At 45.6% G+C, this 60,049-nt stretch overlaps 1 protein-coding gene across 1 annotated transcript; it reads left to right on the forward strand.

Annotated features, from left to right (window-relative positions):
- The first annotated feature begins 1,643 nt into the window (after positions 1-1,643).
- LOC142572723 (uncharacterized) lies at positions 1,644-56,736 on the forward strand. Its single transcript, XM_075682065.1, has 6 exons — positions 1,644-1,740; positions 31,886-32,097; positions 34,343-34,454; positions 42,594-42,773; positions 54,334-54,427; positions 56,520-56,736. Exons 1-6 carry the CDS (start codon positions 1,644-1,646, stop codon positions 56,734-56,736), a joined length of 912 nt encoding a protein of 303 aa, XP_075538180.1.
- Positions 56,737-60,049: the final 3,313 nt, after the last annotated feature.

Here is a 60,049-nt window from a genome sequence, read left to right on the forward strand (position 1 = left end):
ATAGATCTCGTCTTTGAGAATCAAGCATTGGTGTACCAAGTCGAACATATATCAGTCTATTTCTCCGACCACAAAGCTTCCTTCATGACTGTCAAGAACTGTTAGTGGAGTCTTTGTTAAAGGAATACGTGTGAAAAATAAAAAAAAATTCTGTGATAGCGCATACATGTGTTGCTCGATTTCTTTGCCTCAATCTATCGAAAAGGTGAAACAGCTTATTTGCTGCGCTCAAATTTCGCATTAGGAAGTAACGTAATCGTCGGTAATTTTTTTTCTCTCTCTCTCTCTCTCTGTAGGTTGCAGCACGACCAAGTGTTGCTTCTGAAATTATAGCTTTTCATGAAAGCATATAAAAAAACCTATCGGCAGAAACCTCACACCACAGTGCTGACGACACAGAACTTTCCGCATCTCATGTCAAACATGAGGGTGGTAACAGTTGCGACTCCGACTCAGAAAACATTGAGAACATGGATTTGGACACTCGAACGCGTAAACTTCGTGCTTCTCCGTACTCCCCCAGAACTGCTATCCTTCATAAACTAAAGGCTAAAAAGAGTCAAAATGACAACCTATCAAAGGATTATTTCCTAAAATATAGCATCCTACTGACGGCAGTTAATACTGTCAGTATATCGTCAACATAGGGACCTTAAAAGTGCTGCAGTGGAGCTGTCGTTCCATTTTTGCTGCAGCCACCGATTTGTTATGCCTTTATGAAGAACTGTCTCCTGATTTGAACATTTTGTAAGAAACATGGTTATCTACAGAAAAGTGACTTCATTTACAGAATTATCGTATTTTTCGTCTGGATCGCCCTTCTCGTAGAGGGGGTTTAGGATTTTTCATCTCATCGAAATTTTGTCGTAGAGCTAAGGTTAGTCACCAGTCATTCTCTGCAGAAAGTGAGATGCTAGTATTGGAGGTAATCCTACCTGGTTGTGCCCCATTTTCTGCAGTCAATGTTTATTTTCCTACGGGAGTTACGAATACAGGTTTTCTTTATGCCGTGGTTGCAGCATGTGGAATTGATATAATCATAGCTGGTGACTTAAATTCTCACCATGTATCATCGGGATATCGCTCCGATTCTTGGGGCAAACAAATGTTCAATTGGATTTCATCAAATGCCCCTAACTCTCTAAATCCACGAACCCCAACTTATGTATCTGGAAAATCGCGTTCAGTGGTCGACCTGACTTTTTTCAGTTCGGGTTGTGTCATTCTTTCCTGCTCTGCCATCACCTCGGCCACAAACAGCGACCATCTTCGAATATTTTTTTCAAATCGCGTGCTAAACTAATTTGGTCAATACCATGTGCGCACCTATAATATTTATAGCCAAATTTCGAGATTCATTACCATCAGATTTAACTAAACAGAGAGGACTACAGGGTCTGTCCTGAAAGTAGTAGAATGTTTTTTTCCTGGGCAAATGGGCGGACGAGAGGTGGTCTGCGCGCGCAGGGTCGGTGAAGGGGGACATTGGGAACGCTGGGAAAAATCGGCAGTCGGCTCTCGGCTGTTGAAGAGAGCAAGTCGATTGTGCTGTGAACTTCTGTCGAAACGCTTCGTCACGGAGAATCATGGAGCGGTTACTGGATCAGCAATACGTAATCAAGCTTTGTGTAAGGCTTGGTAAAATGGGCAAAGAGACTCACTACATGATTAAGGAGGCCTACGGGGATGCTGCCATGGCTACATCAGCTGTTTTTGAGTGGCACAAGCTGTCCCGAGAAGGTAGGGAAAGAGTGGAAGACAACGACCCCTCCGGCCGCCCTTCAACTAGGAAGACCAGCGAAAATATGTCGCGAGTGAAATATTTACTCAACAGTGATCATAGGATGAGTATAAGAAGAGTATAAGAATGATTGCTGATGAGTTGAGCATTTCTCAAACCCAAGTTCTTGAGATCGTGACATGAGGAACTTAGCCATGAGGAAACCGTGCGCGAAGTTCGTGCCACGAGTGGTTGTCAGAGACGCAAAAGGCCAACCGGAAAGCGATCTGCCAGGATTTTCTTCATCATGTGAACGCGTACCCCGACTTTTTGGACAATGTAGTGACCGGTGACGAGATGTGGGTGTTTGATTACGACGCGGAGAGCAAGCGGCAGAGCACAGAATGGCCCACCCCTTCTTCCCTAAGTCCCGAGCAAGCACGAATTAGCGAATGCAAGCAAAAGACCATGCTCATTTGCTTTTTTTTATCCACATGAAGTCATCCACAAAAATGTCGTACCACCCTGATAAACAGTTAATGCAGTTTTTTATGTGGAAGTCCTCAAAATACAGCGAAAACTCATTGGTCGTTTTCGATGCGGATGGTCGTTTTCGTACATCTCGGCGTTTGTATAATCATCTCAGTTTCCAGCGTGTCTTTGGCCGAACAAATGCTTTCAATTCTTCCGCGTTACCACGTGCCATTCAATATTGGAATAACCTACCAAACGACATAGTTGACATTCTTGACCCAGTGTCCTTCAAAGCACGCATATTATTTCCACAATTCGTCACAACTAAACCATACTGCGCACCTAAGTAAATACTTGTAGCGAAGTTGTATAGGTTTTTCTTTTTGTTTTGTTTGAATGTTTGTTTTGAATTGCTTTAACGCTATTACAGACTTGTTCTTTCATCTTCACCTGCTACCATTTGTATAATCTCTTGGTACTCCTTTATGTTACTTCCCACAGTCGTTTGTTTCATTTATCCCGTTATTTATATTGTTAGATATTTGTTCTTTCATGTTTACTCGCTAACAAAGTGTAATTTCTTTTTACTCCTTTTTTTGCTAATTCCCTGTATCCTCCCCTCACGCAATACTCCTTCGGGAGCCTGTGAGGTAAGTGAATAAATAAATAAATATTCGTGTACGCCCAGCCATTGCCAACAATTGGCGGCTGCACGATTACAACACGCCGAGCCACACAGCGTTCCGCGTAGTGGAGTATCTTGCCCAGCACAAGGTGGCCACGCTTATTGAGCCCCCCTACAGCCCCGACTTGGCCCCACCAGACTTTTTTCTATTCGCAGGAATAAAATCGACGTTCAACGGGAAGCATCACGAATCGGTAGAGGCGGTTCAACAGGCCATGACGAGGGCGCTGTTGCGTTTCGCCTGCGACACGTGGTTTTGCCGGCGCGACTGCGGCGGGGCGGCAGACATTTTGGCCCGATCGTCGTCGCCGCAACACTCATCGCCAGGTGTTTCCAGGCGCGACTGCGGCGATGCGACCGCCTAGGGATCATCCTCGCATTCCAGTCATTGTGCCCGAAACAGGCGATGCCAAAGCAGGGATCTCGTTCCAGTCATTGTGCCCGAAACAGGCGATGCCAAAGCAGGGACCATCCTCTCATTACAGTCATTGTGTCCGACCGGCAGCGCCACGACAGGGTGCTACGAGATCGTGCTCGACATGGTGCTACGGCATCGCTACGACAGTGTGCGTCACCATTAGCCCATTGTACATTCACGTGCTCGTCTTTTGAGGGGTTCCTTCTTGCCCTCAACTGCGAGAGTATAAAAACAGCTGCCCCCGGACGCCAAAAGGAGGGCTCCGATTTCTTCTGTTGAGTGAAGTGCTCTCCCGTCTCTCTACTACGGTCAAACCTGACCGCCAACTCTTTGCGATGTTAAAATAAACAAGTTGTTTCGTTGTTACCAGTCGACTCATGCTTTGCCGGGACCTTCGGATGCTTCCAGTTGTACCCCAGGCCGCCAGGCCAACGCTACCCTTGGGGCTTGCGACCCAGGTACAACCACGGGCGTCAGCGCCGAGTTCCCAACAGATCGTACCAGCAGTCCGACTCCAAACATCTGGTTGCCAGCGGTGAGATCGCCTCCGACTTCAAACAACTGTCTGCCAGCGGTGAGATCGCGACAACGGAGGCCAGCAGCGAAGAGATGCAGTTGACTGTATGCTGAGCAGCTCAACGACGATCCGGGAGCAGTGCAACGAGCCCTGTGTGACGACTGGTTGCCTGCAGCGGAACGACTGCGCGGAATTCCTGCCTGCGAGGTTTGGTGAGTGCGGGACTTTCTTCTTCTGAGCTTTGCCAGGCTTTTGTTAGTGTTAGAAACAGAGCTGGTAATTGTGGTTGTCGTTGCTGCCGGGTTAGTTTGCGGCAAGACAATAGTAAGCAGTAGAGAAAGCAGCATTCAGAGCAGCCATGGATTTGAAGTCGTTGCGCAAACCGAAATTGTTGGAGCTTGCAAGAGAGTTGGGTCTGGATGTCTCAGACAAACTAAGAAAACCGGAACTGATAAAGGCTATTCTTGAGTTAGAGGCTGAGGATGACGAGCTGTCGGAATGCCTTGAGACCATTGAAGAGAGAGAGACTGCAAAAAGACAGGAGCGCGAACTTAAAGAGCAAAAAGAAAAAGAAGAGCGTGAACGTAAAGAACAGAAAGAAAAAGAAGAGCGTGAACGTAAAGAACAAAAAGAAAAAGAAGAGCGTGAACGTAAAGAACAGAAAGAGCGAGAGCAACAAGAGCGTGACCGTCAACACGCTTTGGAAATGAAGCGTCTTGAGGTAGAGATGGAACGCGCTCGTAATGGAAGTCAGGCACACGGTGCAGGAGAACGCGTATTGTTCAAAATGACGGACCTGATGCGGCCGTTTAAGCTTGGAGAGGACATTGGTTTGTTCCTGGTTAACTTTGAGCGAACGTGCGAGAAGCAGGGGTTCTCTCGGGAAACGTGGCCACAGCGCTTGCTCACTTTGTTACCCGGCGAGGCGGCCGACGTAGTCGCTCGCTTGGATAGAGAGGAGGCAGAGGATTTCGACACAGTGAAATCGAGTCTTCTAAAAAAGTACCGGCTGTCTGCGGAGGCGTTCCGTCGGAAGTTTCGGGAAAATGAGAAAGGCAGAAGTGAGTCATATACAGAGTTTGCGTATAGGCTTATGTCGAACATGCAGGAGTGGCTCAAAGAAGAGAAAGCGTTTGGTGACCACGATAAAGTTCTGCAGTGTTTCGGGCTAGAACAGTTTTATAGTCGGTTACCGGAGAACGTGCGATACTGGGTCTTGGATAGGCCAGACGTGAGTACGGTGGCTAGAGCCGCTGAGCTAGCCGAGGAGTTTGTGACGCGTCGAGCTCGCGGAGCTAAGGACGGTCAAAAGGGTGAATTTGGCTCGAGGTTTGAGAGGCCGAAATTCACGCCCATGAGATTAAAGGGGGACACGCGTAGTGAGGATGCGAGTGAAAGCAGTCCGACCAAACGTAAAGAGACGGCGGCAGCCAAACGCAGAAAGCGGTTCGAGATGAGGCGAGCGCGCTTGTGTTATACGTGCCAGAAGCCGGGTCACTTTTCGGCGCAGTGTCCGGAAACAACACCAAAAGTTGTGTTTTTTTCAATAGGCAGCACTGACGAGAACATGAAGCTTCTCGAGCCTTACATGCGAGACCTCCTCGTAAACGGGAAAGAGTGCCGAGTGCTTCGCGATTCCGCAGCTACGATGGATGTAGTTCACCCGTCTTACGTAGAACCCCATATGTTCACGGGCGAGTGCGCATGGATCAAGCAAGCCGTGGAAGCTCATAGCGTGTGTCTGCCAGTAGCAAAGGTGCTTATTGAAGGACCTTTCGGAGCGCTTGAGACAGAGGCGGCAGTGTCATCTATGCTGCCACCCCAGTACCCGTACCTATTTTCAAACAGGTCCGATCACCTCCTGCGCGAGAAGGGGCTTTTGTTCGGTGAAGCTAGTGTTCAGGCCTTAACCAGGTCGAAGGTTCGGGAGCTCGCTGCAAAGGCGGTAGTTGCGGGGCCGACGTTATCAAACAACGAAAAAGGGTCAGAGGCGCAGCAAGCTGATATTCAGAGCACGCCCGAACTGAATAAAATTGAGTCTGTAACGTTAAAGGCGCCTGATACTGGAGAGGAAACGCCCGACACGGGAAAGTTAGAAGAGCTATCTACTGATTTGCTCATCGCGCCTACGTCAGACGGACTTGATAGGTTGCTAAAAGTCAGCCGGTCGGCTTTGATAGCCGAGCAAAAAAAGGATGGCAGCCTGGAAAACGTGCGCTGCAATGTCAAAGAAGGTATCGCCAGGAAAACTGCGCGTTTTGTGGAAAGAGGTGGAGTCCTGTACCGGAAGTATCTAGACCGCCGAGGAGTGGAGTTCGATCAGCTGGTCGTGCCTCAATGCTATCGTCAGGATCTGTTGCGCTTGTCACACGGGGGTTCGTGGTCCGGACACCTAGGAGTTAAGAAAACTAAGGACCGTCTCTTGCAAGAGTACTATTGGCCAGGGTGTTTTCGGGACGCAGACCATTTCGTGAGGACATGTGACACTTGTCAGCGGGTGGGCAAACCAGGGGACAAATCGAGGGCGCCGTTGAAATTGGTACCTATCATTACGGAGCCTTTTAGACGGCTCGTTATTGATACTGTGGGACCTCTGCCGGTAACAGCCACGGGGTACAGACACATTTTGACTGTGATCTGCCCAGCGACAAAGTTCCCTGAAGCAGTGCCGCTTAAAGAACTCAGCTCAGTTGAGATAGTTAATGCACTACTGTCCATATTTGCGCGAGTTGGTTTTCCTGCGGAAATCCAATCAGATCAGGGCACAGTGTTTACTAGCGCTTTGACGACAACTTTTCTCGAAAGGTGTGGGGTAAAGCTGTTACACAGCTCAGTGTACCACCCACAGTCGAATTCCGTTGAGAAGCTCCACTCCGTCATGAAGCGCGTGTTGAGAGCGTTGTGTTTTGAACATCGAACTGACTGGGAGCTGTGTCTGCCTGGGGTGATGTTTGCTTTAAGGACCGCGCCGCATGCGGCTACGGGGTTTTCGCCAGCTGAACTGGTGTACGGTCGCTCGCTTCGATCTCCGCTTCGCATGCTTCGAGAATCATGGGAAGGTAGGGGCGACGACCCAGTCGTGGTGGAGTACGTGCTTAAGCTCCTCGAACGCTTAAGAAGGGCACAGGAGTTGTCAGGTGAAGCAATGACAAAGGCCCAGCAGAGGGCCAAGGTTTATTATGATCGGACAGCCAGGGCCCGTCGTTTTGAGGTTGGCGATGAGGTCATGATATTGCGCACATCGCTAAACAACAAACTAGACGTGCAGTGGGAGGGCCCAGCACGAATTGTTCAGAAACTGTCGGACGTTAACTACGTGGTAAGTCTGCCAGGAAAGCGGAAAGCACAGCAAGTTTACCACTGTAATCTGCTCAAACCTTATAGACAAAGGGAAGCAGTGGTGTGCATGATGGTAAACGTTCCTGAAGAGCTTCCGGTCGAGCTTCCAGGACTAGGCTCAGTGACGAACAGGGAAGACACCGGTCAAGTCATTAGTGACCTTATCAGTAAAGCACCGCTGTCGCCCGAGCAGAAAACCGAACTACACCAGCTATTACAAGAGTTTCAAGGTCTGTTCTCTGAGAGGCCTGGTAGGACTTCTGTACTTACTCATGAGATAGAACTTACCTCCCCAGAGCCAGTACGATCCAAGGCGTATCGGGTGTCACCCCGCCAGAGCGATATTATGGAGGCTGAGGTAAAGAAAATGCTACAGCTCGGTGTTATTGAGGCAGGTGAGAGTGATTATACCTCCCCTTTGATTTTAGTTGAGGTACCGGGCAAGGAACCTCGTCCTTGCGTCGACTACCGCAGGCTTAATTCCATCACTAAGGATCAAATTTATCCGATCCCTAACATCGAGGAGCGCCTTGAGAAAGTTAGTAGCGCTCAGTTTATTTCCACCCTAGATCTTGTCAGGGGTTATTGGCAGGTTCCACTTACAGAAGAGGCTAGTAGGTATGCGGCGTTCATTTCACCAATGGGAACATTCCGTCCTAAAGTGTTGAGTTTTGGTTTGAAAAACGCGCCATACTGTTTTTCAAGCCTCATGGATAAAGTGTTGCGGGGACAGCAAGAATTCGCTTTGCCGTGTCTAGACGACGTGGCGATATTCTCCGCATCCTGGTCTGAGCATATGACACACTTGCGGGCAGTGCTAGCCCGCCTGCGCGAAGCGGGCTTGACAGTCAGGGCTCCTGGGTGCCAGTTGGCACAGGCCGAGGTTGTCTGCCTCGGTCACGTGATTGGTCGGGGTCGTCGCCGCCCCTCTGAGATGGGGGTGGCCGCTGTGCGAGACTTTCCGCAACCGCGCACGAAGACCGATATTCGGTCGTTCTTAGGTGTCGCCGGCTACTATCAGAGGTACATCCCTAGGTACTCTGATATCGCGGCTCCCCTGACGGATGCTCTAAGAAAGACAGAGCCTCAAACAGTCGTCTGGGACGAGACCAAGGAAAGAGCTTTTAGCGCCCTAAAGAGTGCCCTAACAAGCCAGCCTGTGCTACGATCGCCAGACTATACAAAAGGGTTCATTGTTCAGTGCGATGCTAGTGAGCGAGGCATGGGCGTTGTACTGTGCCAACGGGAAAATGGAGAAGTAGAACACCCCGTCCTGTATGCTAGTCGTAAGCTGACCAGTCGTGAGCAGGCGTATAGCGCCACCGAGAAAGAGTGTGCATGTCTCGTGTGGGCCGTTCAGAAATTGTCATGCTATCTAGCCGGCTCGAGGTTTATCATTGAGACGGATCACTGCCCTCTCCAATGGCTGCAGACCATCTCTCCCAAAAATGGCCGCCTCCTGCGCTGGAGCCTCGCTTTACAACAATATTCCTTTGAGGTGCGTTACAAAAAGGGGAGTCTCAACGGTAACGCCGATGGCTTAAGTCGAAGCCCCTAACGTAGGAATCAGCCTCAAAATTGTTTGTTACTGATGTTTTCTTCCTGAGGCAGGATTTTTTTTTTAACATATTGCTTTTGTTTAGTGTTTCAAAGTGATGATATGCTTTCTAGTGCAATTTTTCAATTTGTGGACGCGTTCTGAGTGATGCTAGACTACTGTAAGGAACTAGGCAGTGGTATAAAAAGGGGAAAGAGCCTGGCAGGGCTTAGTGAGGGTTGTGCCGTGCTTGCTGACTGAGCGGTTGAGTTTCAGCGTAGTTCTAACGCTTGCCGGGAACGAGAACAAAAATGTGAACTCTCCCGAAGTCACTTTGCAGTGTCCCGTGCGAACCTGAACAAGAGAACGAGGCCTTCTCTGTGCGCTGCGCTCAAGAAACGTCGAGGGACGCCCGACTTCGGTTATGAGCATCATCGAGCGACATCCCTCCGGACAGCGGATGCAGTCCCCTGTCCATCGGGATCTCCTTCCCCCGGCGGGGCGGTCTGTTGCGTTTCGCCTGCGACACGTGGTTTTGCCGGCGCGACTGCGGCGGGGCGGCAGACATTTTGGCCCGATCGTCGTCGCCGCAACACTCATCGCCAGGTGTTTCCAGGCGCGACTGCGGCGATGCGACCGCCTAGGGATCATCCTCGCATTCCAGTCATTGTGCCCGAAACAGGCGATGCCAAAGCAGGGATCTCGTTCCAGTCATTGTGCCCGAAACAGGCGATGCCAAAGCAGGGACCATCCTCTCATTACAGTCATTGTGTCCGACCGGCAGCGCCACGACAGGGTGCTACGAGATCGTGCTCGACATGGTGCTACGGCATCGCTACGACAGTGTGCGTCACCATTAGCCCATTGTACATTCACGTGCTCGTCTTTTGAGGGGTTCCTTCTTGCCCTCAACTGCGAGAGTATAAAAACAGCTGCCCCCGGACGCCAAAAGGAGGGCTCCGATTTCTTCTGTTGAGTGAAGTGCTCTCCCGTCTCTCTACTACGGTCAAACCTGACCGCCAACTCTTTGCGATGTTAAAATAAACAAGTTGTTTCGTTGTTACCAGTCGACTCATGCTTTGCCGGGACCTTCGGATGCTTCCAGTTGTACCCCAGGCCGCCAGGCCAACGCTACCCTTGGGGCTTGCGACCCAGGTACAACCACGGGCGTCAGCGCCGAGTTCCCAACAGATCGTACCAGCAGTCCGACTCCAAACAGCGCTAAGCAGCATTCCGGTCCAGGCGTTTCAGGAGGCGTACAAAAGCTGGAAAACTCGTTGGCAGCAGTCTGTAGATGCGGAGGGGTGCTACTTTGAAAAATTCTAATCGTTTGTACCATTATCATGAATGAAATTTTAAAAAAATTAGTCCTGCTACTCTCAAAACAGACCCTGTAAGGGACGAAAAAGGCACTTAATTTGTGTCGCGTGATAAGTGACAGTTATACAAAAATCCAGATTCAGTATGCAGCCAACCAAAGGTGGTACGTATTCCCCCTGGTGCAATCCTGACTGTGAATGCGATTATAGAAGAAAAACAAACTAGCGTGCAAAAGTTACTGCATGACCAGTGTCCACGTAATTGGAATGAATATAAATTTGTTGCAGCTACATTCAGGCAGACAGTTGACACAGCGGAATAAAAGGATAACGCCAAATATTGCAGTTATCTACCAGAGTATGGTAATAAAAACCCTATTTAGGTTTTTAAGGTCTAAAAAGATTGTTTTAGCACCAGCACATGTAGAATCCGTTAGTTTAACTTCCACGGGATTGGGGCAGTCACTGGAGGAGATTGCAAAGGGCTTAGAGAGTCGATTTACATCACGTCTATCATATGCCGGCACCTGAACGAGCTGATGAATTTACAGCAGTCACATTAGAAAAATTAGTGAAAATGGCAAAGGCGCTGCCAGCTTCAGCTCCAGGTCCTGATGGCATAACTGCAGCAATGATAAAAATGTTATTTGAATCGTCTCCCCTGGGTATGCTTAAATTTATTTTTTTTCATTTCATGATACATGGATTCATCCAGACTGGAAAGTTGCGAAAGTAATTCTGCTGCTTAAAAAGCAGGGTGATTTATGTATAATAGATAACATTAGCCCTATTTCTCCGATATCAAATCTTGTAAAGTTAATCGAGAGGGTATTGTATTGTCAAAATGAAAGGTGGATAGGCGACAACCAATTATTAAGTGACTCTCAAATAGGGTTCAGACCTGGGTGCTCAAATTGCTGTGCTTTTGTTACTTGGAGAGACGAATTCAACTCGCTCGCCACAACAACCAGTACGCTGCCTAGTAATCTTAGGTATTGCGAAGGCGTATGACAGTGTCTAAAACACCGTCTTGATCGACAGATTTGGAAGTGTGAATTTCCCACAGTATATAATTGCGCGGATTCATCATTTCCTGAGTAGACGTACATGTTATTGCTATCAAAACGGTGTTTCTTCTCAATATTACTAATAGACAAGGGGCGTTCGTCAAGACGCAGTACTCTCCCTCATTTTATTTAATATTTTACCCAGTCATATTCTTACGTACCGCCATGTGCAGGTATGCGTATACGCTGATGATACCGCATTTTTTCGGTGTCAAGTGATATACATAGCCTTTATGAAGCGTTGCAGTCGTATTTGAATCAGATTGAAATGTGGCTTAAAGGAATACAGATATCGCTAAGTGTCAACTAGAGTGCAATCATAGTTTTCCCCTTAACTTTTCCCGTCAGGATAACACTGTCGTATGATCAGGAGATAATTCCACAGGTACAATAATTAAAGTAACTGGGAATGATTCGTACAGAAAAGCTTAATTGGCGAACACACATAGAATATGTCGCATATAAAGGAGCATGGGCTGTTGGTTTCTGACGAAGAGTCAGGAACAGTCATCTTGGAATACACAGGGAGACTCTGCTGATGATTTATTGTAGTTATGTCCGCCCGATTTTAGAGTTTGGTTGCGTATTTCTTTCTGGAGGTCCTGCTTATAAATAACGGCCTCTCGTTCTTTTAGAACGCGAATAATATTTTTTATCGTGAAACTCACCTACCTTCTCTTCAAACTCGATTTCGGATACTGACAGTCGAGACATTACTGAAAGTTTATGCTTCTCCGTGAAGACGCTTCTCCAATGTGTTAATTCTTCAGTTTTCACTTTTATTTCCTTAAGAACCCCTCACTGGGGGTATTATATAAGGGGTGGCATTCACAAATCTTATTCATTCTAATTAGTGGCCACATGCGTTAAATGAACAATATTAGTATCAAGCTTACCAGTAAACCAGCGATCATTGTTTAACTGCGCTAGCAAACGGACCACAGAGACAGCATGGGACAAGGACGGGCGCAGACTTGTAACTAATGTTTATTCCACAAAGACCACATATAAGTACACCCCCGACATACGCCACTACGCGTGCGCGAAAAAAATAAAAGATAGAGGAAAGAAAAGCTTGTATATGCAAAACGCGACCTACCTACGCTCGTCAATAAACACCATCTCACTGTTGTGTAAATAAACTGAGGTGCCACTGACACAGCCTTGTCCCTTCTTTCTAATATGGTACGCCTCGAGTAGCTCTCTGGCTCGGCTATCTTGGCAGCGGCACAATATCTTTACTTCCTTCATGATCGGCTTGCACTAGCACGCCAAGCAATGGACAGGCAGGTGCCCATTAGTTTTATTTCTAATTGACAATTCATGCTCACGCAAGCGCACATTCACGCGCCTTCCTGTTTGGCCTATTTAAACTTTGCCGCATGATAGAGGCATCTGATAAACTACTCCAACACTGCAATCGACGTGTAAAGTGGCGTGTTTTGTTCCGCACCCTTGGATCATATCTTTACTTCTTCCTATGCGCGAGCACAGCCCAGCGAGCTTGCCGGGAACCGAGAACACTATCTTAACTCTATACCGCTTCGCAACCTTTTTTAAGTTGTGGGAAGTCTTGTGAACATAAGGCACAACTTCACGTTTCTTATCCTTGCGCTCCCTTGCGTCTTCAGAAATATTGCTTTCCGTCTTTAGCTTCTTAAGCACGGCCTCCACTACTGCTGAAATGGCTGATTGCAGGAAACCTGCTTCTTCCAACCTTACAATCTGCCTGTCAAAGCTTTCCTGTATTTTGTGTGTGCAGGACTTTCTTAAGGCTGATATGATACACTGGGTGGCTATTGCCCACTTTACCGTTTTTGAATGAGCTGAATCGTAGGGCAACAATTTCTTTTGGGATCTTGGGTTATATTTCCAGCACACATGGTCGTCACAGAAGCTTATAGCGCTGTCTAAAAACTGAATATTATTGTCCTTTATTAGCTCATGGGTGAAAGTCAAACCTTTGCCAAGGCGCTGAAAGATGTATAGTACACCTGCGAAATAATGCAGCCTGGAAATTGATAATAACGTTTAGTATTCGTTGATTATCATTTTTAAATAATAAAATCTATTTAAGTATTGTTCCCTTCTTACCTACTGCCAGCCGATTCGTGGCCTATCCCCCGTAGTAGGTTGAGCCATATCTGTAGGCACCAAACCACACCAAACCTCTCGATGTTATACAAACTTTCTATGTTTTTGCCACTTCCGTGAGAGTCATTTCATCAAGGATGCGCAAGAAGACGCTCTCACGACCACCTGAACAAGGTCAATCGTCTGTTTCATCGCTCAATTTTAGGCGACGTGCCTTTGGAAGCTCAGACCAACTCCATTCCCGGGAGAGCTCAACGCCGGAAGTCATGGACTCTGACAGCGAGTACACCGTAGCCATGGGCCGCTGTATGAATAACATGCGCCGTATGTCGACTGAGATGACTTCCTTGAATCAGAGTGAACAGGAATGCTTGATAGTTTCTTATACTGAATAAACCTGCTCGAAGGAAGTTTCCAGCCGGTATAGAACATGCGTAGTCTTGCACTTCTACCAGAAGGCGGCGCAAGTAGCATCAAGATTCATTTTCTGTATGCATATTATTGCAATTTTGCGTTCACCTCATCTTTCAGAACTTTTAAACGATCTCACAAACTGAATTGATTTTAAGCAAAATACCAAGCAGCATTCGTAAAATTTTTACAAAATATTCGGGAAAGTTGGCAGCTATGCATACACCATCGCGTGTTGGCCTTCTTTTCCTTGTGAAACAGTAACTGTCACGTCTATAGGTATTTTTCTGGAAATATTTCGTAGTACTACGATGTATGAGATATAAATCTGGGAATCGACGCTCCCCTTTCACCACCTCGGGTGCGTCCAAATCCCTTCCTTCAATTACTTGATTGTTCCACTCAGTACTGGTGAATACCAGAGCGCTGGAGGTGCCTGAAACATCACAACATATTCGTCTTGACAATGGTCTGAACTGAAGCCGGAATTGAGGTGGTAAAACAAGCAGTAATGAACTTTTTGTTTCACTGCTGAACGAAAGGTATTTTTTTCTAAGCCGCCCTTGTTGGGCGAGTTGTTGCGTCCATTTTGAGCGCAGGAATGCCACCAAACAGAAAGAGACATGTAAAAAGAACTCAGTGGAAGACACACAATGTTGAAGGCAGGGTGCTGAGCTCACAACTGAGTTTGTATCTAGAAACACTGTTATTACTCTATATCCCAATCACTTCCGAGTAATGAGCCTAGGTTTAAACTGCAGCAGAAAAGTGAGGTGGCAAAACTCGCAGCAGTCAAGGCAGCAGGACAAACGCATATTTGTTTTACTTTACGGCCCTTTTAATTAATGGCAGCGTATATTAAGCAGTCTACATGTAAGATAATATTGACAATCACTTTATCACACGCGAAAGATGGTGAAGACGAAAGCCTGCGCACTCAAGAAATTCATTAAATTACTTATTGTTCTAAATTACTTATTATTCGAAGGCATTGTTATTTCTTATTACTTCTCTTCTCCCACCAAAGGTTGTGGGTTAGAATGCCTTAAGTGACGCTACCTTGTTAAAATGTCTTAATTAATTTCGCCTAATCAACACCATAAATTGTGGGTTCATGTGCATTAATGAACTCCGTATTAATTACCTCTGTCTTATTTAACGTCGCCTTAGGACCAAAAGTCACAGGTTCGACTTTCATAGAAGCTCCAGGGTTCGACTGCCACCGAAGATAGTATATTCGAGGGCCTCAATTAACTCTATCTCAATTAACTGTGCCTTTTTTTGGCGTGATGAGCGGCATCGGAGACAGCTGTGGAAAAAGACGACAACGATGACCACGAGAGCGGTGATACGAGCGCTTGTCTAAGCAAGGCGAGCTCACATTACTTTCTGTACCGCACTCTGCGTTTTCCAGACCATCGGGGGTACGAGCCATTTAAGGCTTCTGCCTTAAAATATAGTCACCCATGATGCGAACGTTTCGCCATGCCGGTGTTCACCTGTTATGGAAGACTCGCAGGTATGCACAGTGCAACCAGTCCACGTCGTATGATTACCACCACCGCAGCTGCAACTGTTGTGAAAATAGACGACGATAGCAGCAGGATCGTCGCTTCTACTTCGTTACTGAAAAATGCATCCTGCAGCAAACTATGTGGCCATGCATTTTTTTCCCTGTCGCAATCACAGAGTGGTGATCGTGTTCCAATGTGAACATAACAACTAAAAAAACAGGAAGAAATCCAAGGGACCACAATTTCCCTGTTAAAGAAATCAAGAAATCAAACTACTATTGAGCTTTACACTAAAGAACGTATGTTAGTTTGCATGAACATTCGGCATACGTTAGCCGAGTAATCAAGCCTATGAAAGGATTTTTTTTAATCGAAATGCTTACTGATAGTCAAACACACATCTGATATCGACAGCAGGCTCGTGCCTCTGCGTCACAACCCGACCAATGAAGCAATGAAGCCGGCTGGCAGCAGACAAGAGTCCTTCAAACAGTGCCACTCGACATGAGACGAAGGAAACCAACAACTTTACTGCCAAGTGCCTGCTTTCACCTAACAGAAAAGCCTGCAGTTCCGTAAGTAATTTTTCTGCACTCCTCCTATCCTCTATTTTTATTGAGTATCTTATAGTATCTAATTGAGTATCTTGTCTCGAACACTATTTGCATATCCGTCGCGAAATCCGACTTGCACGAGTTTTGACGTCAGTGCAGCACATTTTCAATACGCCGATGACGCACGCGCTTGTTATACGCGCTGATTTCTTTCTGTCTTTCATGCTGCTGCAATAAGCACACAATGATTCCGGAACGCACCTTGTTAATACCTGTTCGTTTTTTATCGTACTTGTTCTGTTACAACATCTTTGTTCGTATTTTTTTTTTGACGAGAACAGCCGACATTTTGCAACCGCAGTTATATGAAGCTCGGTGGCCAACGGGAAAATTAAACGAAGGTCACGCATTGCGGCATAGTGCTGTTCATAAGCAGACTTCGTCGCCATTCACTAAAGCCCATGCAGCGCTGCAGCGCCGTCGTCGCACTTCATGCGAATACGTAATGGGAGGTTCCTGTATGCAGCAGCGAAGTCCGAATGAGGGTTGCGTCAGCAACGCTGTTAAACCCGTTAAGCTTCTTCAGCTACAAATATAGACAGCTTGGCGAATAAAATGCCTCAGACGCGCATATTTGAGTGGCCTAGTATAGAGAAATAGATATTTCAGCTAAACTGGTTTTGTTTATTATTCAAGCAAAGCTTAAGTGATGTTCGTCTAACGCCTAGCTTATTTCATTCGGTGCCCTACGCTCGATACCACATCTTCGGTGCCTTAGTAGAAGGCTTAAAACCAAGGCAGGTTCGTATCCAACGGTCTAAAAACTAGGGAGAGTATCGCAGGAGTGAAGCGGACGATTTACTCTTCCAAGCGTGGTTTTACTCTCGGAAAATGTCGAGTGGAGTAAAATGCATTGTTCACCCCGTCAGCAAGGAGAGAGTGAAATGTGCTTTTCACTTTGCCCTTCTGAGACAGAGTAGAATACCCGTTCTATACTTGCGGCCATAGAGAACAAAACGTAGCGTAAGCTTCTGCTTCAACTGTAAGAGGCTGGCCCCCAATATGGCGTTGTATCACTCACGCACGCTAAGCAAAGAACACACCGTTTTGCTTCTAAGAGAACCGGCAGCCACAGTTCAAAGGAACGCGCAGCGAGCGCTCTACTTTTTCACTCAGGGTTGCTCCACCACGCGCGCGCTCAACATCCCAGAAGAGCACAGCACCGGAGAAACGTGATCCGTCTAGCGAGCAGTAACGAAGGCTATGCAAGGGAGATCGTGTGTTAACCATATCGCTTCGGCGCGAAAACACGACAGTCATTCGTTGGATATAACAATAAATTCTCCACGGTAAGTGAATTCTAACTTAGGTGCACATTCTGCGTATATGATATGCTATCGCCAAGAAGTCATCGCGGTGCTTAGCCGAGGCGATTGACAACGGACTAGCCAAGCGCGCTCTGTCTCGATGTCAATAAAAAATGCAGTCGTCGTAATAATTTCATGTGATTCTATCACTTGCCGCTGTCCGTAAGAGCTTTGAAAATCACAAACGCTGCCAGAGCCATGGTATGTTCAATAAGACGTGAGGTGACAGGACGCTTTAAATGGTTTGTTCACTAGCCCATGATTCCGAGCCTATGCGGAGCGTGCTTATCGGGCGCTTTGTGAGTTTGAACTTATTCATTTTGGCAGTTTACTGTTTACGGGACGCTGTTGAAATAACGAGTCATATAAAAAAGGGCGTAATTTTGCTGGCGCCATGCTTTCGTTATAAATAAGCCGCGTGCTTGAGGGTGTCTCGCCCATAGGTAAAATGCGACCATTAAAGTTACGTGCAGCGCCAGTGCTAGTTAGAAACTTTGCCGCACACATTCAGCAGCATGCTGCAAGAGGTCAATTGGGCGCGTTATGTTCAACTTATTGAAAACGCATGAGGAATTCATGTTTTATGCTGAATAGAGCCCCATATCAGCGCTCTTGTGCGCAACAGCTACAGGCGATGCGATGGAGATGGCTGTCGCCTTCGCTCGTCGCCTACTAGTCTTACTCCGTGCGAGCGACCATTTTGAGTGACGTCTGCCCGGTGTTGCAGGTATGAGGGCTGCAAATACGCGTCGAAACTAGCGTGACGCGTGCTTTAGTAAATTAAGTTCATGTATTTTACTGTAAAAGGTAGCATGAAATATTTCTGAAGGTCTTGCAGTTGGTTATTTTCCTTGCTCGTATCAAAAATTAAATCGTGTGCTCGTTTCGCGCGACAATCGGTGGTATTTTAGTGATGTAGTACGTCGAGTTCCAGCTTCGTGCTATTGGCTAGTCGCTCATAGCATTTCCGGGCGACGAGCGACGAATTCTAGATTTCGAGAACCGAGGGATCTGTTCAAGCGACGGCCCGTTTTGTCGCTCGTCGTCGTCGCGCACTAAATGCCTCTCATGGGGTTTAGCCCTAAGACTGAACTGCTTTTGCTCATGTATTCAAATGATGTGATTATATGTCTGATTTTATGTCTCCTGTTGCGGTGTTCGAGCACGGTTCCAATGTGAAAGGGTGCTTATGTCTATGAACTTTGAATTGTCAAGCAGCGAGTTATGCATCGGCGTCGAATATAATGGCTGCTGTGTGCAATTACAACTGCAGGGGCGCCTTGCATACGCTTATTGTTTTGGACATGCCTGTGCATTAGCTAATATGAGTTGGCGTTTCGGAGTTATGTCATATGAACAGCTTGCCATGACAAGCCTTGTTACCCTTTCTTATAGGCACATCCAGTCATATCCATTGAACTGGAGGACCATATTTTCATCCCTACTGAGCATCATGTTTGCAGATATGATCCTCAGATTATGGCTTGAGCAGTGGCACAACCAGAGATGGTGCGGTGGCCACACTCGGCACGTGCTTAGGATGTGTCACAAGTGGTGTTTGCGACACACCAGACTAATGACAGACTTATGACATCTGACAGCGACCAATATTGTATTTATTAGTAGGACTATTTTAACATTGGCGCTGATGGACGATGAACTGACGGTTATTTCTTTTTTGTTTAAATCTAAAAATTGAAGTTATTTTATCAGTCGATTGCTGCAGTCATTTAGATGTCTCGCATGCATTTCAGTAGCAAGACTAAGAGGTAATACTTCCTTTTAGGGCCTTAGTTATTGTTGTGATGTTCTTTTACACCAAGTCCGCGTGTTGACTTTTGCACACGATATTTTCAAGCACCCGCTTTATATCACGCAAGAAGGCAGATGCAAGGACGCAAAGATGTCAAAAAGCCAGAACAGAGTTACTCCAGGTAGTGCAGAGAAGCGCACGCCAAAGAATCAAAACACATTGCCATCCAATTTGGACGAGAAAACTAGAATGTGGGTATATTGGTTGTACCATTTGACTAAACATCAACAAAACTTTCGAAATACAGTATGTCACACCAAGATGAAAATTCTCACGTGCTCTAGGCAGTCATCTTCATATGGTATATTTATGTAATGTCTCTGACAGGAAAGTCAAACTCATGCAGGCCCTCTGGGGACAAACACATAGGAGCAAGTGTCACTTTTTACTTAAGCAGTAGATTGAATAAGTTTGCATGTAGAGCACCTGGGGCGGCCACAGGGACCGGTTCCCAATTTCGTCTTTGTCCTTAGTTTGGCATGCATAATAATATCTTTAAAATTAGCGTTGCGTCTGTAAGCTACTCTGGGCGGGTCGGGAAAAATCTTATTAAGTGTGTGGTTGCTGGTGAGGTTTGGGTAGTATTTACTGACGATGCTGTTCACGTTTGGGAGTGCGTTTGAGAATTTAGTAGCAAGAAGAGGCGTTGTTGTTCTTGTGATTCTCAGGTGGGGCTTGTGGACCTCGGCTCGATCAACTTTGGTTGCAGCGGTGTAGGCTTTTTGAAGGTCTCTGTTTGGGTGGTTCCTATTTAATAGGGCTTCTTTAAGGTGATCGAGTCTATCTATGTAGTCTTGGTTTTCGACGCAAGTGCGACGTAGTCGTGTGGCTTGGCCTTTAAAGATGCCTTGTTTGCAATGTCTGGGATGGTGGCTCGTATATTCTAGGTACTGTTGTTTGTCGAACGGCTTCCGATAACGCGTTGTCTTTAGCGCCCCATTGTCAATGTATATGGTTGTGTCCAGAAAGTTTATGCGCTCAGTTGATTATACTGATGTGAATTTTATTGTTGGATGAAAAGAGTTTAAAAATGGTACATATTTATGTAGGCTGTCTTGACCATGTTCCTATATTATGAATATGTCGTCTATGTATCTTAGGTACATGTGGGGCTTGTCAGTGCAGCGCGATAGCAAATCTGTTTCTAGAATCCCCATAAATGCGTTCGCGTAGGTTAGTATGAAAGGCGGACCCATGCTTGTACCATGTATCTGTAGGCAGTAGCCAGCCAGTTTGATGAATATGGTCATATATTTGACAAAGCAAGCCTCTGTATATACTACAAACAAATTTCCGTTCACCTCGCGAAAGGAAATATACGAAATCATACCTCATACATAGGTTTAATTGCCTTTACCCGACAGAAATTAATTTGGCACGTGGAAACTTAGAATCTTTAAAAGCGCTAACTTAAATCTGAAATTTTCGTATCATCAACCGAGACACAAAACACATTATGCCACCAGCTAACCTTAATTCTTAGCCTCCCCTATTCCTCCATTTCGAAAATTTTTTCCTTCCTACTACTCAATTCAATATACTCTTTCATATTTTTACGCTTATATCAACTGTATAACCCCCTTGTACCACGTACACCGGCCCCCGCCCGCTTCTGCGCACGTCACCCTCCTTCTTGTTATTCCGGTTTCGGTTCCCCCCTCTCATTTCCTTCTTTTTGTCTGTTTTCTATTATATCTTTTTTTGAAACACCCTCACCAACACATTCGAAGTCCCAGACGTCAGTATACGTTTTCGGCGCCTCAGCCAAACAGGGTATCGCCTTTCCTATATAGTATAGCATAACGACACCTACGTTGAGCTAGTGGGGCTAACGTCCCTTGAAAGACCATGTCACTGCCATCCCGATACGCCATACATCGCACCCCAGACTCGTTGTCGTCATCTTAATTAATTCAAAATTACTCGACGCATTGCTGCTATGCTACTCAAGTCACGCTTTCAAATCATGGTTATATGGGGGGGGGGGGGTGTTCTTTTGTTTTACTGGCACACTGACCGCCTGACCGGCTCTTCTAATGCCAGAAAAACATGCCGCCAATAACACCTCCGAATAGTTCCCAACGTCTCCCTTCCCCAACGCCCTCCCATGCACCCCTTCCTTTTCTTTCTTGTTTTTCTCCCCCCTTTTTTTCCTCTTGGTGTTACCCCCCCCCCCGTTTTCTCTCCTCTTTCCTTTCTTTTCTTCCCGCCTTCCCACTCTCCCTCTCTTGTCCTCTCGTCTTGGGAACGACGCTCACAGACGTCAGGCGACAGTGCTAATTACCTCTGAAATCTCTCCCTTTATAACCAACGGCCACCGACGACAAACGAACTTGACGTCACTCCACTAACCCTTTAAAACTAACATGCCGAGAATGACAAGACCGCCTTTGACGAAGATAGGTCCTCCTATCGAAACGTTGGCCAGCCTTTCTGAGGCACCTTATCCCTGTTTACAAACTTTATACCACAGTGTGCTATTCCATCTGTCAGCCCTTTTCTTGATTTTGGACGCCAGGACACGAAATGAAGAGTGCGTCTGCAGGTGAAAAGACTGCCGTGTTACATGCACAGTTTGAAATGGAAGTGTCAAACACGCTCTCAAAATATTCGTTGAAATGTTTGGCAATGGATCTCTGATCCATTACATTGATTGCGTCAACTGATATTTGTGATACCGTTTTTTTTTCGCTGATATAATTCCAGATTTTACTGGGGTCACTGTTATTAAAGTTAGGCAAGGAAGTTCTGAAGTAATACTCTCTCGAGCTGCGCACAGGATGAGCGAGATTGTTCTATGCATCATATGTCAAATTCGTTGGTGGCTGTCGACTTTTTTAATCGCTTAACTTTGCGTTTCATCTGAAAAATGCGCGCGAGTTATCCAAGGTGTTTGCTTGCTAATCTTTTTGCACTTGGTTGGCACAAAATTATATAAGCAGAAACGATACATTTCTTTGAACCGTGTTCAGAGTACGCTGCCATCTGGATCATCAAAATCGGTAAGACATGTTTCCACGTGTTCAACTAAGCGTGCATCGTTAACCCTAGAGTAATCTTTAAAGTAACGAAGTAATGGTTTTTTATGGCTGGTTACTGAAACGAGATTAAAGATAACGCACACAAAGTTGTGATCAGAGAGAATTTGTCCTACTTCCACACTGTGTTCAGAGAAATTGCCGTGAAGAAACACAAGATCCAATATTGAGGTGGAATCACCCCGCACTCGCGTTAGCACGTGAACTATTCGTAACAGGTCAAGCGTGAGCATAATGTGAAAATCTATTTTAACATGGTTTGAGGTGGTAATGCCAGCATCACGACCCTCCCAGTCTATTACAGGCAAGTTCAAGTCGTCAAATAGTTAGACCTTCACACTTTCAAATTTATCCATGTAAGTTTTCAGTGTGCTAAGGTACTCTGGGGTAACATCTGGTGGCCTGTACAGCCCAAATACAATAACACTGTGATCCCAGCAAGTTACCTTAATACATATGCATTCAATTTCGTCAACATCTTCCATTAAAACAGCGTCGACACAGCTTTTAACTAAGATCGCAACACCTGTTCCCCTAGTGCCCGTTTCTTCACGAAAAAGAGTGTAGGATGGGAGGAAGATATCATCATCGGGCAATTATTAGTGCAACCTAGTCTCAGTAACAACAGTGATGCGTGGATCATGTTGCAGCAGAAGTATTTAGAAAGCTTCAGTTTTATTCACAATGCTTCGGGTATTAAAATTTAGTGGCCTTAATTGCTTGCTACAAAGCGCTAGGGGAGGTCATGTCTACGGCTTGGTTGAATGACGCTCTGCTGCCTTTACTCGCCTGTTTAGCAATTCATCTCCCCCCCCCCAAAAAAAAAGAATCTTTCTTTATCAACGATAAGCCTGTTATGAAATAAGATTACATTTCTTCCTTGCTGCCTTTCGTTCTTAGCGCTGTGCCACAGCAACATCCGTTTTTTTAGCATCACCTCTGAATGACCATATCGCATAGACACTTTTGATCCCTTAAATTTTTTGGCGTTTTGTAATATTACTTTCTTTTTAATCTTGGCCACCAGGCTAACTTTAAAGTGTCCAGAATGCACGGGACACAGGCGTTTTTGCATTTCACCGCCATTGAAATGCGGCCACCATGGCCAAGAATCGTGCTGCATACAATGTTATGCATACAAGGTTAAAACACTACTGAATTACAGCCACGTACTCTGACAAAAAATTAAATGTACTCAATACCAGTGGAAGAGAAAAATGAAAACAACTCTCACTCTAGGGCATGTGCCAACGTTTAAGGCATGCTAGATCAGTGTAGCCACCCGAGCTGAACATTGCGCTATCCGAGAGAAATTGCAGTCTTTACCGGTGGTAGCATAACGAAATACGACAAACCAAATCGATAAATTTGGTATGCTACGAAAAAAAGTGAACGTTCTCTAACTTTTACGATCTCTTCTGGTGTAAATTAACTGTCTGAACCGTCTCTTTAGGATTTGTGATGCGATGGAACAACTAGCTTATTTATTTCACGTGAATCGCTTCAAATATTATACATTATAAATATAAATAATTTCGACCTCTTTCAAGTTTGTTAGCTTATTACACGCTTATTACACGTTATTTCACATAGCCCCGTATTAGCAAAACCCACCAGCCTGCTAATAAAAACATAGTAGGCGGAGGCTGACGCAGACGCGCAATTTTTGTGTGGTATTGGAAGAATGTCGGTTGCATAGAGAATGTTCCACTGGCCTATCACAAGACGGATTTTCTGGACTACTTGAGATTTACAATAGTTAGCCGTCACCTGAGGAGAAAGAAACCAGCGAAGTATTAAATTGTAATTCTGAGTTTCTTTTCTGACAGGTCTACGCGTCCCCCTGTGAAGTTAGTATTTTCTCGTCATCCAGTGTCAGAGTTTTTTTGCCGGCATGAACACATTGATAAGCACAGTCATGGCCCGAAACGCTGCAAAATAGGTGCAGGACTACATATCCCCAAGGACTGCAGTCTCCAGCAACTGCCGCGTCACGCCAGTTGCAAGGTTCCACAATCATGATTATTTGGGGACGTGTCTGAAAAGGCAGCTGCTGAGAAGTTAAAAATCCTTCCGTCACCGGAAAATGGTGGCCAGGGAAGTTTGTCTTGCGTACACCTGACCTTCGTCGCACTTAAGTAACCCACACGTAACGGTGCCGGATTGTTCGACCTGCTGCTCCCTCAGCTCGGGATCTTCTTTTTGTTGCTGTCGGATTGCCTGGGCTCGGGCAGCTCCAACGGCGGCATCGGTGTGCAGACGGCGACCCCTTTCACGGGCGAGTTCTCGCCGCCGCTCGTCGAAAGCTGGCTGTTCTTCGGGGGAACGCACTACGCGTGGCCAGCCCATCCGTTTTCCGAGACTGAACTGAACGGAAACGAAGCCGGCGCAGCGCACGCGAAACCCTTTCCTGGCCTTTCCTTCCCGGGCGGAAGCGAAACGGCTCTGACTGGTCGCGCGCGTGGCGGGAACGCGCGCCTATGCAGCTGCAAGCCTTGCTTACTCACGCTCCGGTGCCAGCGCCGCTGTCAACTCATCAAAGCGCCCTTTTCCCGTAGCTGCTCTGCTCCAGGAGAAACTGTATGTTTTAGTGACCACGACAAGGCCACCGCAACTTGTAAGCAAATACAAACTTCGCTTGAAAAAGGTCTTCCAAGACGGTGTCAAAAAGCGTCACGGATCCACTCCTAATCCTGACCCAGAGGAAGGAACCAAAGAAAGCGCCAAGTTACGAAAAGTTATGCCAAGTGACGAGGACCAGTGTGAAAAAACTGTTCGCTTTTCTCACAGCCTTAAACTTAATCGGAGGTTTCGAATCTGCGTCAAACACTCCACCAGTCGCACCTCAGAGGAGACATATCATGTCACCGCCAGGTGGCATTTCAAGACAGTGTGCAGAGACACTGTCTCGAGACATTATCTCGAGACACTCTCACGAGTGTTTCGAAACCGCATGCTTTAGGTGATGACCTTACCCAGGTGCTGATACCTCTACGGTTTCCTGCGCTGAAAACAGTCAAGTTATCAGACGGGTCAGCATCTGACTGCCACGGAAGTGACAATCGCCCTATTACGTTGTGGAGTCTTGAACTAAAACGTAACTAAAGAAACGTCAGTGTGCACACATCGCGAATTGGCCACTTTACCGAAAATTGGACTCTGAGGAACTGGAAAATTGTTAATTTTCGGATAGATTAATCGAATTACTGAATACAAACTTGACTGCAAGTCGCAAGGAACTCCCAAGGCGTTAACCAACGACTGCGTTCCATTAGTTGTGGGGATGAACACGGGACAACTAGATTACTATCGGGAGGCGCAGACAATATACTCCTCCATGATCCAAGTTGAAAAATTGTATCAGCGAAATCCGAGAGAAGTCTATGAATATTTGAGCCTTAACACGCCCTTGTCAAAAGTATGTGGCCCGATTCGTTTCATGAGATCTCACGTAGTTCATACTGACCTTTGCCGTGCTATTGTTTTAGCGCCAAATTCTACGTCAGATGCTGTGGCAAGTAGGTTTTGTGAGCTCATAACACGACCAGCCGTCACATTTTATTTTGTAGTATGGCGTATTCCACGCATTGTCACAACAGGAGCGGATGCAAAGAGCAGCTGCTTGCTCCCGCTTCGATGAGTTCCATGCGCTCCGAGCGCACAGGCGAGGGCGAATGTGTATCACGTGAATAGAAAGTTTGCCTTCGCGTGGTGATTAGCACACGCACTTCGCCTCTCAGCCACCATTGCTGACGCGCACTGAACCGAGACGACGGAAACACAACCAAAATGAAAATATATGGTGCGTTTGCATCACGCGACTTCCTTCGCACTCCGCTTTTTGTGCGAGAGCAGACTGAAGTAATAATAATAATATTTGGGGTTTTACGTGCCAAAACCACTTTCTGATTATGAGGCACGCCGTAGTGGAGGACTCCGGAAATTTTGACCACCTGGGGTTCTTTAACCTGCACCTAAATCTAAGCACACGGGTGTTTTCGCATTTCGCCCCCATCGACATGCGGCCGCCGTGGCCGGAATTCGATCCCGCGACCTCGTGCTCAGCAGCCCAACACCATAGCCACTGAGCAACCACGGCGGGTAAGCAGACTGAAGTGCTCTCGACTGCTCTCGGCGTCGCCAAACTGCTCCGCCATTGGATTATTGCGCTTCCGCTCCTGTTCACTCATTGGAACGTAGCTACTGTCGAGAGAGCATTTTGGAGACGCTTTTGAGAGCCTCTGTTCGAACAATGAAATGCGCCGAAATTCTTAGTAAAATCGTTACAAGAAACACGCGCATATAGGAACTTTATGATAGTTATAAATTACTTAACGCGATGTTAAGCATGTCTCAATTGCAGCCTGCATTCACGCAAGAAAATTAGAAAAGCTTGACTAACCCAGGTGCTTTTACGTATGACTATAGGTAAGGATCTCGACGCTACATGAGATGGTGCTGTTCTCAATGTTTAACATCATGGCCGAAAAAAAATTGCTGAAAAATACCTAACATTGACATTTATGTGAATGTACGGTATCATGTGTCTGTGTCCTGCCTTTGTTGGATATTTTTTTTACTTCGCACACACGTTTTTACTGTTAGTTCATGTTGCTTACGCATAAAAATAGTCCGGAGATGTATAATATATTCTTGGAAAACTGCAATGTATCATTGTTTTGGTAAGATAGCAGTCAGAAGCGCAAAATTGGCATTGCTGTGTGAGTCCTATCGGTTTATTTTTAGTTACGCCAACTACAGAAGTCGTCGTGCTTAGGAAAGAGATACAGTGCAACACATACAAAGACGAGAATTGTGAGACACGTATTTGCGCAAAATTTCAAATGATTTTATTTATGTCAAAAGCCGTGAATTTAAGCAAGCTACAACACATGTGGCATAAAGATAAAAACAATCAACAGTACTCTGGCTGTAGGAACTGCTTCATCCCGCTATCTTGATCTCTCGAATTAGCGGAGCACACATGCAAGCTCCACAATACACAGATAAATACGCAATGCTGTTAGTTTTTATTGAAAGCTGATGCTCCCTACTTGGTATTTAGAGCAGCTACTAGTTGGCCCGATATATGACTTCCCCCACGACCACAGAATTTCCTACAGATATTTTTGCAAGTATAATGAGCGCACAAGCCCAGAAACAAGTTTAATCAAGTCGTCGTCCTTTCAGGTCCCCTCTTCGTATTCTTAGCATTCGCTCGGACTATCCCGGCACTTTCTTGAAGATCAAAGCAATGAAAGCAACTGCCGTTATTAGAGGGTGCAACGAACATCCTCCTCTTCACTCTCTCTTTTCGGGGAAAGCCACCACGTATCGGCAACACGCACGCATTGCAAAAGTACGGCCAGAACATAAAATACAAAAGAAGGAAGGACTTAGCGAGGTCAGCGCCGGTTGCGAAAGCGTTTTCCTGTGACTGCTGAGGGCAGCAATCCGTTGAATAACTTGTCAGGCGTGATGCGAAACGTGATGCAGAAGCACTCGTTGGTGTTCTGTTTATTCACACTTTTGGCGATTTTAGGCACCGCCTTTTAATGATAATCAGCGTACGAGTCATACTATACGGCCCCGCAGTGAGTCACGTGATTTACTCTAGTGTTGCATAATCTGCTTAAGTACTGGTCTGCCAACACCAAGAAGAATTAGACACTCTAGTGCAGCTCCTGTTTACGTGCACATAAATTGGCCACTGAGGAGGCAATGCCACCTCAAATAATAGCCATCCATAGACTGTCCTATAGCAGTTTGTTGCTCCTCTTAGTGTCAGTGTGTTGTGGACAGAGAACGACATCTACCAGCGTCTGGACACCGTTAAAACTTCCTGACAATGTCCAAACGACCATGCCAAGTTTATCCACAGCATTCCAAGGAACGAATTCTTCAGAAACGACTGATAAATCGCGCCTGCCCATGTCTACCCCCTCACTGGCAAGCCTGGATACAGGAATCACTTCAAACTACACGACGGCCGAGTCGACGGAAAGCTCTTACGAACACGCAGTCCAAGAAACAGAGAGCAATAGCGTTAGGGTAGCCACGCCGAATTCGTCAAAGGCAATGAACTCCGAATGGTCCCAAGCGATGACTACGGACGAAGTGAATGCAACTCCCTCAACAACAACGTCGAGCACCAGAGGCCTCATGGACAATAGGTCCACAGAGTTCACTGCAGCGAATTCCACTTCATCGTCAATGACACCAACGACGAATCAGCCACCGAAGGGATCACAGTTCATCGATGGTATCCGGACCGGGATAAAACAGCTCATGTCTACAGGAGGTAGTGAATTCACGCGGAAACTTCTACGAGCTGACATATCTACTGACTGCACCTTCGGCTTGCTGCAGTTTACACGAGCAATCCAGGAGCTCGAGCCTTGGGCTTTGAGAAGTGAGTGCACTGCAACTCTACGTATTCTGCCTGTCTATGCATGCCATGTTAGACTGATGCCTCTCAGATTATCTATGCAGTAAGAGTTTAAGTAAAATAACACAAACATATGTAAGGAGTTCACAAAGGGTTTGCTGGTAGAAAAAGCTCATTAGTTGGCAATATTTGCTGATATGACGGTCACCGCTATAAGCAGGCACCGGTTTTGGGGAAATGTTAGTGGGCGAACTTCTTAATGAATATGCATTCAATTTTTGGAAGTAAGCAAAGTTAGGAACGCGTAAGTGTTGGCTCAGAAAAGAGCCCTTCATAATGCATCGTAGAAAAAGTTCAGTGATCCAAAGGAATGTTCATGACAAACATAAGGCCTATTTTATTGAAAATTAGTGCAGTAAAATTAGAAACAGGTCATTGCCTTCGAGAGTTGAAGTATCGTAAGCGGCTAAATGGCATGGTTAAGGTAACACCATTATGAATATATTGAGCAAGCCCCCACTGTAAAAAAATATTTTCTTAATAGAAAACAGAAATTTTCTCGCAGCTTCCTTGCGAGAAAGTTTCTATAAAGCTCTGTTTTCAGTTTCTTTTTATTTTCCTGTTATTTATCAAATTTTTTATGTTTCAATTTAACAAAAATTGTGTGTTTCAGCATGGTTGTTCTGCATTACACCTAAAGTTCTATTTTGTGTTTTTGTGGGTTATTTTAATGCTATTTTCTCTTTGGTGGTGTAACTGCCATCGCGGTGTAGCTACCAAGCGGTAAAAAGTCTCGTCTATCTATCTATCTATCTATCTATCTATCTATCTATCTATCTATCTATCTATCTATCTATCTATCTATCTATCTATCTATCTATCTATCTATCTATCTATCTATCTATCTATCTATCTATCTATCTATCTAAGCTCTTACGCCAAACCAGTGGCCCAAGTTCTCTACTAGCTTGGGGCACAAGGTATGGGCTCGTGGTCGTGATGCCGTTGTGGTCGTTCCATCGTCCTTGTTCCAGCTTCGAGATCCGGCTCCTCATGCCACCGTCGTCACACCTTCTGCACCGACCCAGTGACCCAAGTTACCTAGTAGCTGAATCTAGGGCCCCTAGGTATGTGCTCGTGGCCGATGTGGTCGCGATACTATGCTTAGCGTTGAATCGTCGTCATATCAAAGATTATCATTCGACTCTTGCCATGCCGTAATTGTCAGGCCGTCCTCGCTATAGAGTCGCCCTACATTCGTCGTCACACCGCCGTCGTGATGCCGTTGTGGTAGTTCTATCGTCACCAATAAAGCTTGGTGATTCCACTCTCGTCACGCCGAGGTCCTCTTGCCATCGTCGTCACGTGGCTTCGGGATACTTTTCGTTATCCTACTGTCCCTGCACAGCTGTTATGCCATCGTTGTCGTTGAGTTGTCATCATACAGCAGTCGTCATGCATTCACTGTCATAGCGTCGTCGTCAGTGTAACTTTGTCATCCAACTTTCGTCATACCGTAGCCGTCCCTCCATCTTCGTCGCACAGTAGTCGTGGTACCATTGTCGTCATTCTGTCGTTCTACGAACGCCAAGATTTCTTTTACTTTGTTTATTTTGTTAAAATTTATTTATTTCATCCCTCATCATTAGTACAGGAGGAAATCCCGGAGTTACAAAAACTGTCAGGGGGACCTCCTATTAGTAATTTAACAATATAGTAATTAATACATTATGACGACATAGCAGTGACAGACATCAGATTACACGAAGTTAGTGAAGTAGATTATTAAATACAAGAAAGGCGCTCACAATAATTAAAGTAGAAATCAAATAAGCAAATGAAATAAATGATGCGTATCAGTGAATAAAAATGTAATAATTGAGACATTAAAGAAACATAGGAATCGCACATGTCAAACAACACGAGGCTAACAAAGCAGATAATTAGAAACACAAATGTGCTTACAATATGCGAAGTACAAGTCAAATATATGTGATGCAACGGAAAACTTCAACTCTCAAAGAAAAGAAAAATAAGGAAGGCAATGGGAAATAGAGAATAAAAGCAATACATTGGGCAATACAGAAGCAACGAAAAGTGTAAAATAAATTTGTATACAATATATGCTCATAGTAATGAGTCGATAGCCAGTAGTGTGGTTAGTAAATATTTTTTCGTATCTCCCTTGAATGTTAATGTTGTGCAGCAGGCTTTAATAAGGGCTAGGTTATTCTAGTTTTAATGGCCGTAAAAAGGCCAGTAAACATTCGATCATTGGTGTTTATTCTAGGGAGCAAAAATTGTTGTTAGAGGAAAATCTTGCATAGTTACGACCTTCAGTAACATCATCGCATTGTCGTCATGCCATCGGCGTCATACCGCCTTCGTTCTGCCATGGACGTTAATCCTTCGTTCTTGTATCATATTTACGCTGCTGTCATTCAATCGTGACTATACAACCAGTGTCGCGTCATCATCGTCATTATGTCATCGTCAGACAGTCGCTATCGTCTATCCGTCGTCGTCATGCCACCGTGTGATGACATCTTCGTCATACAGGCTCAATTACAAAGACGTCGTTAGGTCACTGTCGCCATGCACACGTCGTGATCCCATTCTCCTCATACCATTTTCATGCCATCGTCGTGATTGCATCGTCGTCATACAGCCTTCGTCACGCATTCGTATTCATAGCGTTGCCCTGACGGTGTCGCGGACGTTCCTTCATCGTAATTCGATGCTCGACATCCAAATCTCGTCATGCCAGCGATGTCATACCAAATTCGTTGATCCATCGATGCCGTCTTCGTCATTGTATTGTAATCACGGTGTCGTCATTCGTTCTTGATTATGTGGCTATTGTCATGACATCATGGTTAGTGGGTCGCCATCAGGCAGTTTTTATCAGGCCCCCATTGTCATACCATCGTCGCCACGTTATTGTGGTCGTGCCATCGTCGTCCTTCTAGCATTGTCACCCGGTTGTCACAATACCATCATCACCGCACACTCGCCGTCCTCATATTGTCTTCATGCCATCATCATGCTGTCGTCGTTATGCCATCATCATCATTTAAGCATTGTCATTTTGTTGTCGTCATGCCATCTTTGGCATACCCCTCTGTCGTTTTTTTGACATCATTCCATTATCGTCACTCCATCGGCGTCCTGAAGTCCTCGTCATGCTGCCATGGTCATGGGTGAGGTCATGGATGAAGTCTGAGGCTTACCACTACAGTTGCTAAATAAATGTTACTTCAGAAATACGGTGAGTCGCTACAATTATCGAATGCTATAATCTTATTACAACCGACAGTCATCGTGAGATGAGTTCTACCTTCATTTTTGTATTCTGGCTTACCAACAAAATTGGTCGTTCAAGCTAACCTCAGCCGCCAAAGTTACGGGCGGGACTGAGAAAGCGACGTAGAAACTCAATTCTTTGTACTTTGACTCTTGGCGACGGCGTAGTTTATGCAACCACTTATATCAGCGTTGCCCTTAAATAAGTGGCCAGACTGCGATCATTGTGTGAAGCTGCAATTTGTGTCACGTATTCCTTCTATGTAGCCGCATAGTTTGTAGCAAGCTCATGCGCCTACGTTTATTTACCTTCCTTTCTATGCGCAGTAGTCGACGCAACGGCCAAGTACCCGACCGGCTTCTTCCAGGCTACTGCGTCCGACCTGGGTGCCTACGATGAGTGCATTGAGACCGTGGTACGAGACGAATACGGCACAGAGAAAGTGCGTGCCCAGTACTGCGACGTGCACATCTCAATAGACCTTGACGATTCAATGTCTGAAGCCTTGTTACCAGCCTTTGCCTATTCCCACAGAAGGGTAAGTGCGTCGGTGCTTGTGTTTTAATGCGCTCGCCTTCATCGCTATCTTGGCTCTCGCCATAGCCAAAATACAATTTTGGAGACTGGTCAGTAGCCATCGGCAGCGCCACACTAAATTATCGCGTTTTCATCCAACTCCTCAAGCTAAGCAGCATTGTTGTTGGCGAATACAGGACGAGAAACCACCTGGGAACGTTGAACGCTGATTGCTTCCATCTGCCACCAAAAAAATTTGAAAGACGCCTAAGCGTCGCCTTTAACGGTAACGGGAACGAGTGGAACGGGATAGCATTCAAAGATTCCTGACTGCTTCTCACGCTTCCCGGCAACTGCAGCTTATTTAACCGTAATGTTTATCAGGAAACGTTGACGCCGAACGTTGTACACGAAAGCGAGCTTTCTGGTAGAAACGTAGCCTGTTGCGTGGACCCCGATGAGGCGGAGGCAAGCGCCATCTCGAGGTGTTGCAAGGAACCGGGCGCGCAGCTTCATGGCCACCAAGATTTCTGCGCGCCTGCGCCCGCGAATGGCGGACGCGATGGCCCATCTATGAATGGTAGAAACGATGGAAAAGGGTTTGTTGGAGTTTCCGCGCAACAGAATTACGTTTTCTCGTGTATTAAAATTACAATGCGACGGTATCATGCCTCTAGGTTGTGTGTAAGTCATACTTTACGATATTGTGACGTATTTTACTTAGAGAAATTCCATTAGTTCAGTCTATTTCTTGAGCTACACGGAATGTCTGTGTGGTTGGCTTTCCGTGGTAGGGTTTGCGGTTCGGAATGATTTTTGCTGACGCCGACGCCGGACGTAGGACGCCGATGCCGGATTTTCTGCAACATGGAACTCTTAACAACGCGTTTGCGTTAATAGTGCAGCTGTGCACATTGAGCGAGGCAGTAATGGCAGCAACGGCCTCTGAGGCAGAAGAGGATGCATCTTAGCACGACTAACAAACAAATACTTAAATATCAGAGAGTAGGAAAGAAGAGAGTTTGTTCTAAACATGAGCTGCTTGTTCTGAGAACGAAGTCGAAATAATACAACAGAGTTGCATGCGTGCAGCACTCACGTCAAGAAACCACCGCAACGTGTCATACAGCTGGAACTCCTTCCCAAAAAAGATAAAGAGTAGGATTGCTGATGCAGTTCGTCCCTCTTTTATTATTATGAAAGGCCCCCAACAAGTCTCGTGCCAACGTATCGCTAATCCTGCTCAGTATCTTGATCTTGTGAAGCAGTGACTCACTCACGCATTATCTTTGTCCTTCACTGATAATTCATCCTTCGGTGCTCGGTTATTGACAAAGCGTCCAGGTTGACCTACTTAAGCGTTGCCACATGATAGCGGCTTTTTATACACAGCACCAGTCACGCATTTCAAGTTATTCTTCTGGCATCCAAGCTTCTCAACCCAGCTGATGCGGGGACACAGCCTAACCAACTTGCGTGGAGCCGAGATGACAAATGGCACACTGTACCTTTTAGATACTTCTTTAATGTGGAGGGATAGCTTATGTACACATGGCACTACATCAGGCTTGCCTACTTGCTGGATGAAGCTGGTTATGTTATGTGGGTGCATGTGTGTGTGTTGGCATTTGTGCACAGGCGTGCGCCTACGTGTGTGTTTGTGTGCATGCGCGCTCTGTGTGTGTATGTTTGCGCGCGTGTGCATGCGTGTACGTGTGTGTGTGTAATGTTTGTGTGTCCGTGCGCGCGTGTGTGGGTTTGTGTTTGCGTGTGTAGGCGCACATGTACGTGCGCGTGAGTGAGTGTGAGTGTAGGTTTGTGTGTCGCTGTGTTTGTGTGCGCGCACGTATGCGTGCCTGTATATGCGTGCGAATGAGTATGTGCGTTTGCACTTACTCATTCTGTTTTGTTTCCGGCACACATTCAGATTCACATTCATTTGCACATTCTCAAACTGTTTTGTTTCCGACAGGTGGTCTTTGATTTCGTTGAAGTTGAGTCTGAACTTAAAAAAAGATTCAGCAGACTATTATGCGTAGCAAACGTTTCGCAACAACGTATTTCCCTTCTTTAATGTATTGCCTGTCTATTGTTAGTACTATGACTCTATGTAATGCCGTAATCGGTGGGATAGGCATGGCGGTGAGGCTGTAAGCCTCCACGCCGTCTGCTTTCTATATTTTTTTCGTTTTTTTTTTCGTCTGGGCTAGTTTTTTTTTTCTTAGTATTTTCTACCACGATTTCTGCACTATATTTTTACATCTCAGGCATGGAGCTTCAAGTCCATCGCGACGGAGGAGCGTTCTCCCGGTATTCGACTTGGCGTGTGCTTCATCAACGCTTGCAATGAGGAAGACCTAGCCAACATCGCTCGCACTCGTGAGTTCCACGCATATGTGCAGTATTCTCGAGGGGTTCCTTTGATAACTTTTCCTGAGGGCTCATTGCTATGGCCCCCGAAATTATTCTATATCACCTGACTTTGTTATGTCGGAAATTTGTTTTGCGTGCGCGTACTTCAGTCAATGTTTGTGCACTGAGACACCTCAATGTTGTCGGATAAAATGCAGCAAACCGACATTTTTGCGTAATTATGCTACGACGGATATCACTATATGACGGAAAAATGCAGCAATACGCTGTGCAATATTGATAGTTGTCGAATCCAAAGAGTGAAAATGATTATCAGCTAATTCTGGCTTACGTAAGAACAGAAAGAAAAACTTCATTGGTGGCATTACAGGCAGGCAACTTTATGTCCAACTTTACGTCGCTGCGTCGTGTGGGCTGTCGTGTTCTTCTGTTATGAATTTTATGTGCACTGCATCGCTTAATTAAGTTAAAGCAGACTGCAGACAGTGCATCATTCTATCTGATGTCCACAAAATATCTTTAGAAGGAAGCTGTAGCTCGGCGCCAACAACAATTTTCCCATTCAAGTATATCTAAAACGCAAGAATGCTTTACTGAGAAAACCGCTGCAGAGATATGAATGATAGCTGTTGCATATGAGAAAGAAAGTTAAATGTTAGGAACTCTAGGAAGCCGAATATTGATTTGTGACATCGAATATTCCGCAAAAAAATTGTCGAGTGTGGCTAAGCTAACAAAAGAGGCACCAAGTTTAGAATGTCATACTCTACGCCAATAGCAGGTATCGCAATTTTCTAAAGTGCATCTGTTAGAGCACCTCAAGCAGACAAATGTAATACATGAATTTACAACTTACAAGAACTTCTAACAATGTTTGCGAGACTTTTCCGCTACGACTGCTCGCGAATTGGTGGTATATTTCAGAGCAGTGCATAATACAGTGATTTTGTTCGCATTAGATGTAGGATTAGGTGCAGTTTACAGAATTGCGATATCGTTTTTGTTACTTAGTTACGAAGTTGTAAACGTTATGCGCGAGGTCATTTCTTTTTTGCACTTTTTAATCTTTTTTTTTTGATGCTCTAATTAATAAAAGATGCATTCCGCCAATACTGTATTTTGCCTTACTATAGTGTTTTAGAATAGGGGCCCCAAACATTTTGGGTCCCAAAGAAATAGCGTCGGAGCCACTGCGCATGCGTCAGACGCAAACTGCGTTTGGGTTTTGCGTTGGGAACTCTATTTCACCGATTTAGCGGGAGCCCAAATAGCGGTCCCAAAAGCTTTGCGTCAACAAACATGGCGGCAGTCATGGATCGAAGCGACGGCTCTAACCTAGCACCAAACTGGGATCGATTCGTGGTAAGTCGTGAAGTTCGCAAGCTAGGGGAAGTGACTGCGGTTGTCGTTTTCCCTCAACTAGCATGCGATATGAATATTGATTCATTAGACGCCGCTGATTCCGGATTCGATTGTGGATTTTATGGCTCGTAGGCATAACACGGCTTAGCTTGGCTGGTGAAGGCACGTAAAGTTGGTTTGCTCAAAACCAAGCGCATCTAATTGTTTGCTGCTTAGAGAATAACCTCTAAATCGTAATTAAACGCGGATACTGGCAAGTCACAATTACTATTGCTATAATAAAATGGTCAATTTTATGTAATCGTTCCTAATAGCTTTTCTTTGACTCCGTAGTGGCGCTGTCAGCGCAAGACGCTTTCGATAAACGCAAAGCCCTGTTCTAAAACTCTTCACTCCTGCGTGGCCCAATGCTACCACCCGCAAAGCTCTTTGGGGCCCCAAACTATTGGGTCCCCTATTCTAAAACTCTTTATTATGTTAAATGCAACAAGTATTATTAAAATCGGCGTAGTACTTGCTGAGAAGACGATTTCTCCGTTCACTAGTGTATATATATATATATATATATATATATATATATATAGATAACTTCCTCTTAAGACACATTGTTATTGTCAGGGTAAATAAAGATCATAGTTGCGAACCATTGTCTGAGGCATCTTCTGTGCTGATGAATAAGAACAAGGAATGAAAAACCGCTACATGAAAGTGCGTACGGCATCGGAACTCGTTTTTTAAGTAGCAAGGTACTGTATGTTATTCACTATACGTATATGATGTATTTCTGAACGTGTCACGTAAAAGGTCGATATCTAAAAAAAGCGCACTTTATGCCTGGATGCACGGATAGCTATAACTGCGACGGTGTATGTGTCATCACGTGGTCATGGAAGTATTTCATATTTCAATGCGTAGAGCTAGGCGCTCATTACGTTGTCTGTGCACCGATATGCTGAGTTACGCATGTATTAATTAGGTCATTCATGCACTATCCACGCATCCAGCAGTGCACCCGTTACTTTAATCTGTAAATATATGTTTAGAGATAAACACTCGGAAATATATACGCACTCTTTACGAAACCCTTAATACTCATTTAGGTCTGCTGATGTTCTCCTACATCGCGTTGCATTGTTTGATTTTACAAGCCAATGCCACCCTATTCGCTTACATGGCTTCCGAACAGCTACTTTTTGCAGCTAAAACCATGCCAATGGCATGTAGTAGAAGCTACGATATGGCCATTACTATTATAGAAAATGAGGGGTGTCGCCATCATGCAAATTTCAATGTCTTTAGGTTATTTTATTGGCCATTTGGGCAATCACCGCTACTGCTATCCAGCTTTTTATAACTGTAGGCTCCACAAGTTCTTCCTGAACAGCAGTCGCGAAAATAATTTCCAGTCGCATTGAACGACTGAGAGCATTGTCCATGTCGTGCTTTATTGGGACATTTTTCTACATTTTTTAGGATGTGCTCATGGTCATAAATTTGCTTTAGAACGTGCACATGGACCTTAGTGTAAAACGATTTGGCGTGCCTGTAGTTATTAACATCGCTAACTCTTCATTTCAACCTACCACTCCGTTAAGAAATTGTCGCCGTTGCACTGTGTGCTTTACCTGTATGCAAGCGCAGTCAATGACCAAATGATCGATGCATCTTCTGAGTATGCGCCTACCGCCTTTCGCAGCTTGATTCGGTACATCAAACAGTTTGAAGAACCTCAACAACATGACATAACTTGAATTGTATGGCTAAATGGAAGATAAATTCCATTTCACCCCCTTTATGTCCACCCAGGGTTCTTAATGAACATCTATGTATACATCCTGAACAAGTGCCACAGTAGTACGGAAAGGACATTTCGGCAACTTCCCCCGCTCCCTTCCACGAATAGCTGTCACCACCCCTGATGTCCTTCGTATGTGTTATGTCTAAAGGCCGAGTCAATGGATCGTCATTTTCATCTGGCCTAATATGTCATGTTTAACTACATGCGTGTCTTATCGGCAATTAAAAGAGGATATCTGCGCAGCGTCATGTACAACATTAAAAGCCCTGGCACACTTAGTGAGTTTTGACCAACGTCAGGTATTTTAAGATGACGTTTCAGTAAACTTAAGTGACGGAGGCGTTCCTAGGATATCGAAAGCGGCGTCTAGAGAGTTGGTTAGATGGACCAGGGTATTTACGAAGGAATAGGGTAGACTCTCAAATTTGGGTACATGTTCATGCGAAATTATAAAGAAAACTTACTGGAGTGATTTAGACAAAAAAGTTTATTCCTTAATAAGCACAACCTGATAAATATTTGTGTCCTGTCATTATGCTATTCTCTTAAAATTCGCAGTGGTCGCAAATCCATTGAGAATTACCGTCAAGGACTGCGTGACAAATCAAAAAGAAGCGATAAAAAGCCATCAAGTCTGGATTATGTAAGTACTAACAGCAAGACTGGCAGCCTAACTAAATCCAGGCACTAACCTTTCATTTTGACCGAGGTAAGGACTGACCGTTATCGAAACATTGAAGAATAAGTTGAGAACCCTGTCGGGTATGCTACAGAACTTTCCTAACGGCACTGTTTATACGCCCTTTCAGTGCATTTTTGGTGGTCCTCGCAGCAGTTATTGCTGGCGCAACAATCTTTGATCTTTTGACTAAAAACTGGGATACCAAAAGACAGAGTGGTGAGTAAAGCGTCCCTGATTTTCTTGCTGTTATAAACCTAGTGCAGCAGGTGCCTTGTGCTCTTCATTGAAGTAGTATGTGCACTGAAAGAAAGGAATATTGCTGGTATGCTGGGTGCCCGCCGTTATTTGCCGTGGTGTTCGACAATACGAAGTTGCACATTGCTAACCTATTAAGCCAATGCCGGATCTTCAAGTTAAGAAGACAGCAGTTTGAAAGAAAATTGTGTTGTTTCTTCTCTGTTCTCCCCAACAAAAGCAACAACTCGGACAAGCAGAAAATCCGCACAGGTTTGTCCTGCTTGAACTAACTTTAATAAATGGACTACGGTACTTAACGAGCACGTTTTTATATTTCGGTAAACGTCCAGCGAACCACAATTACGAGAGCTTCAAGGACAGTACAGTGCCTATGTGTATGCATCATTAGACCGTTTTTTGACAAACCAGCTGTCGCTACTCTTAAGAGATCTCCCGAGAGCTCGCCCATGCAGTGCAGCTTCCGAGTAATTTCGTTTGAATCAGTTGTAGCTGATGTTCTCTGCAACATGGAAGTTTAAAGTCCTTGACGCAATGAAAAGGTATGCTGCTGGAAACAAAACAAATGTGACTTGTCGTTAAATACGCTGTTCCCGGCGGATCACTCTAGAGCAAAACAAAGGCCTGCAGTTAGCGATATGATTGATAATGTAATTTCCAGCATTAGCGATGTGGTTTACTTCGTTGAATCAGAGTCTAGATAAGCAGAGTCGAGTAGATATACGAATTGTTAGTCATTCAATTTTGTCAAGCCAGATTCTCCTAAACGAAGGGGCGCTCAAGTCAAACACGGGCCTTTGTTTGGTCAAAATTACGATACATGTTTAGACTTGTGGATGTTATAAAATTTCTCGTAGTAATCCCCGTTGAAAATAACGTCCTTATTGCAGCGTTTTGGCCGCCCATGGATGCCAGCAGCCCAAGAAAGATATTTATAACTTATCTAGAATATACTGCAGTCCGTCTACAAAGCAGAGCGGCCATAATAGAAAGAAAACTAACAAATAAATTGATACAATAAACAAAAATAGAAGTGGTGAAAACACGGATCAGTAGCAGAAAACAGCATAGTTACAGTATACAGGTAAAAGTCATGTGACACAGCAACGCACTAATCACAGACATTCATTTGACAGCCATCATTGTTTGAATCTTGTGGTCATGCAGAAAAAGATACATAATTTTCAAATTCAATATTGTCCTTTGGGCGCCACCATGAATGGTCAGCTTACATGATTTTGTCGTTGCTACTGAAATGTTGGCCTACCGGAATATAATTCAGTGGTTCAAACAAATGATAGTCATTTGGCGTGAGATCGGGACTGTATGGCGAAAGGAACAGAGCCGAGATTCCATAAAGTGCACATTGTGAGGTACCTTGTACGCGGGCGCACATTGCCCTGAATCAAACGAAGCTATTTCTGAGTGCACTGTGTACGCATTGGAGAACTTCACACTAGTAGTCACTGTTTAGGATCTCACCCATGTGGAGAAAAAGAACATAAATGATGCCGCATTCATCCCAGCCATGAGTTTTCCTGCAGACTGAGTGGCTCGAAACGTTGTTGTTGGGCAATCCATATGGTTCCATTGTTTGAACGCCCTTTCTTCATTATGGTTTGAAATGGTGCATCTATGTCTCTTCGCAGCTGATACTTAAGCGAAACAAACTCCTGCCTTCCCTATCATAGCGCTTTTTGAGTTCGATTCAAAATTGCACTGTCCTGTCGTGGTCGAAGGCGAACAGTTGTCTTGGCACTCAGCGTGTGCAGACATTGCAGCGAATTGGGTGCTCGTCAATGATGACAGAGCGGAGTGTCCCCTGGCAGAGATGGCAACTGTTCCCCGAACTGTCAAAACTTTTCTCGGTGGCTTTCAAGAATCAAACTCTCAACTTTCTAGCTTTTTCTGGGAACTGCAGCGATGGACGCGGAGCCACGTCGTCCGGCATTGTCTTTCACTGACTGCCGGTCGTTTTTAAACAGTTTTCACCATTAAAATATAATGTGGCAGCTTAAAGTACAGTCAGAATGCTGCGCATGAAGTATAGCGTGAGTTTCAGTTGGTTTTGGGCCTTTCCTTTCTAAAAACTTCATAACAATGCGTTATTCCCCAACTTCCAATCAAAGGCCCCCCCACCATCTTGTTTACCAGGTAACTTAGGGTGCGAAGCAAGATCGGTGAACTATGGCGTGATAGACGACAAATGTCTGTAAACGCATGACAAACAGGCCACCCTAGTTCGTGTTCGTATTTACATGCTACGAAAAAAAAAACTGAGTGCCATTCCACTCTGTGAAGAAGGATGACCAGTGAAGCTCTGTATGTGGGCCCCCTTAATGACGAGCTGCACCTCCACCGCGGGTCTTCCCGGCATTGCATTATCTTCGGGATCGGCCCACGTATGGGGAGTGCTTAACGCCTGCTTCACCTCCGCCGCGGGTCGGCCCAGCATTGCGCCATCTTCGGTATCGGCCCACGTATGGGGAGTTTTTGGCTTACGACACGAAAATTTCCTTGGAGGGTAGAGGTATACAGCTTCGCTGTAAAATCCGGGTTTGGCTTGGGCGACATAATCAACTATCAGCACTGGGTGTTTCCACAAAAAGCCCTCCCTCTGCGTGACGAATAACGTGCGCGAGTTCCTTGTGTATATTCACTGCATTCAGCCTCGATCATCGACGAATAGGATTCAGAGTCAGCTAAAGACTGGTGCACGGGCGATTGAGAGGTAAATGATGAGCGTAATCTTGATAGATAGACAGACTCCGCAATGTATTACGTATGGGATTTGGATAGACGAAATTCCACAGTTGAGCCTTCCAATCAGTTGCTACGTTGTTCTGTTATTGCACATGGAGCCTAAAGTTGAATTCGTGGTTGTTTTGGTTGTACTGTTTGTGGGTTGTGTGCAAAATCACGTTGTTTCCTGGGCTTGGTTGTGAGCTAGAAAACGACATGGCATCAAAATGAATCCGTAGCGCTACATTACGAAGTCTCTCTTAGGCGCATAGTTAGTGCGTATGGAGGGTACTTTTGTACCTTCTTTTGGAACGCATCTTTAAAAATCTAATGTAGCACACATCCCAATTCCGCCCATTTAGGTGGGTTCAGTTCCTGGTATTTCTTGATTTCCACTTGTAGGAGCCTTGAGACGTCTCGCGTTCATAACTGGTGTACCATTGCTTAAGCGGCATATGTACATGCAGGGTGGTCATTTTTAAGTTTGACAGAATATTAAGAAATTGCGTGTGGCAGATAGCAAAATTCTTGTCCTTGAGCTCGATTATCCGAAGAGGCGGACTTTGCTATCACGAGAAATGGAAACATATAATCAAATATATAACAAAAATTCAATAGTTATGATTTGGAAAGTTACCGCAGAGAATACATAAGACTTGAAGAAAGGGACAACACGAGGCATCATGAATCAACTGGCCTACACGCACACTCCGCAATGTTCAATACTTAACTTCTCAATTAATCACTTTACGGCACAAATTGCAATTTACGAATGGTAGCCAGTGAGCTTGCAAGACGTATCCACTTGAAATTAATTTCATGGATAAGCTGCGTCGATTTAGCCTCTGTTCCGAGCAATCAAAAGCACTGTCGGACGCTCCAAGACTACTTGGTGCGGTAACAGATGTACAGCTGCCACGCACCCGTAGCATTCCCTTCATAGCCACAAAAAGTTGTCTGCGGGTTTACAATTACGTTATCTGCAACAGGTTATTTTTTTAATTCAATGAAACCTAGAAATTATCACCCTGTAAAGTGCGAAAGTAATTTGGAAGCCACCTTCATCGGCCGAGCAAACCATCGCCTTTCCCCGCTGAAATGCTTGTCGCTCACGCCGCCGCGAGATGCTTCGATCACGTTTTGTGAGCATTCAAATGAGCAGAAGTGACTTCTTTCCCGTGCCAGTATACCTTGCAATGCAGTGACATTATTCTTAATGGTCTATGTTATAGGCAAGTTTTATGTATATAGCAAGAATTAGCGGGCGGAATATATTTTCTAAATCTGTATTTTCTTCATCTTCCAGCCATTTACTACAAGTGTGTCACTGCCTTTTCGGTCGTGAGGAACAGCAAACTGCTCCTGGCCGTCAACAAAGATGACAATTCGGAGACACGCTGCTACAAGTTTATGCATGGTCTTCGTTTTCTGGGCATGTTCTGGATATGTCTGGGCCATTCATACGCCACACTCAACGAAAACATATGTAAGATCATTATTGCTTATTTTTTTTCGCATAGTTTCAAGGTCGCATGTCTCATTAGCAATGAATGCATTGTAAACAATATCCTGTCTGAGATTTCATTGCGGTTTACTCGCAAACAGTGACCTATTTGCAAAATAGTCTGTTAGACAATTTCGCGTTTTTCGACAAGAGCAGTGCAACTACTGATGGGACAGCTGATTGCGACTGAGCGGCTTCGGGAAATGAAAACTTTCACACACGAGGGTGAGACAAAAATTTCACAAGCGATATTTATCCTAAATTTAAATTTGAAATGCCCATATAAGGTGCATTGACCAGATGTAAGCCATGCTTGTTAGCATTTAACAGATGTTGGGTTGCTTTGGCCAGATGTAGAAGTCTTTCCAAAAAGTCATTCTTGGACGTCGGCGTACTTCAAAGGTATAAACGCATTAAAAAAAAACGATGAAATCTTCTCTCGCCGGTCATCAATTATGTCAAGAAATGAAAAGCAAATTTAGTAGCGCAAGCTGGGGTTAGAACTCAAGAAATTTCTATCCCATGCAGACCTCTCTGCCTACCAGTTTATGGAACTTTTTACCATGACACCTATTATAATCACAAACGACATGCATAGCCGCTAGCGTAATTAGTAACCCTTTAATGACAGCACGTATAAATCAGCGAAGGAGAAGAAGAAAAAAAATAAACGTTATTAAAAAGAATGGTCTGACAGTTTTGGTTGTGGTGGCCTCAGGTGGCGGCTCGAAGTCCTTGGACTCGGGTAGCAAATTTTTTTTCTTTTACAACTAACTGTGCAAAACACATCAAGAATAAGCATAATCGAAGAAAAGAAAGAAAGTCAGGCAGAATACTCATCTCACGATGACTGTCCATGCTAATACGATTAGCATTCCAGCATTGTAGCGATACACCATATTTCCGAAGTCCCGTTTATTTAACAACTGCAGTAGTTATTGGGAGCCTTCTGTTGCTTTAAGGCTAACGACAACGTACCACTTTGCTATGGCACTCACTGGCGAACCACACCCATGACCATGGCAGCATGACAAGGACAGCATGATTCCGACGCAATCACGACGACGCGAGATGAAATCACGTCGAAGAAACGACAGAGGCAGTATTACGACGACGGCATGACGACAATGAGATGACGATGCTTAAATGATGACCATCGCATAACGATGACAGCGTGATGACGACATAAGGGCAATGGGACGACGATGATTGTATGACAGCGATGGTATTACGACAACCGGGTGACGAAGCTGGAATGACGACGAAGGTATGACAACGGATGCATAATAAAGATAGTCTGACGACGACGCACTGACCACTATGATATGACAACGGCGGCATAATCACGACTGAATGACGACGGCAGGATTACGACACAATGTCAAAGAATATATGACGTCGTCGGTTTGAGAAAGCCGGTGTGAAGGCGACAGCACGACGAGAGTCGGATGTAGGACATTGAACTACGACGATTAAACGACCGGGACGGCATCGCGACGTCAGTATGAGAACGAATACATGACAACGTCTGTACGACGACTACACGATGACGGTGATAGGATGAAAATGGTATGAGGACAGTGGGATGACAAGTGTATGATGACAATGGCACCATGACGACTGTACCACGGAGCTTGTATGACGACCATGTCACGACATGACTGCCGGACGAGACATACATGATAGCGAGTGTCTGACGACGACTGAATGACAACGATGATGCGACAGCGGTGGCATAGTAACGATGGAATCACAACAGCAAAAATAGGATAGAGTGACGAAGAAGGACTGACGTCGATGAAATGATGAAGGCGGTATGACGACGACGGCATTATGACAATGTGATTACGCTACTGAAGTGATCGCGATGGTAAACGACAGGGTGAGGACGGTGGATTGACGAAGTCTGTGTGACGACGATGGGGTGACAACAGTGGCATGACGAAAGTCGGATGAAGCAGTTACACTGACGACGATGGAATGAGCACGAAGGCATTACGATGACGGCATGACAGCGACTGTATGACGACGACGCATAAACGACGATGACATGGCAACCATACGCGGGCAACGGCGATTACAGAGTGCAGGACAACAATGGCGCGACGATGACTGCATCACGAAGCTTGTATGATGACGATGACGTGACGACGATGGCATGACGAGAACCGGATGACGAAGCTGTAGTGGCTGCGATAGAACAACGATGATGACATCACGACGGCGTGACAACGAATGCAGGACGACTATATCTCGACGATTGCTTGACACCAACGCCACGATGCGAGTCGGATGAGAAAGGTGCAATGGCAACGATGCAACGAACACGATGGTATCATGACCACACACGCACACAGCTTGTGGCCTAAACTGGCGAACAAAATGGCCATCTGGGTCGGCGCAAGGCAGACAGACAGACAGACAGACAGACTGACAGACTGACAGACTGACAGACAGACAGACAGACAGACAGACAGACAGACAGACAGACAGACAGACAGACAGACAGACAGACAGACAGACAGACAGACAGACAGACAGACAGATATGCAGGTAGGCAGGCAGGCTCTAAACGGATGAAGTAGGCAAAAATACTAATCGCCTGAAAATATTTTGCGGAAAGTTTTTCAGCAATAGGGGGCAAACATCAGGCAGAAAACTTGTAGTGGGCTTCTCCCCAAGCTACCTATGTCTTCGTTTCTAATTTATACAGACAGCGCTCGTCACATGTGAACCCATGCGTGTGCATTTCATTTGTTTTACATCACATCCGTGACACCACTGCAGCCGGACATCTGACATAGGTCTGTTTCCGCTGGCCGTGCTTTCGAAAGCGTGTCGTGCGCCAAAATTTTTGCGTCGCCTTCTGTGTCGTCCCTAAATAAAAAATGACGCTTGGTGCCTGTAATTCAGTGCAGGTCGAAGACATTTAGCAAGAAGCTTTATACCGATATCGAAACTGAGCAAGGAAAAAAAGAACATTCTGTAAATAACACTCGTCGATAAATGGTTAAGAAAGCAGGACTGGCGCAGCTCAGGTATTTCTTAGTGTCATCTACTGCGGAAACCTTTCGTGCAAATCTTACTGCTTGTGTTGCACCTGATTAGGTACTGTTACATAGTCTGCAGGCTCTCGATCACTACTCGTGAATTTCGCGTTTCACATTTTCGCGTAGTTCGAGAATGTTAGCCTACCTTGCCGCACATAATTTTCCTTTAAGCTTACCAGAGAAATACTGGCACTAGGGTATACGAAAACTACGAGCCTGGGGTTGCTTAACTTCGTCCTTCAGGCCTCAAATTGGTGTGTGACTTTGCAAACTTCTCTTTTTCGAGAGCATGTTGTGTTATAAATAAAAAATGCACCGTGTATGTGCATGTGAAGACAGTTTTATTGTCTTTCTGTGTTTGAGATAGGATTGATTCAATGTTCACGCCAATCAAAGCAGATAAAGCGCAGTAAATAAAACCAGAAGAGCGCCTGAAGCCATCAGCATAAAGATCAGATAAATCCCTCTACTAAGCATGCTATAGCTGAATGATCGCAGTGACAGAGGCCCGTCTAGTAATTGTAGTAGGAAAATCTGTGCTTTACTGTAAGGTAAACGGAACAGCAGCGAGGCCCCCACACGACAATGGTGCCTTATCACCGTGCATCTGCTATCATTCACAGCTGTGGCTGCCATCCATGGCGACATGGTTAGTTTAGCGGCGCAGAAACAGAGCCGTCTCGAATCAGCGATGCTGTAGAAGGCGTTGACACTTGCCAAAGAAGTGTGCTCTAAAAAGAATCTCTAAACAAGCCTGCTGTGAGCTGTGCGGCAGGTATACACAAACAGCCATGCGGTTCCAAGACGGAAAGTAGTGCATAGAGAACTAAAGCCTGAGGAGTGAAATGACATCATGAATTGCAACGGGAAGAGAAAGTGGGTTAAGGGGGATAAAAAGAGAAAGAGAGTGGAAGATGGAGATAGAGAGAAAGAGAGACGAGCACGAACAAACCGCGTACACTATAGAGGGGTAGGGGCGGCGTTCTTAAAGTATATCGTGAAGCCTCGTAGACCGCAGGAAACTTAACACGAGTAAGGCGACGGGAAGATACTAGAGCAAGTCTCGAGTGTTGCCGACCCCACGACGAGTTCGAAGCAGCGAATCCTAGTATTTGCCTTTAGCCAAGCCAATAGTCAATGTGCCACGGCACCTACTCTTCGATGAATCCTCGCCCGAAACCAGTATTTGCAGAGCACCCACGAATGTACATGTTCCCAGCTGCTCAATGAGATTCCGTGCTCATTGCAGGTCATCAAACCTGTGTGGATCTCAAGGTGTCATGGGGTTTAGTATCAGCTGCACGATCCACGCATTACGTTTCTCATGAGTTGGTTTTGTTTGCTGTCAAGTATAATACAATGTCTTCCTCCTCGTAACTCTAAGAGAGTGTTTGTTTCTATCAAGGAAGCCATTCATCATATGATGCACACGTAACAATGTGACTCATAAGCAGAATGCTAAGAAGATAGATCATTTATTTATTGGTTAATATGAAGCTGACCATGCTGGCGTACTTAATTGTGCTTATGATAAAAAGGATGATTTTCTTTAAGGCAGAGTTAAGCAGGCCGCCCCTAGCTCTAGTGTTTCGATGTGAAAGCGTCAAATGGCCCATTGAGTGAAAAATCTGGCGTCTGCCATTTAGACAAGCGAAAAAGAGCACCTGAATTCCCATTGGCTGTGACGCCACATCCCGAGCGCGCCTCCACAAAGCACAGCGGGGGAAACGGAACACCTGCTATCGGGATAGGGCGCCAGGTGTTGGGTGAGGGTAGTGGGCAATGCCGCGGCGCCACCGCACCTCCTCTCTCGCTCTCGAAAGCCTCTGTTATTCCAGTCCGCACAAGCTCCCGCTAGCGTTCTAAATGTGCATCGGCAAGGCCATATCAAAACACGCCAAGCGTCTCAACGCTCTCGCTTGCCCACGAGGAGTTCATAACTCGAAGGACCGCGCAGCAGCGTTCAGAAGCAAGCCATGCATTCACAACTACTAAAAAGTGATTGGGTGTTCTTGGATGTTTTACAGATCAGTTGTCTCGCCCTCCTTTATTACAGACCGATCCTAATATACCTAAGAAAAGGGTACTTCGCACAAATGTTTACAAATTGGGGCACTTGCTATGACAAAGTTGTGCCTGAATAGTTTACGGTTATTATACTAACTTAAGACAAACCAAGGCCATGTTCCTGACAGCTGGGGTTAGGTTGGAACAGTAAAGACTGCGCTTAAATCAAAGGCCAGCATATACTGTCTAGTAGAACGTTATCCATATTGTTGATATTTTCATGGGCATCCAATTGCATGCAATTAACGTTATTAAGCACACAATTTTCGGTGACACCTAATTAGGGCGCCGAAAAGTCTCACTATTTCAAAGGTTCCAGGGAACTGCAACAGTGCCAACACCACAAAAAACCACAAAGAGGGAGGTGTTAAAGAATTAAAAATTTATGGGCCCATTACTTTACCTCCTGCATTCTACAAAATATTCACCAAGATAATTTCAAATAGAATAAGAGCAACATTTGACTTCAGTCAACCAAGAGAACAGGCGGGCTTCAGGAAGGTATACTATACAATGAATCGCATCCATGTCATCAGGGATATGAAGACGAAGTGATTCTTGTAGATGCCACTGTTCCTTCGCGTTGCAGTATTTTCAGCTTTTTCCCGTGTTTTACTGGGAGACGCCGCTCCCATTGCCACGGCAATGGAAGTGAATTCGGCAGAATGCCGACGCGACATGACAGCTTCGGCAGTAACTGGCCCGAGGAAGAGAAATTGCCCTCCTAGTCATGCTGACAGCGAGGACACTGTGTTGTACTCCTGTACATGTGATAACGTCTCAGATGACGAAGGCTTCGAAAGAGTGGTACACCGGAAGGTCAAGAGAAGAAACATCAACGGACGGTCTTCGTAAAGTAAGTCTACCTCCATGCCACAGTGAAGGCCATTGGCACACACAATTCTTTTTGCGCCAGACACACCTGCCGACAACCTTAACCACATTATTTGACAAGGGATTTCCGCTTCTCTTGAGGCACTTGTCCCAGGAGAAATCAAGGATATCAGAATTATTAATCGAAAGAACGTCCTGCCTATTGATGCCCACAACCGAAGCACAATCATTGTTTTAATGGCAATAAAGCTCCTGGGCATAATCAATGTCCACTACCTCATTCCGCGAAACCATGGACAACGAAACCACGGCTGGTGTTGTTTATGATATTGACAAATCAATTAGCGACAGCGACCTGCCAATTTTAAGCAAACCTGTGACAAATGGCGTTGCCTTACTGCAAGCTCGGCGCCTTGGCAAGTCGACCTGTGTAAGGCTCGTGTTTAAAGGTGACTGCCTACCAACACATGCAAAGGTCGGCCACTTTAGGCATGTGGTACGGCCTTTCGCACCCTAACCACTTCAATGCAGTAGGTGTCAAAGAATTGGACACGTGAGTGCTGTCTGCCGAAATACAACGATATGCCCACGATGCTCCGAGAAACACGACATTGACACTTGCCGTGCAACAGAGCTCAAGTGTCCAAATTTTCAAGGCTCGCACGCTGCATCCTCAAAAGACTGTCCACGCGTAAAGAAAGAGCAGAAAATCTTGAGAAAAATGACCAGAGACGGATCATCGCACAGAGATGCTTCTGCGGCGATAAGGCGGCATCGCTCCCGGAAACGAAAGTCTACGAAATCCTCTTCCGGTTCAAGGGAGATGTCTTGTCCGGCAACGCCGCCTCCTGTTGCATCTGTCTCCAGTAAGAGCACGAAAGTAAAAAAAAAACGGCCATGCTATTCATGCTTCATCAAGTGAGGTGTGGCCAGCACTGCCGAAGACATGCCACGCACCAGAGCCACAGCACATGACTCGCCACTTAATGTCTAATGCCGCTTCAGCTGACCAAATGCGAGACAAAGATTCGCACGTGATTGCTATGCTAAAGTCACTCATGAATGTAATGCGTCTACTACTGACAAACATGGACACTCCGGCTGCTCTTAGCGCACCCAAGTGCTCGACGCACTGACTCCAGTGCTTCAAAGCATCGCATAGCACCATGGCCCGCCCCTCGCTGCCATTCCACAAGGAAGTCAAGAAAGCGTCTCTATTGCAGTGGAGTGCCCCGCGACCTCAAATCTAGAATGTCAGATTTCAGGCACTTTGTTTTCGAAAACCGTTTTCCCATACTCGTAATGTGCAGCGCTCGCCAATCTTGTGCATAAAACACGACTCATGCTGCCAAACCATTACAACGAGTCTTGGCGCAATGGTTTGGTTCCACATGAATGGAAATGCAGCCGCATGGTTGCACTTCTCAAATCGGGAAATCGCAGTTAGATTTGTCATCGTACTGCCCCACCGCTCTGGCCAGTTACATAGGGAAAATAATGGAAATAACGATTATTTTGACGGGCCTGGAATGATACCTGGAAAATTATAACGTGTACCCAGATGCTACGGCTGGCTTCTGGCGTGGGCGCTCATCCATAGATAATGTCATCGAGTTGGTGACGTTTCTTCAACATCAAAAACGGCTGTAACGACTCACTGTGGCCTTATTCCTTTGAATAAAAGGCGCCTATGGTAATATAGCACATTAGGCCATTATAGAGGCTCTCATTGAAGCCGGAAATGGTGGCCGCAATTTTTAGTGGCTGTGCGGTTATTTGACCGGCAGGCATATAATCGTGATGACCGAGGATGGCGCCACAACTCAACACCAAACATTGCATGGAGTACCGCTAGGCGGAATGTTGAGCCCGACGCTATTAAACCTAGTGCTCGTTGGCGTAGTCAGATGCTTGCCCAACATAGTTCAAGTATCAATCTATGCCGATGACAGTTGCATTTGGGCGTCAGCTGTAACACCACTGCAGGTACGAGCAAGGCTACAAAAGGCAGCTACGTTCACAACACTGTGCTTGCGAAAACGGAACTTAGAGCTGTCTTCAGAAAAATGCTGCCTCGTTACATTCACTCGGAAGGCAATGAAGCAATACTCTGTAAGTGTCAATGGGCAAGCACTTTCAAACGCATGGAAACACCGCTTTTTAGGGGTAATTATCGACCGAGACCTATCATGGAGCCCGCACATTTCATTCCTGAAGAAGAGGTTAGTGACAATAATACATTTCCTAAAATTTCTCGGCGGAAAGTCATGGGGCACATCGGTGCAGACAATGCTGCAGCTTTATAACACCTTGTTCCTCTGTTTCACAAAATACAGGCTCCCTGTGCTTCGTAACACCTGCAAAACAAACCTGCGCTTACTCCAGGGACTACAAGCTCAAGCCCTAAGGACGTGTCTGGGTCTTCCGAGGTGTGCGCCTACAGCGGCAACGATTATCATTGCTCGAGATCACCCAATATCAACGTGCTTGACAACCGATGCTCTTTGGGTGCATATTCGGCACGTTGCCCGACTACCTTCTCACCATCTTGCCGCTTTACCCGCAGAAAGGCCACACACAACTTTCAGTTCTATAATTGTTGCCAATCGTACCTCGTTGCCATCGAACTGCATGTCTGCAGCAAGACGATCCTCACCTTTATGGTGCCTGCAGAAACCAGAAATACGCCTGACAATCCCTGGAACCATGAAAAAAGCTAACATGCCATCACTTGCCCTGAAGCAGGCCACATTAGGACTTTTACATGAGGTGCACAGTGGCCGCGTACAGGTTTGCATCGATGGCTCAGTAACACCTGCAAGTTCAGCTGCCACTGTGATGATACCAACAAGATCAGTCAAAATACAGCTAAAAACGTCACATGTAGCACCAACAGCAGCTGCTGAACTGGCAGCCCTGCATGCGGCTCTTCATTTCATTCAGGAGGAACCATCCTATGCATCGTCAATCTTCTGAGATTCCAAGGCATCCCCACAGAGTATACTCTCAGCACTGCGCCATGGATCACACGAGCAGCTCGTCGCAGAGATCAGAGAAGTTCACCATGGCATAGTTGACGAAGGACACGATATATTATATCAGTGTTTGCCTAGTAACTGTGGCGTACATGGCAATGTACGAGCAGACGCAGCTGCCCGATCTGCCCCTGACGGCGTCAACTGCGTTTCCATTCCTCGTTAAAGAGCCGACGCAGCGAAAAAACTTTCCGCACTTCCGCGTGACCGGACATTAGCTTAATAGAATTCATCCGAGTTCACAAGTGCACGCCTTCATACCCTGGACCGTAATTTACAGCTCCGTATTCCGGCCGACCTTCCACGACGTAACTGTACCCTTCTAGTCCGTCTATGGCCAGGAGTAGCACTTTCAAATGCACACTCCTTTCTTATCGGAATGGCCAAGAGCCCACTTTGTCACTTCTGCGTGTGCAATGAAACAATCGCGCACCTTCTTTGTGAGTACCCTCGTTTCAACCCGCAACGAGCACTCCTCTCAGCCACCCTAGACAAACTGGACAAGCGCCCAATGACAGAAAAGATCCTTTGAAAGTGACCTACACGAACATCAGCGGGATCCGCTTGAAGGCGCTGCTGCGGTACTTAAAAGACACGGGACTTCCTGACAAATTGTGATTGTACGCTGTGCGTCGCAGGATTGTGCGGTGACACTGTGCAACACTACGAACGCCTTTGCAGGCTGCGTGATAGTGCCTACAGAAATAATTCGTTTGTATCGTGTGTACGTGTGTGTGTGTGTCTATGTTTCTTTCTCATTATTGTTTTTCGTTTTTATCATTTTCTCTCTCTCACCAATCGCATCTATTTGCCCTTCCCCCAGTACAGGGTAGCCAACCGGACATAATCTCTGGTTATCCTCCCTCTCTTTCCTTTGCCTTTCTCTCTCTCTCTCTCTCTCCACGTCATCGATCAGGTAATGGACAAATCTGCAGAATCCCATGAACCTCTCTATATGGCTTACATAGATTATTAAACAGCATTTGATTCAGTATAGATACCAGAAGTCGTGAAGGCATTACCTAATCAAGGCGTACAGGAAGCATACGTGTATATCTTGGAAAATATCTAGAAAAATTCCACAGCTACCCTAATTCTCCACAAGAAAAGTAGGAAGATAACTATAACGAAAGCGGTCAGACTATGAGACACAATCTCTTCAATGCTATTCACTGAATGCTTGGAAGAAGTACTCAAGCTATTAAATTGGGACCGCTTAGGAGTAAGGACCAACGGCGAATATCTCAGCAACCTTCGGTTTGCAGATGACATCGTCCTATTCAGCAACACTGGGCACCAAGTGCAACAGATTATTGAGGACATTAACAGGCACAGTGTAAGAGTGCGGTTGAATATTAATATGCAGAAGACAAAGATGAGACAAAGAAGAAGGGAACAAGAGTTCAACGTGCCCAATCAGACTTTAGAGTCCGTGAAGGGATACGGTTACCTAGGTCTATTAGTCACAGGGGACCTTGATCAAGAGAGGGAACTTTACACAAGAATACAAAGGGGTTGGAGCACATACGGCAGAAATTATCAGATCCTGAGTGGAAGCTTACCGTTATCAATAAATAGAAAGGTGTACAATCAGTGCTTTCTACCGCTGCTAACACATGGGGCAGAAACGAAGGAGACTCACCGAGAAGCTTGAAAGCAAGTTAAGGACCGCACAAAGAGCGATTGAACGAATAATGATATTCGTAACGTTAAGAGACAGGAACAGAGTGGTGTGGATCAAAGAGCGAATGGGGAATAAGATATTCTAATTGACATTAAGAGAAAAAAATTTAGCTGCGCAGGTCATGTAATGGGTAGGTTGGATAACAGGTGGACCATTAGGGTTACAGAATTGGTGCCAAGAGAATATGAGTGCAGTCGAGGACGGCAGAAAACTAGGTGGGGCAATGAAATTAGGAAATTCGCAGGCGCTAGTTGCAATTGGTTGGCGCAGGACAGGGGCATTTGTAGGTAGCAGGGAGAGGCCTTCGTCCTGCAATGGACATAATATAGGCTGATGATGAGGATGCCCAATTATTAAGAGCGTCGGTCACAACCAATCAGTTTTGTTATCATATTTGCGATTATTAAAATTAGCTGTTAGACTTCATTCCTGCGTTGCGCTACGTAGAGTAAGTATGTCATTCCTTTCGTATGTTGAATTTCTTCGCGAAAGAAAAGAAGTTAGGATGCGTATTTCCGACTCTTCTTCTCATTTTCCACATGTGTGGAAGAAATCTTATCTGAGCAATATATGTCTGAATGGATGTACTTCGTCAACGTTTCTAATGAAATACGTTGTTTTGTGTGTTGCACTGCTAAGCTCGAGGGTGCAGCATCGAATTCCGACAGCGACGGCCATATTACGATGCGGGCGAAGTGCAAGCTCGTCAGTCTACCATGCACTAGGTGCAGGATCGCGAGCCCGTGGCGGCCAAAATTAATGCAGAGTACCCCACTACGACATGTCTCATAATCTTATCCTGGCTATGGCACGCACGACCCCAGAAATAGATTTAAAATCAAATGTTTTGTTTTGTCTTTTTCTTGTTTCAGCAAGGCTGATTGGTGCTCTGGCCATATTCGAAAGCTGGGAGTCCCCGATTGTATCGGCAGGCTTCGTAGCTGTAGACACATTTTTCTTTATGAGGCAAGCAGCATGCACTTCTTATCTCGCAAGAATTCGCACGCGCATGTAATTAGCATTTTGTTTTGAAAGTGCTAGCCAGCGTCGGTGACTCACTTTGTCAAGAGTGGTAGCATGCACATGTAGAATGTAAATACCAAAGGAATCTGAAGGGGAAGGCACACCAATGGCCGGCACCTAAGTTGCCAGCTAGTGGAGCGGATTCGGTTCCCGCGAGGGAAATCTTGACCTTTTTTTTTGCACCTTGTTTCCTTTTTAGTCTAGCTAGATGAAGAAAAATAAACAAAGCTAAAGCCTTCTTGGAACTAAAACACTTGAATTTTTCTATGCCTTCCTTGTCTTCTATAATTTTTTTGCTTTCTTCTTCTGGCGCATATGCTTAAGGTCAGAATAGATGCTATATCTCAGTTAGTGTTCGTGGATTTCTCACCAAAACTTATAGGATATGCAGGGTGTTTCACGTAACTTGAACCAAGGATTTAAAAAAAGATGCATATAACCGCAGCTGAATGCATTTCTGTATTCCGCCTAATTATTTAACTAATTAACTAACATCAATTATGCAACATTCTTAATATTCACTTTAGGTCCAAGTGCGTTTCGTTACGTGGTAGAGGTGCTTCAGAAACAAGCGCTCCGCTTTTTTGTGCCATCGTACATGCTGCGGGGGAGATTTTTTTTTCCGGCGTTTAAAGAAAGTCCGCAAAATAGGAAATAAAACCACGTGACTGCTCTCGTGCGCTGTCGTATTGCAGCGCTGTCAACCGCGATTCGAAGCGAAACAACCGCGCGCGCGGGCCTTTCGCTTATCAAAGACGGCGACCCGTCCTTTCCGCGCGACGCCGTGGAAGGTGCTGGCGCCCTGTGAGGGCGTCGCCTAGAGCCGCGGTCCACGTGCACGGTTCTTTCCCTCGAAGCTCGGCACAGAGCGCTGCCTTACGATACCGCATGAGCGCGGCCACTCGATCTTATTTCGTGTTTCGCGGCTTTCTTGAAACGCAGAAAAAAAAAAATCACCCCGCAACACGAAGGTTAGCACAAAAATTTGGATCGGTAGTTTCTAAACCCCTTCGACAAAGTAATGAAATGCACTTGGCCCTAAAGTGAATATTAAAAATTTTGAGTAGTTGACCTCCGTGAATTAATTTAGCGGGATATAAAAAAAATATTTTCAGGAGCGCCACACGATTACGAACCACATGCCGTTCAATTCGCCCAGATGCGGTTAACCCTTTTTCTTTAACTACTTCGTTCAAGCTACTGGAAGCAGTGTGTCTGTAAAAAAAAAAAAACGCTATTTTCCCACTTGGTAGCACATAAAATCTGGCACTTGTGCTTGTGCGTCATTTCTGTTGAGCTGAACATTTCTTTGTGACAAAAATAGACTTGGCCGCTGTTATATTTCTTGTTTCGTGTTCTTAAAATGTTATTATTTTTTTATCGCAGCGGCTACCTGCTGTACTATGTCCTTAACAAGCAAAATCAGAACCGCGCTGTCGTCGCAGTAATCGCACTTGTTAGGCGATTCATCAGGTAAGATCACTCAAAAAAATAATACACCGGCTGCTGCCCCCATTCAAGCCGGTATTTTGCACGTCCCATAAATATGGTTTGCTGAAACCGAATGGTTGTGCGAAAATATCATTTTTCTGGCACTGCTAATTTTTTTGTACCTGTCACTGGAGTCGGATTTCTCAAAGCACACCTGGGCGATGACGGACGCCAATGGAGGACTACAAATTAGTTTTCACTTGCTAGCTTAACATACTCATAAATAACACACGTGAGTTTCTACATTTGGGCCCACTCGTAACGCAACCGCTGTTGGCGGGATTCGATTGGGTCACCTTGAGCTCAGCTATAGAATGCCGCAGCCTCCGAACCACTGTGGTGGGTCGGTTCTTCTCGTCTTGTTCTGCTATGTGGCAAAAGAAGGTAATAAAATGAAAATAAGTTCTTTGCAATCGTATATAGTTAACGAACGTAAGCAATACCCATGGTGGAATATCCTAGCATTAGCCATTTATTAGTAAAGAGTTTCGGTAGACCTTAAAGCACTGGTTCCTGAGAACGTGATTTTAATCGGCACTTCCAGGGGCACCATTCCCATGTTCTTCATGATCATGTGCATCTACCTGCTGCCGCTGATAGCATCGGGACCCAACTCGAAAGAATTCTACAACAGGTTCTACGCTGAAGTGCGAGACCACTGGTGGCACCTGCTCGTGCAAATTCGCAACTGGAGATCGCAGGATTTCGATGTGGTAAAAACGCAGTTTTGTCATCTTGTCATGATAGTGTGGTGTGAGTGATATCAGCTTCTCAAATTGAAAGATCCACGGAACAACTTTGGTCCGTACAATCGTGTCATGGACCAAAGTAAAAAAAAAAGTTCACAAGTTGACATTTCGGTCGTTTGAGAGATTGTTTTTCTACTCGTAAATACACTTCTTATTTTGACACAATAGTCAGGGGATTCGAGACTAAACTTTGTCGAAACTACCATGCGTTATAGTGAGCGCGACTTACGCGTTTTGGTAAAAGACAACTTCAGGCGCTGACTTGTGGAAACATCAGTTCTTCATAATATTTTTTAGCATGGTAAGTGACAAGTTTTACAACGTTTTATCGCAGTAACGACACTGCCAGGACATCGCCCTTTAGTGGCTTATCAGATAAAAGCATTCTTGTTAACTTCGGCCATGATCCTAATGGAACGAAGCCATGAGGCAAAGATTTTCTCGATGAGAGTGAATTAAGGACGAAAGAAATAGGTGTTCGATTTTTAATGAGGATCAAGCTTCATTTACCACGATGGCCCATTGGCCTATAGGATCGAGGGATAGGGGGGTTGCGAAATGAAGTGAGCCAACCATCGAGAGGTGCTCCGCTTTACACCATGCTGAGGATGCCCGACTCCACCGCAAAGACGTAGAGCTTTCGCAGAACGCTGCCGGCTTCCGTCGACGGACAGGTCCGCTCTTCGTAGCTAGCCATTTGGCGTCGGTACTTCCGCCGGAGGGCCTCAAATTTGGACGTGATTCGCCAGTGCCACTCACCGCCATGCGTGCGACGCCAGCCAGCCGCAATTGTCTCATTATCTGTCGCCTTCATAGACATTCACAATGGCGTAGAAAAGAACGCGTTGGTCGCAGGAGTGGAGTCCTAGCAGCGTCATCAAGTTCTCATCTCCTCCACTGGTTCCGAAGCATCAACAAGTGAAGAGCTTCCTCGTTCTCTCCAACCATGTCCCTAGACATCCCTACCTGGATGTTTATCCATGTCCTAAAAGCTCATAGTCTTCAGCGCCACTCCCAGAACGCCAACAGGTATAGCAAATAGTGTCCTACGTGTATTTTCCTGTATCCTGCAGCAAACCTCAACGTGTACTCTATTTTTTTCGCCGGCTTGAGAATGTATCGGTCGCGTAGCCGAGGTAATTGGTGGACTACGTGGTCAAAGCATGGATCTTTATTGAAACGCTAGAGCCTGTTCTGAAATAGCTGCGGGCTAGCCGGTCTTCCCAGAGCACATGCACTCACCATGCCTAGCGATCCAGTTATTGATAGCCACAAGCTTTCGTTGTGGAGATGAAAGTAGTCCACAGCTCTACTCGTTCGTACGCATGTGACAGCATGGTCTCTTATAGTATCGCAAGGTTGGATGAGCGACTGTTATGCTCGCCCTGTCAGACGTTTAGGGAAAACTAAAGGAACAGTTGCAACGCGCTATAGTAGCAGCAGGGTTACTGCAGCCCAAGAGGACGCTAATGACGGAATGAACTCATACACCTTGTCACACACTAGCATAGATGACGTAGCATTCCTAGGAAGGCGCTGGTCTTTTCTAAGAAAAGAAAAGTGCGATGTTTCTTTTGAGGCACCCTAGCGAAAAGTGACGGTACTAGTCGTGCGCAGGTGGTGGATGACATGTTTGTGAGAGGAATGATATGGACAGCTTGGACAATCTGACGTGTCCTTAAAAACTGTCTTACGAATTCGATAGCAATTTATTAACGAAGAACGGAGACAATAAAAATTTAGAGATAGCACTCACCCGGGCGGAGGTTCATGAAAATTTCTTCACAATATGTTCGAGAATGATTTTTATTTGCAGCACTCTACTTAACCAAAGGGATGTGATCACAAACAGCACCATCCTGTGTGCGTGTAAAGAGCGGTTTGACGGCTGACCGGCGATAAGTTCGCTCTTAATCAACCACGTACCAGAGGCACGTGAAGGCAGGTGCAGGAAACACTTGAATGGCCACCGACTTGACATTTCCAAGAATTCGTTTTTTTGTATTAAACGAAGTCCCTAGACCTCTAAACCTTAGGAAAATATATCGGTATGCCTATCAGTGCCCTACATAATTTATTTCAATAGCCTTTATTAAGCCAATCTTGGTTTATTTTCCCAAGGGGTTGACTGTAAAAAAAGAATACGGTTTTCTGCGCCAGCAACATGACACGATTATGAGGCATGTCATATTAGGTAACTCCGGAATAGTTTCGACCCCCTGGGGTCATTTACCGTGCAGCTAAAGCTGAGTAAACAAACATTTTTTTTTTGCCTTTCGCCTCAACCGCAATACTGCCGCCACGGCCGGGATTGAACCCGCGACATCGCGCTCACAGGGCAACGCCGTTAGACACTGAGCTACCATGGCCGGTGGAGGGCTGCGTTGTGACGTCTTGATGCAGAAAGCAGCTACGTGGGAAAGAAGGGGATTACGACGTTTTCAATGCGCAAGCATTTCTATGCTTACACAAATAGAAAACCGTCCGTCTGTCCCTCCACCCGTCCCTCCGCTGGTCCATCCTGTAAGACGACCGCATTCGAGATAGCGTACGCAGGAGCGAGCGAATTCATCTTCGTGCTGCCTCTCCCTTCAACGCCAATGAAGCGGCGAGAACACAGCGCTCACGGAGATCTCTGCACATGCCTCCCTCTGCCACTTTCACAGATCGTTTTCACGATACAGGCCCGCGGGTCACTGTTGAAGGCTAAGTAAGCGCGGGAACACAACGTGGAAAGCTACCAGCAGTCGACACTCTTTGTCGGCATCGCAGATCGCTTTTGAGGAGCGGCCAGTGCGGCGGTGCCATACGAAGCCGCCGCGTGAGTGCGCTTAGTCATGGTTCATAACGGTTCGACACGGATGGAAAAGATACTAAAGAGCGATAACGGCTTATAATTATCGGAAGGTCCTGGTGCCACCACCTGGTGCCACCACCTGCAATACTTCGCTTGAGTCATCAATTCACCTTGCGCAGCCGTCCGCACCAATCCATGTTGCCGCAGCGCTGTCGTTTGTACTCGCGTGATTAAGTTTCATAACATTGATAACGACAATGGGCTGCATGGAGATGAGCAAGTTGCACAATGCTCACGCATACTTAGACAACTCCCACAGGAAGTTCTGCGTGTATTTTTTATACTGTCTAAGGCTTGCTCGGTCACTTCATATGCTACTACTCGGTGTGAGCACTGACGTAGCAGCATAGCAGACTACTGGGCGAGCCTGAGTGTCATTATATTAGTGTCAAATGTCGTACCGAAAGCATGGAATACATTGTCCAAGCAAGATAGTCCGCAGTCTCGTTCAGAAAGATTCGAGCATGT

Source organism: Dermacentor variabilis, chromosome 1 (assembly GCF_050947875.1).
Source record: "Dermacentor variabilis isolate Ectoservices chromosome 1, ASM5094787v1, whole genome shotgun sequence".
NCBI lineage: Eukaryota > Metazoa > Arthropoda > Arachnida > Ixodida > Ixodidae > Dermacentor > Dermacentor variabilis.

Bases quoted from the DNA above. Each gene is read 5' to 3' on its own strand.
- LOC142572723 (XM_075682065.1), top strand. From the start codon at position 1,644: ATGGGCAAAGAGACTCACTACATGATTAAGGAGGCCTACGGGGATGCT. The intron at 34,455-42,593 runs GTGAGTTCCACG...TTCATCTTCCAG, and splicing joins AGCCAACATCGCTCGCACTC to CCATTTACTACAAGTGTGTC. The intron at 42,774-54,333 runs GTAAGATCATTA...TTCTTGTTTCAG, and splicing joins CACACTCAACGAAAACATAT to CAAGGCTGATTGGTGCTCTG.